General features: G+C 42.9%; 1 protein-coding gene and 1 long non-coding RNA gene across 2 annotated transcripts; one reads left to right on the forward strand and one right to left on the reverse strand.

The window, feature by feature from the left end:
- Positions 1–5,397: 5,397 nt before the first annotated feature.
- Positions 5,398–25,887, forward strand: RUBCNL (rubicon like autophagy enhancer). The gene is made up of 15 exons (XM_062607371.1): positions 5,398–5,707; positions 7,802–7,910; positions 9,943–10,611; positions 14,050–14,135; positions 17,246–17,453; positions 18,286–18,390; positions 19,947–19,989; positions 20,381–20,513; positions 21,024–21,169; positions 21,887–21,951; positions 23,016–23,254; positions 23,802–23,863; positions 24,568–24,721; positions 24,842–24,932; positions 25,402–25,887. The coding sequence occupies exons 1-15, from the start codon at positions 5,636–5,638 to the stop codon at positions 25,512–25,514; spliced, it is 2,295 nt and encodes a 764-aa protein (XP_062463355.1). The 5' UTR covers positions 5,398–5,635; the 3' UTR covers positions 25,515–25,887.
- Positions 25,888–49,096: 23,209 nt separating this feature from the next.
- LOC134157879 (uncharacterized) lies at positions 49,097–52,627 on the reverse strand. Its single transcript, XR_009962506.1, has 2 exons — positions 52,346–52,627; positions 49,097–49,416 (listed from the first exon to the last, which is right to left on the reverse strand). It is a non-coding gene; the product is annotated as an uncharacterized LOC134157879 (long non-coding RNA).
- Between the last annotated feature and the right edge of the window lie 5,914 nt (positions 52,628–58,541).

The raw sequence follows: 58,541 nt of genomic DNA on the forward strand, positions 1-58,541 counted from the left end.
TAAGTTTGGTGCACTGACTTCGCATTTTTGATTCCCAGAGTTCTCCCAGCATAGACTGGAGGAAAAGAAGCTGTGTCTATCAGGCTTGCCTACCTGAATGACTTGCAGTGACTAATCCTGCTTGATCTTCTACTTTCTCTATTTGCAGCTACTGTTCTTAGTGTTTTTACTCAGGGTGACTTTCTGCATTATTTAGTGCAGGTGAAATAATTTGATTTGCTACTTAAGTTTTGTCAGAAGAGTAAATTATTTCCCAGTACTGTTATTCAGTATCTGTGATGGGCAAAACAAAGAAGGAAAAAACATCTTTCTAGAAGGGACTAGTCTAGTGATCCAGCTGTAGCTTCTTGATCCATTTTCTTTTATGACAGAGCTGGTTTAACAAGCAACCAGCCCCATATTTTGCCCTGTCTGCTGTTCCTTCTCACATACACACTTCCTCATCTGTCTCAGTCTTGTGGAGCTGTGCTTTACACTGGATTGCCAAGTAATGTAATTTAATAATAAGCTATAATACCTTTTTTTTTTCTTTTTTCATTTCAGTGTATAGTCTGAATTACAGTGGCACTGGCAACTGAAGGAGCAATAAGCTGCAGTGTAAATGTGGGAACACATGATTATGAGACATGATAGCTGGCAGCAAGGGCAAGGACTTCTTAAGACAGTTTTGCCATCCAAGAAAATACACAACGTATTCTAGTCAGCTGGGATATGGAGCAGTACATTTGGTGTTAAGTGTCTATTCTCTCTGTCACACATTTGTGCAAACAGGGTGTGAGCTTGGCTCTCTACCCCACATAAAGAGGACTTTGCACATTTGAGAGTTATCTCTTAAGGATCTCCATTTCCTCTGTCTTTAATCTGTGATTCACCCTTCTCCCTTTTTCTACATAATCCACCCTTCCACACACACTTCACTTTGGAAATTGCTCTGCAAATTGTGTTTCCAAATTATTGTGGGGTCTGGTTTTGTTTTGTGTTTTTTTTTTTTTTTTTTTTTGTGTGGCTTTTTTTTTTGTTTTGCTTTTTTTTTTTGGTGTTTTTTTTTTGTTTGTTTGGTTGGTTTGGTTTGGTTTTTTTTTGAGGGGTAGGCAGGGGGGTTTAGCTGTACATAGGGAATAGTTGCATCCTGAGCTACACAACAGGTTAAAACCAGAAGTTACTCAAACATACATGTTCATATGGTATTTTACTGACTTTAAAGACCCTGTATAATCCTTGCCTCAGCAGTTATACTGGTACAGAGTTTACTATTAAAAACATCCAAAAGTGACAGGTTTTTAACTGTTTCTCGTGTTCTGTTCATAGCTGTAAGGATTAGCCTTTTCCCAAGATGCCAAGTTTTCCCATCTGCCTTCAAATGGACAGTATTGGAAAGCCTTTGAGTCTGATTTTAATGGAAAACTGCAAGGTCTTTTAATTTTTCTTTCCTTAACCTCCCAAGCCCAGCTATACTCCTGAGATCAGCTCCATTCTGTCCTTTTCTCCACTCCACAATTTCCACTGCTTAAAAGAATGTGTGGATAGACACTTGATTCGGTCTTCTAATGACAATCATTTCACTCACTATAGGGTCTTTAAAAAAAGGTTAATCTCATCTAAACCATGAACGGGTGTTAATTATGGCAGCTGCATAGTACCACTATGTCATGGTTTAACCCCATCTGCCTACTAAGTACTACACTCACTCCCCCCCCCCTCCTCCCGCAGTAAAAAAAAGTTATCAGACTACTAGGATTAAATGAGTTGTCAAAGATATTATGGTCTTTGGCTGTAGTAGCATTTACTAATGTAATTTCCTAATATAAAGAAATACCCAGGATGTGCATTGCTCTGATGGAGATGTGCCTCAGCACTGTTAAGGTTGACCAGCAAACTGAGCCTATTGTAGCTCACTCAGCAGCAGCATGGCCAGCATCCCAGTAGCTGTGTGGAAAGCTGAGGACACTGTCACAAGCTGTTGTTCTCTGACAGGGTTCCAGCATCTTCAGACATGTTTTGTATTTTGACTGGATGCATGTCTGGAATTCTTTACAGGGTCAGCTCACCATCCATTTCCTGGGTATATTTTTGGCTTGGGATAATGATCCTATCCTTGTAATTATTTTGGTTTTACATGCAATTATTTTAGACTTCCTTCTTTTAGCGTATTGATGATATTTTTAACTTTGAGCCCATTCCAAGTAGCTCTTTCCTGGAGAATCAGGAATAATGGCTCCTTTCAAACGATAAAATTCAGTCATTATGCAACATTGGCCTTAAAACTTAAAACCCAACCAAACAAAAAAGCATTTTGGGGGGCTTCTCTGTAGAAAGTTTTCTAAATAATTGCCAAGTTGAAATATTTTAATTGTGTGATAAAAAAATAGTCCTCTCCTTGATTTAAAAAGAAGGCCTGTTACCCTCAGGCAGTCTGATGCAAACATTATGAAGTCTTGGCCCTCTGTCAGGAACAATGTCTTGAACATGTTTAAATTATCTGTATTAGAGACACCAGGGATATCTGCTTTCAGTTCTCCTCAGTTATTCTTTCAGAGCTCAAAGATCTCACTGTGGTCGATATCTTGGCTACTGCTGAAGTTTCCAAGCTACTTCCGTGCCCAAGATATGGGAAGTAGGAAGATTCCTCTACAGAAGCCCAATGATGTGAGCTATTAATCCTTTCTTCTCCCAACATCTCTCTTCTGTTTTTTGACATTCTGCAGGAAGGTTTTGGGCAGGTTTTTGCCGATGCTTTTTGTTTTGGCATTCACTAGACAAAATGGCTCAGTTTCCCTAAGTTGGTGTGGGTTATTCAGGTATTAGGGCAAGATACCACTTTGGTGTACCCTGGCCTGGTTTGAGTTTTCCCCCTTGTCAACTTTAAAAACAGTCCAGCATTTCTTTCCTCTTTTTGTCATTCTGTATCTGTCCAGTTTTCTAGGATTTCTGTTGGTGCTATCTGCAAAAAGTAGAGAGGTTTTTAACCACATTCCAGGCAAAGGGTCTGACACAATATGAGTGTTCCTGGCAATACACATATACACGAAGAGCGCAGCATGGAGACAAAAAAACACTAAGCGGAAATGAAAATGTTCTTTCTGTGCAACATTTTTGACATATTTAGTATTTTCCATTTGTATAATTCTTCTCATGTAAGGATTTTTGAAACCTTTATGAGAATAAAGCACAAATTCCCTAGCTGGATTTTTGCCAGGTTTTAGTAAGTACTACAGATAAACCTATAGGCTTTTCCACTTTACTGCCTGCTCTTCCCCACATGAATATATGTCCCAAAAGTAGAGTCTGTTTTCACAAATTACCATTACATAGCTGGGAATTAGAAACACACACCAGAGAATAACACAGAATCATAGAATAGGTTGGGTTGGCAGGGACCTTCAAAGGTCATCTAGTCCAACCTCCTTGCACATCTTCAACTTGATCAGGTTGCTTAAGAGTCACATCCAGACCAAGGTCAGACAACAACTGTACAACTTGGCCTGAAACTACCTGTAGGTTTCCACAGCCCAAATCCACTGCCCCATTTACCGGCTAAGTCATCATCTGTGCTTAAAAAGGTAGGCAATTACTCCAGAGCATCTGAAAGCCAGACTGTCAGCTGCAACTCTGCTTTGCATTCTGTTTACTGATTCTATTTATTTCTGCATGGCACCATCTGGACTCTTACCTCCTTTCTACTTCCTCATGGTTTGCAACTTCCTGAGTTCCTGCACGTGTATATATATATATATATATATATTCCATTTTATGGACAATCAGCAATTTTTTAGCTCCACAAATACAGCTCAGCATTCTTTATTTTTAGCCCGAACTGACTACTAGGAACTGAAGCTTACTCGCTGTGAGCCCTCTAAGGCAGCTGACTCACAGACAGGCCTGGCAGGTGGCTGAATTCCTTTCTAAAAGCTAAGTGAGACTAGATCTGTCATTTCTAATATGCCAGCTGGCTGCAAATCCTGGCGTACAGCTGATCCTTGAGGTGTGTCTACACATGTTGCCTGTGGGCCTCAATCCCCCCCCCCCACACACCTTGGGGAAACACCCTCCATTCACTCCCAATTGACTTATCTTTGACTTGATTGGGTTTAGAATAGAGTAGAATATACTATTTAGTTGGAAGGGGCCTATGATGATCACCTAGTCCAACTGCTTGACTACTTAAGGGCTGACCAAACGTTAAAGCATGTTCAGATACCTCTTAAACACTAACAGGCTTGGGGTATCGACCACCTCTCCAGGAACCCTGTTCCAGTGTTTCGTAGAATCAGAATAGCTTGGGTTGGAAGGGACCTTAAAGCGCATCCATTTCCAAGTCCCTGCCCTGGGCAGGGACACCTTCCACTAGACCAGGTTGCTCCAAGCCCCGTCCAACCTGGCCTTGAACACTGCCAGGCTGGGCCAGCCACAGCTTCTCTGGGCAGCCTGTGCCAGTGCCACACCAACCTCACGCTAAGAGCTTCCTAATGTGTAATGTAAATCTCCCCTCTGTCAGTTTAAAGCCATCCCCCCTTGTCCCGTCACCACTTGCACTTCCCCTCCTCAGAAGCATCAACACCTCCCCTCCTCAGGAAGCTGTAGGGCGCACTGAGGTATCGCCTCAGCCTCCTCTGCTCCAAACTCGACGAACCCACGGTCCCGAGCTGCAGTTTTCGCTGTGGTTTGGGTTTGTTTCCGTCCAAGCCGTGCTCCACCCCCAGGGCTGTCCTTCCCCCACCAGCGCGGCGGCCCAACTGAGCCACACACCGCCGGCCAGGCCGCACCGCCCCTCACCACTGTCGTGGCTGCAGGCAGAGCCCCGCCCTCCCCCGGGAGGCTCCGCCCCTGGGCCTGGCCGCGGCCCCGTTTCTCCCCCCGAGAGGGTGGCGGGCTGCTCTGGAGGTTGTGGGACTTGTGTCGTGACCGCCGGGTACGGCAGCCCTGTCCGCAGGCTGGGGGAGCCAGGTGCGGCGGCTGCGGGCGGGAGGCCGGTACGTGGCAGGGAGCGTGTTGCGGGCGGCGGGATGCTGTTGGGGTGCTGTTAGTGTTGGGGTGCTGTTAGTGTTGGGGTGCTGTTAGTGTTGGGGTGCTGTTAGTGTTGGGGTGCTTCTCTCAGGGTTTGCTGCTCTCCGAAGCTGCCCGGCGGGCTGGGCGCTTCCATGGTAAGGGATACGCGGCTTCCCAGTGCCGTGCCGGGACGACGGCTTCGGGTTTTGTTCACGGCTGGTGCCTTCCCCTGCCCAGTCACCGGTGGAAGGGAGGGAGCAGCCCCACTGCTACGGGGCCCGGCGCTGCCAAGTCCGCTCCCTCTCTTCCTTTCACAACAAACGGATCAATACCTTCCTTGATGCCTGTGGTAGGCGTTCCCGGTTGTTTGTGTTTTTTGGTTTTTGTTTGTTTTGTTGGTTTTGTTTTTTTTTTTTTTTCCGTTGGAAACTCTTGTCTCTTTAACACGGAATTCCATTGCTGCTGAGCTCTGCTTTTCTGTAAGCTTATAAGCGTGCCAAAGCCGAGACCGCAAACACTTCCCAGTATGAGATGTACAGCCTGGAAAACACATGGAGAATCGCGGTTAACGTGGCGGCGATTGTAATTCTTCTTCTCTATCGCTTCCAGGTGCTGAAAAACAAGAACAAACCAGGAATGCTGCCCCATCATGTCTCTCCACGCGGTACCTCTGGCCAGCTATAGGAGACCGGGAGTCTTCAAGCACCCCAGCACTGAAAAGGTAAGGAAGAGGGCAGCGCAGTGGAGGCTCAGTGTTTACCTTTTAGCCGCGGGAGCTTCTTTCAAGAAAGAGCTTTGACTTGCCAGGGGTCGTGGTAAATACTTGAAATGCTGGAGGTTTCATTATAGAGTTAATGTTGGAAATACATTCCCAGTGTTGAGGGGAGAAAGGCTGACTCGTTTGTGCTATGAAAGACGTCATAGTGGGGTTTATTAGTTATGGCAGCATGTTGTGGTACTTTTCACTCACCTCTGTTGTAATATTTACTTATACATGCTCCTTAATTTCTTGGTTTGTGATTTTTTTTTTCATATTTTGATAATTAAATACTAGAGGACCTCTTTCCTAATCTGTGATATGGTTGAAATTGTAACAGAATCAGGGAGATTTGTGTTGGAAGGGACCTTAAAGATCATCTAGTTCCAGCCTTGAGAGTAAATGGGAATCTATCTGTCCATATTCTCAGAACACTAATTGCTTCGGATAAGATCTAAGGGGTGGGAGTACTATTTTAAAAAGAAAAAAGATAAAATCTTAAGACTCTTAACATTTACTCTTACTGATAAAGTAGTTACATGTACCCTGGTGTCAAGTTGTGATACTTGATACGTCCTAAGAAGTAGAGTTTGTTAATAACTGATGTTAAGACCATTAAAAAGAAAATGAAAGTAATGGATAAAAACCGAATTCCTGTAAGAACTACTTTACTCAGCGATACTAACTATATGATATTTATATATATAAAGCCATTTCTCCAAATGAATGCATGGAGGGGGAGAGAAAAAGAAAGTGCTGATACTGAAGAGCGTATTTTCTAAGCACTGGCATAATCAAACACTAAATGTTTGAAATTCAGTATACTATTTTTGGCTCAAAATGTTGTTTTTCAGTTAAAAGGGGAATTCTTTGTGGGGTTTAATTTCTTATGCTTTCCATGACTCTGAAGGGTATCTGAACTAGATCTGCTTGCTGAGTCTCCTCACTCTCCCACGGGTGGAATGTAGAGATGAGCACAGGGTGGCAGAGGACAGCATACCCTTTAACTCCCTTCTTCTTTGTGTGAGACCACAGGGTGCAGGGGAGGGTGAGAGGCATCCTGGAGATGCTTCTGCATGGAGACATCTCATCCATGTCATGTGTGGGGAGAAGGCAGGAGGTACACCTTAGTTAATGTACTTTTTGATGGCGTGCCCAACAAATATGTGACCCTCACAAGGTTTTGTGAGCTTAGGGAGGAGACCTGTTGCTTCACTGTCCTGAGTGTATCTTACTCCCTTGCTGGAATTAGCCTCTTGGTATCTGTGCTAAACTGCTTGTCCTAGTTCAGCTTAACCTGGTTTGACAATATGGTAAATCCAGCTTTGGGGTTAGAAATACCAAGCCGTAAGCGTCATGTCCGTACTAAGTGAAATGCTGATCTGGTATAAACCTGCTCAGTCAGTTCAAATGCATTGAGAATTTTTGTCAGCTTCTACTGTCAGGCTCTATGCCAGGTCAAGTACTATCTATTTGTGCCATTTCTTGCTTTGTTCTGGGTCAGCTGCGTTTCTGACATGAACTGTCACGTAGCTATGTGCTACCAAATTAGGCAGATGTGATTATGTGACCACACTTGGACCAGTCGATACAGCTGGGAGATCAAGCAGCACATGCATCGAGTGTTTGTAGAGTCAGGGCTTCACAGGTTTAGGTTTGCATACATCTAAATGGCCCCTTTTTTCTAGTTGCAGATTGGCGATTCCTTGAATTCTTTTCCACTTCATTGTTGCTGTTTTGCAGATATATAGGCATATGATTCATCATTTGTATCTCCTATATGCCTTAAACATATGCATGGCTCTCCTATGGTGGAGACTTTCTTTGGTCACCTGCCTTCTGGAGTGAAATGCAAGATGCAGAGTTGAGATGCCAGTGTTCTTTCAGATGGTGCATGCTTCTGGAGGATTTTGCAAACAAAGAGAAATACAGGCAGTGTTTAAGTGACTGTCAGCAGGCCTTAGCATGGTGCTCTTCCTGCTGGGATGACTGTGAGTGTCATTACCTGACTACTGCTGTCTTATAACCAAATTGTCTGCCTGTGTGTTCTTGTTGTAGCTAAGCCACGAAAGCCTAAAGGTGACGTTCACTGAGACAGCATATTCTTCAAATTCTTCAGCAAGGATTAGCTGCCTCGCTCCGACACCTCAAATGTCTGTTCTCTCAGGTATGCCAGTTTGTTCTAAAATGCCTCCCTCTGGGGAGCTTTGCTGGTACTTGTAGTGGTAGCAAAAGCTATCAGTGGTTGTGTTACTAAACAAGTATAGTATGGTTGGAGAGAGAGCTTTGCTTGCTGGCTTTGAAGATGGGGCAACATCAAGGTGTATTTATACAATTTGAATGTATGGGTGTTTTTGCCTTTCAGATAGTAATTTGGCCATTTTAGTTATGTTGGCATTTTACGTGCTCGTATTGTACTTGAACCACTCAAATGATTCTTGGCAGTTTATGTCTTTGTTCATACAAGAAATGGTTTCTCAGATTTTAAAAGATTATGGCAGTTACTCACGTGAATATCAATTACAAAACAATTTAAGATTTATTTATTTTTTTCTTTGTTGGAACTAACCTATTTCTGGAGGTAGTTTAAAATGTGGGTTTTGGTGGATTTGGCTTTGCAATAGAAGAGCAGAGCAGAAGAGTTGAAGACAGTAAGACTAAATGTTTTGTCTTGCACAGAAAACATGCAGTCTGCAACCCAGGTTAAGGTATTCCTCTGACATTTAAATATCAATAGCTACCAAAATTGCTTTATTTTAATGAAAACATCAAAATATGTTTTAAAGTCAGCTAGCTCTTATTTTCCTTTTCCTGCCCTTATACTGCTATGGCTGGCTACTTTGGCAAGGTATTTCTCTGCAAATGCAACCAGTGAAATATGCTGTTTTGTTGCTATTTCTGCAACAGCTTTCTCCTGATATGGCAGGTGACTGATCCCAGTTGCTGATGAACTCAGCTAATTTTGGCTTGGCTTTACTACAACAGAACTGCTAGCAGCTTGTGCAGTATAGCTGATGTGTGACGTTGGTAATAACTTCTTCAGCTGCCTTTTGACAGGGAGTGCGCTTTATACAGACTTGCTTTTCCAAAGTATGTGGTTTTTTTTGTTTGTTTGTTTGTTTTCATACCTTCATTAGTAAACTTTCTTATTATGTAATTTGAGTGCATGCTGGCTTCCAGATGAGTAACTTGTGGAGAGGTTTACTGATTTCCATTGAGAGATGTCCAGGGAGAGCAACCTGTGGGCAAAGTCTGTAGGCTGCAAGACTTACTAGCTTTTTTTCACCAGCAGTGTTTAACGTTCCTCCTGGACCTAACTGGAAGTTCTTTGTCCTGGAAACGCATCTTCTTGATTGTATCTATTCTTAGAGTTTTACAACCTGCTTATCTTCTCTAGACAGTTGTTAACTTCATTGTTATGTGGTCTGTAGCTTCTTCTTGAACACAGACTTTGTGTCTCATCTCTCCATTGTCTGGATGATTGCAGTTCCTGTGAGTGTCCACTTCTACTTCATACTAATGTTGCAATGTTTGCCACTAAAAGCAGTTTGCCCCTTTTCAGCTGAACTACATCTTTGTAGTAGGTCACAGAATCTTGGCAGGTGGTACTTTTGATTCCTTCAGAACATTATATTACAATGAACTTGGTGTGACAGCTGTTTTTCTTTATGGGTTCATGTAAATGTTGCCACCCCTATGCATAGTGGACTGAAAGTTACTTTAGCCTTTTCCATGTGAGGAGTGTCTGACTGAACTAAAACATGCAAGCACATGACCTTTAATTCCTAAGTGTCTATTTTTTGTTTTCTTCCTGCTATATTGATCCGCTATATATCTTGCTATAATGTGACCTTCTCTTATCCTGGCAGTGGAACCAGTACCAGTACCTCATCCAGTTTTGTAGAACAATGATGTTTTTGAGCGTGCTATCAGTCACCATTAAAGCTTAACTAATTGTATTTGGCTAGCAGCAGCATACTTTACTGTTTGTTTATTACCTAGCCTTATCAATGATGGAATTGCTTCCAGACTGCAGAAAACAAGAGCTTTCTTGCAGTAAGAGGCAGCAGAGAATAGTGTTTGAATTCGGCTCTTTCCTGTCTCCTCACATATGTCAAAAATAATGTGTATTTTATGTTTTAAATTAATCTTTTCTTAGGATTGTTTCCTAATCTCTCTGTTCTTCCTTTCCTGAACAGACAAATATTCAAGACCAGCAGTGATTGGACATGCTGGGAATTTTGGATCATACCCAAACAGTGCTGAAGCTATCAAAGACATTCTAGTGTCTGTTTTAACTGCATCTGGTTTGAAGCCCTCTTTGGTGCTGGAGCAGACCACAATGCAAGGAGCCAAACATCCCGACAGTGATGTGGAACAGTGGGAAGAAAGCAGTGCTGGGGATAGCCATGATGACAGTGACAGTGATTCTGCACGTTACAGCGCTGCCTGTACACAAACAGACATTCGGTTTACAAGGCACCAGGCATGTTGGGACAACACGTGCTGTGATTCCTCTAAACCTTCACTGGATACTTTCTTTAGTTTCCGTTCCTCTGATGATGATCCTGCTGCTTCCTCCTTGAATAGTTTCAGTCTTTCGGACATGTCCCCTCTGAGGCAGGACTGCTTTACCCAGGTGACGTTAACAGGAGGCACTGTCACATCAGCTGTTTTGCATTCTGGCAGAGAATGTTATACCTCCCCCAGACAGGAGCTGACTTTCACAAGGTTTCTTTCTGATTCAACTGTTGATAAGCCAGCAGATCTGTTGACATACCCTGATGCTTTGGAGCCTGTGCCTATCAGCAACAGTGACAGCAGTTCTCCCAGTAGACGTTCCCAGTCAGAGCCAGTCAATCAAACAGGTAACTTTACAAGTCCATTTTTGTTTTAAGATTTCTGTGCTAGGAAAGACAACTTTAACTGAAATGGGCTTTGTTTATGGTGATTGCGAATTAGGTAAATGCTGTCATTCAAGAAGGGAGAGTGGGGAGAAAGAGCTTAAAAACCAAAGAACCAGAGAGTTGGACTGTGGTTCCTGATACAGGAAACACTCGTGCTTGCAGTAGATTGTCTCATGATGTAGAAATGCTTCTGTAATATGGAATCTTTGGTGAAATGTAAAAATTGCTGAGCTGTGAGCAATGTAGAACATCCACTGGATGAGGCTTGCACCACCTTCATCTTGTCTTTACTACTGCCCTTCTCCCAAAAGTGCACAGTGTGGATCTGGGTGTTCGCTAGTGATTTATTGGGGTGTGGGCGCTCCCTCGGACATCTTGTGTTTGAGCTGAAGGAGAGGGAGCCCTTTGATTCTGGGAATTCAGAGGTAGGGCTTTAACATCCTTTCTCATTAGTATTAAACTGGCTTGTGCCAGCACAGGACTGTTTTTCCTCTTCCCCTTTCCAAGTGTATCCAGAGTCTCAGAGACACGTAGCTCCATCCAATACAGGTCAGGATCTTTTACCAGCCATACGGATAACCCACATGTGCTTGGTAAAGAGATGCGAACTGGGGGCTGCTGGTAAAGGGTGCTTCCTGTTGATGCAGTGGCAGGCGGCTCAGGGTGGTGCAGGCCTATAGGTGAGGCCATGTTCAGTGGGGATGTTCAGCATGGTGCCCCCAAGATGGCCTGAAGCAGCTGGCTGGGCCCTGGGGCTGTGTGTGTCTCCATGAGGTGTGCCGGCCTTTCTGGGCTGCTGGGGAGGGCACTTGCCCCTTGGCTAGAATAAGGGAACAATCCTGTCATGTTTAATACCTAACAGCCTTCTCTACAGTGAGATGAAGCATCTTTGTTTTAAAAGGGTGTTATCGGTACCTAAGGGATTATTCGTAGAATTACAAAATGGCTTGGGTTGAAAGGGACCTACCTGAAAGATCATCTAGTTCCAACCCCCCCTTCTGCTAAACCAGGTTGCTGAAAGCCCCGTTCAGCCTGACCTTGAACACTGCCAGGGATGGGGCATCCATAGCTTCTCCGGGCAGCCTGTGCCAGTGCCTCACCACCCTCATAGTGAAGAATTTTTTTCTGTATATCTAATCTAAATCTACTCTCTCATCTTAAAGCCATTCCCCCTTGTCCTGTCACTACATGCTTTTGTAAAAAGACCCCTGATTTCCTGTAGACCCTCTTCAGGTATTGGAAGGCTGATGCTCTTCCTAGATACTGAGCCTTCGAAGGATGGTGCAGCTGATTTTCTACTGGAAAGAAGGCAAACAGTGGAGAATAGTTAGCCTGTCCTTTGTATGATAAATGAAAATGGCAAAGGCTGGGTGGTTGGTTTGTTTTTATTTGTTTTGGTTTTTTGTTTTGTCTTCCTCCTTTGGTCAATTGTAGTCCTAGTGGTGACACTCCAGTGAGCTCCACTTCCAAGCTCTGGTCCTTTCTAGTTATTCACTCAGAGCTCCTCCAATACCTTATGTTGGCTATAAGATCTCAAATAGGCACGTGCTATTGCATAACTGGGAGCTCTTCATAACAACTTTGTCATTTGGGTTAGGCTGTCGTCAGCAGTTACTATGGTGATGATTATAGTGGTTTTGTTATGCTAGGTGTTTTGTCAGGTCCCTGCATTTAAGATGTGCCCATCAGGGAGAAGGAAACCGCACCTGGCAGTTGGAGCTGGCTGCCGCCACTCACACAGGTTTGGTTAGCCAGGTCTGGAGAATACAGACCAAGTTCCCAGTGTCAGAGGGGACCCTGAGGCACGTGTGTAAGAACGAATAAATTGTGCATGACTCGACCTTCTGGCACGAGTAGGACGTGTCACAAGCTTGCATTGGGTCAGTAATGCTGCTGGCTCTTCAGGAAGCAAATGGAGGAATATGGCAACCAGATGACTGGAGAAGTCTTGCCCTTGGTTTTACTAAAAATACTCTTCACACAAGGCAGGATCCTATTAGACACTCTGCTGTGTGGTGGGCTCTGTCTGCATTAGACTTTGGTCTGTTCTGTACAAAGTGAAAATTAATGCATTTCATCATTCCTTCTTCCTTCCAACCATTTAACTCACTGCTTAGCCTGGAGCAAAGGGGAGTGAGGCCTCGTTGTGCAGGACTATGAGGATGGGAAAAGCAAATGGCAAACTGAAAAAGAAGAAATAAAATGCTTCATTTTAAGGCAGGAATTATACAAGAGTACCTCTTGACTTGTCATCCTTTCCATTGCTGTCTCAGAGATGGTGGTTTCTCACTTGTTTCTCGCAGAAAATTGGTGAGACATAAATCAGAAGAAATAATTTTTTTCAGTGGCATTTAATATTTTTTTGTTTTGGTGTGTTTTGTTGTTTTTTTTTAATGAGATTTTCTGGTGGTCCTGTGAACTCCTGTTTGACCTTTAAAGGTATGACAAAGACCTTTTACCAGTGCCTCATGCAACCTTCTGGAAATGCTTTCGTTATTGTTAATGAGGAGCCTGTGGGTGAATTGGATGTTTTCTGGGGGCTTTGTTGTGGCTGGTGTGTCACTGGCAGTTCCTAAGGTTTATTCTTGCTTTTAACCTGTGCGTGCATCAAGGTCACCTCTTTCTGTGGCTCTTGAGAGCTCTTTCCCCAGCCCCAGCAGCCTCCAGGCAACAGTGCTCAGGAGTAGAAGGGCAACCAGACCATTTTTGCATCGGACCCAGACCCGAGTTTTGTTTCATATGTTCATCCTACTTGGCAGCGAATGCCAGGAAAAGTACTATTCTGTGAAGCTGGGAGTACTGTGGCTAATGTCTGCCCCAGTTGTACATATTGCTGTGCAGTATGGGATCCATTTGGATGCAGGAGGGAGATTTCCTAGGGGTATGGAAACAGAATGGCAAAGTTTTTTCCAAACTTGCTATAGTCACATAATACCAGCAGTGATTTAGGGAACCTTTTAAGGCTTAAGCATCTCTCTGCAAGCCCAGACAGCTCTTTTTTCTTCCAGCAATTGTGAATGAGCAGAGAGCAGTGTTAGCTGGCTCTGTTGCAAACTGCAGAACCCCGCTGTAATCCCAACCTGAGGTTCTGACTGTGCTTGTCAGGAGCAGTTCAGGCTGTAGTGGGGAGAAGGCTGGTGTTGGGAGCACAATGGTGGTGTCGCAACATGGCATTTAAACTATGCTTCCCTGGTGGTTACCCATGCTTCAGGTGGCCAGGATAGTTCAAATGCCAATGTGTTGCCCAGAAATCTTTCTTAACTTCCACTACAACCTCCAGGCCCAGTGGTGTTAAGTTAGTGAAAGAAAGTTTGCTTTGCTTTCTGGAAATCACCCTGTGCAAATCCTGGAAGCTGCAGAGAAAGAAATAACTAATAAAAGTTCTTGTTATACCCACAGGTTCTACTTCACTTTTGAACATAAGTGTTATACCCTTGAATCGTTCATTGCAGGACATGTGCATGCTTCCAGAAGATGTGGAGAAGGTGAGGACAGCAAAGACTATTGTCATAATGTTGTTTTTTCCATTTTATAGCGGCAAAGCCAAATGACAGGAGGTGTTTCTCAGTAACAGAAATTTCCAATAGATCTTCAGATCTATCTTTAGAAATACTGTATTTCCCCTCTTCTTCCCCTCTGTGGGTGAGCCTAAAATGCCTACTGCTTCACTTACATTGAGTCTTAATCCATTAGTTAAATATTTTAATTATTTTAAAATAATGGAAATATTTTGGAACGCTACACTTCCACTTTTCATTCCATCGTTTTCCAGCACATTCTTCGAGACCAAACTTTACAGTCATTATAGTCACTTTAAAGTTACATTAGAATTCATGTAGAATTTGTTGCAACTACCTGCTTATGGATGGGATTTACCTCATGCTTTTACTATCAGGAGATAGGGAGAGGTGTTGGTTTTTTTTGTGTGTGTGCTTATGATCCTGTGAGTTTGCTGTAAAAGAATAAATGACAATATACATAACAAGCACAGTAACTGTAACATCTGCAGTGATTTAAGCAGTTTCTCATGGTTTTTAAGTTGGAGAAGGGACCCAAATGGTATTAGGTGTGTGGCCAGATAGGCAGCTCACTTGAGCTTATAAACAAAGATAAAGTTGAGAAGATAACACTGTCACGCATAACTGTGTGTGCTAAATGTTAATCTTTTTGAAAAGTTTGAAAACAGGAGTTAATATTATAGTTATTGCGAAGAGTAGCATTTAATACAAAAGAGCTTCAAAAATGTACACAGCACTGATTTTGTTGGAATGGGAAGTTCTGTGTTTGATATGAAGCTCTTGGTGTTCCTAAAGTGCATTTTAAAACAAACAAAAAAAAAAACAAAACAAAAACAGTAAATCACACACCAAAACCAACAAATTTGTAAACTAGCTTTAAATATTGCTTTTTGTGAAAAGGTGTTTCAGAAAGGAGTTGATGTTTCTCTATATGTGTGAACCAAAAATATGCTTTCAGCCCCAGGAGACCAATGAAGGTAGATATGTGTATTAGAAACCACAGAGTGAGAACTACTGAGTGAGGCAAGTTCACATCAGCTACCTCTCTTGTGCAGATATCTGGGGACTGACATCATTACAGGCTAAGAGACGCCAAGAGCTCAGTGCATTATGAGTGAGGCTACCTTTTTAACAAACAAAACCGAGCATCTGAAACAGAAAACCAAACAAAACCCAAAACACTTTTGGGTTGTAAAATAATGTCTTTGAAATTTATAAGGCTGAAAATTCAAGGTAAACTAGTGTCATCAAGTCTGAGAATTGTAGTTGTGTGCCAGGAAGGAAATGGGCCAGATAATCAGGAGGGACTTCCCACTGATGCAAGTGGGAGAGAAGTGAGAAGGTATGTGTGTCACAGCTGAGCTTCACAGTGGTACTGCTTCCTAGGGTGACAGGCTTACCAGCAGGTAGAGCTGAAAGCTGATAATCATGCTAAGTACAGGAGTGCCTGTATCCTGTTCCATCTTTTTGCAGTGCAGCGTGCTCAGATACACTCATCATTGCTTCTATCAGCAGGATGTGCTGATATGCTGGGCTCTGCAACTGTCTTGGGGTTAACCAGTGCCACATGGGCTTTTTTTAATCTTCAGGGTAGGATGTGTCTTCTTTATGTGCCAAAAGGAAAAAGGCTCCTCAATTCTTTATTTTTCTAATAGCATATCCTGAAGTTCAATGAAAGTTGACTCTGGAGAAACTGCACCAAGCAAGTGCTGTTAGTCGGTGTTAAGGGAAAGATAAAAAGTCTCTTGAAACACCCACAGAGACTTGTGGGATCTCTCTAATGTGGAGATTAATCTCTTCTAAATGCATTTGGCTATGGACAAAAATAGAACACTATACATTTCTGCTTTGAGAAAAATAAAACAGTGATAAGAAAGCAGTGGTGTCTGTTGTGCTTTTTAACTTTTAGCTATTTCTAAACTCTGATGTCTGTCTTCATGCTCCTCTTCTACAAGCTTCATGCTTGCAGAGTGCATGGATACTGATGTTGCATGGTACAATTTTCTGAGGGTAAGCCACTTTATAAAAAGCCTTAATTATTCTGCATTCAGAATCTCTAGCCCTAGGTACTGCAGGCTTTTTTAAATTGAGGTTTAGCTTTGCACAATGCAAACACATGCAGTTGAGGGGAGAGTGGGAGAGTATCCTGGCCCTCTCAGGGTTTCCATCCATGCACTTGAGTGCACCTATCTCTCCAAGGTGCATCCACTTCTGAGCTGAGCCTGGGCTGGGAAGATGTGCCCAGGCCAGCAGTAGTAGCTCAGGTGGGGCTGGTGGGATGCTCTGTTAGATCACAGGGAGCAAAGGATTGGAGCAGGGACCCCAGGTTTGTCTGGATGTCTCAGTGGTACCAGAGGTGAGTTTTTACTAATTCCCTTTTCCTGGAGAATGGGTGACCCAGGCAGGCAAAATAGAAAGGGACACCATGGGGAGGGGTTTTCCAGCTGGGAAATGCAGCTTTGAAAGCACTACATATTTAATGCAGTATGAATCCCAGGGGAGCTCTGCTTCTGTTTACCCTTGTCACAGACGTTCTATGCAGCCTTGAATTGACAGTGTAAGCTATTTCACTGTGTCTTCCCTACTTCTCAGCCTGAATTCTTAGCGCATGAAAGCATTTTACTAACTTCTCTAGTACGCAACACCTGAAGATCTACAATCTTTCCAAAACTTGCCACTTCTGGCCCCATCCATGTTAAGCATGCGTGCAAAACTGCTCATACACACTGACTTGCAATTAAATCCTATTAACAGGATTCACACTTGCATGCTAAATAATGCAGTGTAACTAAAAGACTGTGTCTCTAAAATGCATGCATATTCATCAATTAGGCATGTAATCAAGTTTCTTTTTATCTAATGGATGGGTAAGATAATTGTCTTGCCCTTGATTAGAAAACACAATTTACTTTTATCTGGGCCTTTTGCATGTTGTCTCTGAATTGGGGTTTGTTGGTGTTCACATGAAAGGTGAGATAGCCTTACCTTTTTATTTCTTGAGCTGAAAATGTATATTTCACTTTGTCTTAAGTATAAAATATGCTGTGTACTAATGAGGGTTTCAATCCTGCTTCCAGGAAAACGCACACTTTTTTGTTGCAGATATGATTATAGCATCATTAGAAAAAATGAAATGTAATATCCTAAGCCAACAAGCAGAGACCTGGGGTGTGGAGGAAGCAAGTGGATCAGATGGCAGCTATCACACTGATTCAGAGTTCTCGTCTTACCCTGGAGTGAAGAAGTCCGATTCCTCTGTTGCTTCTTCAGACAGTGGTTATGAAGGCAAGTTACTTAGTCTGTAATGCAGTGTTGTCTGACAGCCTTTGCCATGTATTTTTGTGCAAGAAAAAAATAAATGAATTTGGGCATTGCTTGGAACCAAATCCTCTGTTATCTTCTTTGAGTCTTTTGAGAGCTCTGTGCCTTGGGGATCATTATGCTACAAGAGTTTTCCCTGTATGTCAAATTCTTCGTATTGAGTGCTCACATTTTCTTTTTCATGTTACAAAAAATCCTAATTATAATAACTAAAACATAGATGGAAGGTTTAAGTGCCACATGCCAAGCACAACTTTCCATATAAAAGTTCCTGTAGTTGGCTAGTTTTCTTCCTGCTTAAATCCCTTTCTGCAGGATTTGAAGCTTGGCTCGCTCTTTCTGTGCTTACTTCTGCAGTATGCAGATCAGGCCACGTAACTGATTTGAGTGAAACTGCCCGGAGTATTCATTCATATGTAGTTTGAAGCAAGATAGTAAATACTCCTGGCATTGTAGTGCTTCAGTCAGTACATGAGTAATATGTATCTTTGCAATGGAACTCAAGTCTGAAGTGACATAACTTCTGGGCAAAAAAGAGTAGTGTGCTTGTATGTGGAAGGGGAGAGATCATTGATAATGTGAAAGCTTTTGGTTTAGTCTCTAGAAGCTTCTCAGCTTAAGAAACTGAGGGATATGCTGTATGACAGAATTGGCTTTCTGTGTATATGTAAAAATGGCTCTGTAAATACAGGCTGTGTGCTAAAGTTTTAAGTGCAGTAAAATACAAATATAACTTGAGGCGGCTACTCTATAAATGCTGGAGAAGTTTAATTGGTGTTGTCTTTGTTCTGGACAGGATGTGCTCTGCTGCCTGTCACCTCCCCAGTGCATCTGCCGTCACATCATGGGGTTACCAGATATCATTGCCACAGTGACTCAGAGGATGAATATGTAATTATTGGTAAGACTTTAAAATTGTAACTCTGTTGTTCAAGTGAATCTATTTAACTGTTTGGAAAAATCTGTTGACCTAGTAGATGTTACTGCAGGAGAAATAACATGAGAAAATGGATAGAACAACGTATGCGTGACTCCTTACTAGAACACATGCAGAAACACCAGACCAGTGCAGGATTTCCTTTCTATAAAAGAATATCTTTGCTGGTTTGAGGGTGTTGTGAGTTGACCCTGGCTGGATGCCAGGCACCCACCAGAGCTGCTCTGTCACTGCCACCCTCAGCTGGACAGGGGAGAGAAAATATGATGAAAAGCTTGTGGGTTGAGATAAGGACAGGGAGAGATCACTCACCGATTACCGTCATGGGCAAAACAGACTTGACTTGGGGCATAGGGGAAGTTTCTGCCACCTTCTCACAGAAGCCACCATTGTTGCCCCCCACTGCCAAACCTTGCCATGCAAACTCAATGTAGGGACTGAAATTATGTTTAAGGATTAAATCCAGTGAATGTGGGTGAGCAAAGTGTGAAATGGGCACAACTTCAGCCAACTATAGCAGCATTGTTTGAGAGAATTTAGGACATGATTATTTCCAAATTAAACAGGTTGGTTAGGTTTTAGGCAGCCCTAGCTCTGCTTTGAGACTAGAGCAGAATGTCTCTGTCCCCTTACAGTTACCAGTGCTCTGCTTCTGTGCAGGACAGTCCTGAGTTTCTTTGGTTATCTTCTGGTTTTTACATATTACAGAAATAGAAACTGTTAAAAGTAGCTTGAGGAACATTTAACCTCCATCTTATTTTGTCCTGTTAACAAATGCATTTTTATTGCTCCCTTTGGTTTTAGAGGTTGAGGGGGTTTTGTTGTTGTGGGTTTTTTTGAGGGGTGGGTGTTTTTACCTCCTTATTCCCCACTCTAATAGTGAATCACTAGGTGCCAAAACTGCACTTCCAGTAGCAAGCATTATTTTGACATGTATGAATGGGGAAGTGTTTGTCTTGAGAACAGTATGCATGGCCAGAAATAACGCTACCAATGTGAATGCTTTGTCTGCATCAGCATATTTTGTCTGTATAAACATAATTAAGAAGTGTGTGCTTTAATTCCATTCATCTCGCCTGTTACTAACTAGCATTAGCTGGCATGTTTGTGATTGGTGTTTCCAAATATCTGTCAGTGTCTGAAAAAATCAAGGTGCACTCTGCTAGTTCTGTGTGTGATCACTTATATTAAGTGCTGTCTGGTTGGACCTGGACTAGCAGGCACTTAGTCTCTCCTTACCGTTTCTCCTGCTCTTGAAGGGAGGCTAAGGTGATGATATGATGCATAGCTGTCAGGGAGTGCTCTTCATCAGCAGATATCAGATCTGCAGAGGAGATAGACTTCTTATGCCTGTTTACAACTAGGGCTGAGGTTATTTCCCACAGCCAGCAAGAGTATTGTAAAGCTGAATATATTTGAAGCTGACACCATGATAACACAGTAGGTAGATGTAAAACAATGCTGAGTAACAGAAGCTTTGTTTCTTAGATGGCTTGATAAAATTTTCTCCTTTACCACAGAACTTGAAGACCTTGAAAATCTGTCTGTCACCCCAGATGAAAGGTACTGCTGTGTATCTTTTCTGTAATAGCCTGGTGGCACTACCTTTTCTGCTGCACCAGCTTCCTGGTTACTCCTCTGGCTGGGGTGGTGAAAGGTGTGGGAGTGGTAAATTTGGCCTCCCAAGGAAGGGCAAGGAATGCTGCTTGGCAGCAAATGTCTGGTGGTTGGCTTAGCTGAGCATTTCTCTGGTCCCTGGGCCTCACTGGAGGCTGGTGGCTGTGGCTCTGCGAGCACGTGGGTGTATCAAAGCAAGGGCATGGGAGTGAAGGGATGGGAGAAAACTCTTCAGGGATGCAGAAGAGGCAGCGGAGCTGCTGATGATATGCTGCCATTTTTCACTGTATTGCTTGTATTGTATTTCACTATATTGTCTGTATTGCTTCACTTTCAGATCATCTTTTGAACCAGTCAGCAATTCTGCTGAAGCAACAGCCCAGGAGCTGTGCAGAGCTTTCAGAAGACACTGGTTGCAGACAGACTCTGCAGTTCAACTATCTGGTTGCCTGAGCTCATCAAAGCAGAGAGTGAGTCTGAGCTGAAAACAGCAGGCTCTTTATTTGGTTCTCTAAATAATCACTGTCTTACTGCAGCTGCTTCACTGTTAGGGAAAGGGGGAAGCTGCATTTAAAAACTTAAACAAAAACCCCCTGAAAACCCTCGAGTACTTACAGTTTATTCATTTATTTTAGCTAAATTTTTAGAACATTTCTTTACTGTGAGGGTGGTGAGGCACTGGAATGGGTTGCCCAGAGAAAGTGGTAAATGCTCCATCCCTGGCAATGTTCAGTGCCAGGTTGGACAGAGCCTCGAGTGACATGGTCTAGTGTAAGGTGTCCCTGCCCATTGCAGGGAGGTTGGAACTAGATGATCTTAAGGTCCTTTTCAGCCCTAACCATTCTGTGATACAAGGGGATTTAACCGAGAGGAGACTACGTGCAGATGAAACCTGAACTTTAAAATCTTCAGGTATTAAACATTTAACACATGTCCAGCTGATGGGCTGCTCACCTTCACCAGTCTGTCTCTTCCAACAGTCTATGCTGAAAGAAGAGCTTCCCAGAGAGCTTGAGTCCAGTTTGAATCTGGCTGAAGAAATAAAGATTGTATCCAAATTAAGAGGATCTTCTGGATGGGCCCCACCAAGATCACAGATTATATTTAATATTCACCCTTCAGTCAAGTAAGTCTAGGGCATCTGAGCATTATCGTTTAGTACAGCATGGGGATTTGTCTGAAATCTGCTGAAGTTGATGGAGGGAGCCTGGGTGATTGTGTAGAACCTAAGATTAGAACTAGTGCATGGCACAGCCTTTTGCAGTGTCTGTCACCAACTTCGCTAGAAAGCAGATGGCATCTTTTTTTCCCTCCTCTTGGCACGTCCTGATTAATGTGGCATGTGAATTTTTACATGTGATAGTACATAACTCTGTGTGGTGTTACAGTGGCAGCATGCTTAGTTGGACTCCTAAAAAATTGTGTGAGACTATCTGGAGAATATTCTTAAGAGTTTCCCCACTTGCCTGCTGATATTTTACGGGTAGGAGGTTTTCAGAAAGTGAGGAGAAAACAGGTCATGTTTGGGGAAACTACTGTCTTGACGCATAAAGTGCTGTCAAATGCACACAGTAGGCAGACTGGCTAATTCCCTGTCACTGCAGGTCAGGTTGCTTTTTCAGTTACAGAGGTGGATTTCCCCCTCCTACACCCTCCTAGGTTTGGACACCAACTTAAGAAATGGAAGATAATCTAATTCTTGCAAGAAGCCATATTTAGAAGCAGTAATTGGTAATTTAGACACTTTCACTGGTGCCAGTTTAGTTCTCTTGCACTTTTGGAGAATATGAACTAAACTGTGTTTTCCATGCTGAAAGATGTAACTATTTGCCTCTGTATTCAGGAGAGATGCAGTAGTGGCTGCCCAGAACTTTACGTGTGTTGGCTGTGGAACCCCAATAGAAAGCAGTAAGTATTATTGAAAGGAATTAAAAAACTAATAAATCCATTGCTATTAATCAGGCTGTAATCTTCACCAGCAGATGTATCACCATTGTATAATTATCTGAGCTAAGGGAAAAATCTCATTGCTAGATGTGCCTGCAATAAAACAGGCAGTGGGATCTTACCACAGCCTGGAGTTTCTCCTTGTGGACAGAATGCAGTGCTTGATAGATATCCTTCTCATACACAGTGAAAATTCAGGGGAAAAAAAAACAGGAAAAGCTATTAAAAAAAAAAAAAAAGAAATCAATCAAGCTTCCAGGCTAGATAGTGCTGGTGCTACATCTTCTAATGTTTTCTTTTTATAATTCTTCTCTGTGCCAATTTACACATTTCCAAAAATATCTTTTGAGAGACTTTAAGGAAGTTTTATGCAGGCTTATGGGATGTGTGCTTTTGCTCTTGTGAAAAACGTTGTTGTTTTTTTTTCCCCTTAGATCTTGATCACAAAATTCTAATCGCGTTTTATTTGTGATACTTTGTGAGAACTGCTTGAAAGCGTGATGACTTACAGGTCTGATAGCCAGATCTTACCTAAGAAATCTTTGAAGTGGCTTTCCACACTTCTTGTGCTGCCGCTCACAAAAAAAGCAGCATTTGTGATGGCCTGTAAAGTGTCAGCAACCTTGGATGCTGATATAGCTGGGAAAAATCCACAGACTCTTTATATGAAGAGTATTACACAAGTGTGACTCCAGGATCAGTTTGTCTTTTCATTTGGTGGAAGTGTTTTGTTGTGTGTTTTATCTTATATCTCCTTTTTGCAGGTAAAGTGGCAATGGTTTCTCTGATCTTATGTTGATAATCAGCTTGACAGATGTGGAAATGAGGAAAGCTTTCTCTTCTAATGCACAGTACAGACCTTGTGCATGTGTTTATCACTATAATAAAACCCCCTACATATAAGAATAATCCCTAGCCCCTCACTCCAGTATATCAGAGTTATTTAAGCAGAATAGGCATACAGACAAGAGGTATGTCCTGTAAGTATTAGAAATATTCACAACTTCATTGCTCTTTACCTGCAGAATATATCAGGAGACTCCGTTACTGTGACTACCTGGGGAAATACTTCTGTGACTGCTGCCACAGCTATGCCCAGTCTCCCATTCCTGCCCGAATACTTTTGAAGTGGGACTTCAAAAAATACTATGTATGCAACTTCTCCAAACATCTCCTGGACAGCATATGGCAGCACCCAATTTTCAATGTTTCCTGTATTAACAAAGCCCTCTACACAAAAAGTAAAGAAATGGACAGGGTGAGGGTAAGTGTGGCCTTTTATTGGGAATTTGTGGGTCTGTGGGAAGAACTCCTTAGGGCAGGTTGTCCTTTGCCATGGTCTGCATGGGAAAGATGCAAAGTTGATTTCTCTGCACTTAGACTTGTCCTGTCACAGCTTCTGGGATTTGCCCTCTCTCCCTTCAGATGAAGAAGGAGAAGGGAGAGGTTTCCAACTTATGCCAGAGGCTGGGAGATGTTTCCTCATTGGTTTTCTATTTGAGTTCATGGAGGGGAGCTGGGCTTCTGCAATAAATATTTACTTGGCAATTGGCTGTTGGGAAGCTCCAGAAGTTTTGATTGACTTCATAAGTTTGTGGGCCATTAGAGAAAACACCCTTGGCTCACCTAAGAATTGTACCTCCTAACTGAGGAAGGGTTTCTGTTGAAGATTTAAAGTTGTCGTCTGCTCTCTTTTTGGCTGAGGAGACGCTTACCTGTTCTTACACAGGTTTGGGTCTAGCATCTTGGTGTGCTGACGTGGAGCCATTGGTAATTTAAAAATTATTTTGTTTTCCCCCTTTATCTTGTAGGAGGTGCAAGAACAGCTTTTTCATTTAAAAAAGCTTTTGAAAACCTGCAGGTTTGGAGAAAGGTATGGGCAGTGATTGTGCATGAAAAAATTCATTAGAATGCATGTGGAACCTTCTTATAGAACCTTCTTCTCTAGATACATTTGAGTGCAGATTTAAACGAGTTGTTGTCAGAATTTTCTCTAATGATATTAAAACTTCCTTCTGTTACATGCAGATGTTGAGTGAAAAACATGTTGTATGTGGTGGCTTTTTTTCTTGTACCATATTTAGACATCTGGGTTTAAATGTTAAATGTTTTTTTGTTAGGTGTATTTTCTTTCCTGCTCTGTCTCTTTTAGGTTTTCATTCATAGTTAAAAGGTCAAAGATACTCCTGTATATCTGCAAGATGATTTGTCTTAAAAAATAAGAAAATTAACCAATGTGTTCCTTGAGGGTTTAAAGATTTCTTGCAGAAATCGGTCATAATGCTCAGTTCAGTTTATTTTATAAACACTTTCAGATGAAAGTAGTGACCAGAAATGGAAAATACCAAAACATGACCATGCTTGTTGCTGTAAATTAAAGGTTTGTGGTATTCACCTCCCCAAACTGTGGGCATAGCTAATAGGTAGATGTGTGATCTCAAACTGGGAGGTGAGGTAGGCTTTAGCATGAGCTTGCTTTGTGTGATCCTTGGGTGACTAGAGAAGCAGAAGAGGCTTATTCTTCAACTATACTAGAATAGCAACTTCTTGAGACTCAATTTTCCTTTCTCTTTGCAGTGTACTGAAAGAATTTGAACAGGTTCCCAGCCATCTGACAGAGGAGCTGCATCTCTTTTCACTGGATGATCTGGTGAAGATCAAACGAGGGCAATTACTGCCTCTTCTCAAAGACATTCTGAAGAGCTCCACCTCCCATGTGGACAGCTGTGAGGTAAGAAGCCAAGGCTCTTGATGTCCTTGTAGCTGCTAGTGTGAGGAATATTCCTGCTAACATTCCCGAATACTTTTTTCTTAGATTAAAAGTAAATCAACTCTTTTGCTGTCCTTGTAGCTCTGTCAAGCAAAGGGGTTTATCTGTGAATTCTGTCAGAGCGCAGATCTGCTCTTTCCACATCAGATTGCCAAATGCAGAAGATGCACAGGTATGTTCCAGACCAAACATTTTTCTTTCTTCCTTAGGGAGGATGTTGGTGTGTAAAAGTGTTCAGACTTATTCAGGGAAAACATTGAGAACTTGCTTCACTGACAGCATGTGTATTTGAAAACCAGGCTGTGGCAGCTGTCTTGCACCGGTGCATTCAGAGAGTAAAGCCAGGGACTTGCCTGAACATAACTATGGCTTCAGGAGGAGGCTAATTTTTTGGGGTCTGTGCATGAGGGAGAGCATGGGACAGTGCTATACTGCTGCTGTATCAGATCTTGTTCATTGTAAATCCTGTGAATCTTGGAAAAATGTTTAATCATAGATACTGCAGTGGTGGTGGTTGTCCCTGGTATACTTTTTATACTTGGGTTAACTAGATAGAACATCCTTCAAGGAACTCAGCCATTGATTCTTCTTCTATTTTCATTCATTTTTTCTGAATGTTGAACTGCTGTATGTATGAACAGAGTGCAAAACATGCTTTCACAAAGCATGCTTCAAGTCTGGAGGCTGCCCCAGATGTCTGCGTATCGCAGCTCGGAGGACGCTTTCAGAAACTCCGTCACTGGTGCCTCCATGAAGCTGGATTCCTCTGATGACTGCTGATTTCAGAATATGCTCAAAGCCGAATCTTCAGGTGCCTGGCTAAGAATTAAATAATGTTGTTTTAGACATTACTATTTTTAATGGTTGTCTCCTTTTTGGGGGGTAAGGGTAAAAAAACAAAAAAAAAAGGAAAAAAAGACTTTACTATCATCATTGAAAACTCACCCTAAAGGAGTTTCCTCTTAACTGGTGACCGAAGGACTGGATGTTAATTCTGTGAGCAGCCTTTTGTTGGTGTGTTTTGTTCTTGTATATAAGATTTTTGATATTATATTTTTGCATTCAAAATTATTCTTCCCTGTAATTCTGCAAACAACATATAGATAGTAAATGAGTGTTCGAAAGCCTTGCCCGTGTCGCATTTTGGGAATAGGAAGAAGTGGTAAAATGTGAAATCATTCTCTCAGAAGCTCTTAAGCTTCTCTGAAAGCTTTAGGCAGATCCAGGTCTGAAATTCTGTTCTGGCAAATGCTTAATGTAAACTGATGAATTTTAGGTTTCTTTTAAACGTATGTATGAAACAACTTGTTGTGGGTTGACCTTGGCCTGCTGCTAGATGCTCACCTCACTAGGTGATTCCCGCCTCACTGCTGCTTTTGGCTCTCACTCCCCTTCCTAAGGAGGACGGGGAGAAGATAAAGCTCCTGTACGGGCTGTCCAGGAGAAGCAGTTCCTTTAGGAAGTATCCACATACTCCAGTAGGGTGGTTCCCATGGGCTGCCGGGGAATCTCTGCTCTGGTGCCTGGAGCACTTCTTTCCCCTCTGCCTTCACTGACTGGCATTTGTACTGCTGTTTTTCACTCCCCTTTCTTCTCTATGATGTTTCTCTATTCTTAAATACATTTTCTCGGAGGTGTCACCATCTTGGCTGAGGTGCTCAGCTGTGTCATGCAGTTGGTCCATTAGAGACGGTTAGAAGCAGTTGTGTTTGATATGGTGCCGTCCTGGCTACTTCCAGTGGACGCAACCCTGCAGCTCACCCCACTGCCAACCCCTTGCCACCTACACCCAGTACATTGCTCAAGAAGTTTCTTTCCAGAGCACTTAAAACCATGAGGAGAGTCAGTTAGTGAGCCAGAGAGATGCTGCTTTTTACATCCACCCTCACACTTGCAGACTGCGTCCTTGCCTAAAGGTGAAGTGCTGGAAGTTGAAAACAGCTTTCTTTTCCTGCCTGGTTGGTTACTTCTGATGGAACTGGCTAAGGAAGCATCCATGCCTTCAGAAACCCAGAGCAGCTGTTGAACCTCTAAAGCCATTTTTCTGTTTGTGCCACATGTGAAGTACCAATGAACAGCGGCACCCCAGAACTTGAAATCACATACCAAAGTTCTGATCTCCCCAGTGGAGTCCTGTTAATATTTTGAAGCTGTTGTTCTCATTCTGTGCTTTGCTCTTCCTCTCCTCACCTGCTAGATCCAGCTTTTAGCACAGAAAAGACTGGCTGGGTGTTACCAGGGTCTGTGTAAATTCACCTCCACACTAGTGCTCACAGTAGTTGTAAGCTCACTAACTCTTCCACTTAGCTATTTTTTCAGTGGCTGAAACAGCTTACCTACTTAGTGCTTGCAAGTGAGATTATCATCTCTTACTCAAGATCACCAAATGGATACTGATGCTGGGTATGACATTGGTGAGAAAGAGCCTGCTTATGCAGCTGACTGTAATTAATGTTATGCAAGAGTAAATTCTCAAGTTGGGTACATGACTAACTGAATCACATGAAAGACCTTGCTGTAGGGATTTTTTGCTTACAAAAGAGCTCACTTAAATAACCCTTCTGTGGGATAAAACTTGTAGGGCAACTGTGAATACATCTTATTCATGATTTTAGAAAGGGTGATCTGGATTCTGGCTCTATCTTTCACAACTGTTCAAGTCTCCCTAAAGAATAGAGGTAAGCAGGAAAGGGGGAGTATCAGTGAGTTTCATGCATCAAGTGTTGATACTTTACATCCACTCAGTTCAGCCCAGGCCTCCATAGAGCCCATACAGCCTATCCTGACTGTTGCTGCTACGTACCACAATGTATATCGCAGCAAGAGAGGAGAGGACCCTTAGTGAGTTTGAGGAGCTGGTGGAAAGCAAAAGACTCAAGAAGATCAGAATGCCTATAATCCAAGTAAAACTAGTTAAAATGTTCTGCTGCTGAAGGTTAAGAAAGGAAGGAGCAAGTTGTGAGATGCCAAGTTGTGAGGTTGGTCACAAGTTGGAAGGAAGCTGCTATTTGTTGCTTTTGAGGGGGTGGTGCTCTTGACTGTTAGGTCTGGAGGAGGGTCATACCAAAACCACATTCTTGTGAGATGAGCCAGCACAAGAAACCACAGGAACATGCTGAGGTGAACAGGATGAACACCCTGAAGGTCTTCTCTGGTGAGAAGGAAGGCATTGGTGACTAGACCTGTAGTCATGAGGTGTTCTCAGCGTTGCTGAGACGAGTTTCTTCATATCAGCTGCTATCCTGGGAATAGCATAAAGCAACCACAATAAAACTGAAAGCATGTGTTGTGTCTTTCTGTTGTTGGTGATAAAGTGGCTTGGACAGGAAGGGCAACTTCTGTGCTACAAACCTCTAGGTGTCTTTAGGGTGTAGCCATGTTCTTTGAATCAAGTTTTTATTAAGCTTCTGAAATCAACACTATGCATAACTCTAAGGAAAAGTTTGACCATTTCCAAGGTTAAACTGGATGAAAAGGCAGATCCAAGGTAAGAACTTTTTAAGAAAGAAAAGCTATAAAACTACAGTGAACTTCGCAGGAAGTAAAATCCAACATGCGGAAGCTCTGAATTTTGATAGGAGAAGGTAGAGAAGGGTTAGATTCTCTTACCACAGAGCTGGGCCAGTTCCAAATAAGGTGACTGGTAGCTAGAAAGTATCCTTACACAGAGAGCAGTGATGAGAGACCTGGTGCACCTGTTTGCCTAAACAATGAGGACCAATGCTTATTCTTAACAGCAGGTTTCCATGATGCCATGTGGATGCAATGGGAGCACGTGAGGATCCTCCTGGAGGAGTGCTCAGGGACATAAGAGGCCAAGAAACCTACTCCTAGGTAACTGCCTGCCTCACTCAGCAGGCAGAATTCAGGTCAAAGCACTTTTATTAGAAACTTCCATAGGAGGAGGTTTTCAAAGGAACACAGTACCATACTTCACTCTTGCTAACAATTTCACCTGCTTTTCCATTACTTATTTCCTTATACTGATTTGTTGTGTTGTGAGTTGTCTGTGTATGGTGCATTGCATCCAGGATCTTTCACGGTACATCATACAACTGTTACTGTAAATAATAGAGTAATACTAATTGCCATGTATAGTATTGACTCACAGGACTTGTTGCAACTGTAAGCAAGTATGTCAAGTAATTAGGTAGCTTTATAGGCCCACGTAATTCCAAGGATGTTTGTCACACCCATTCACTTGAAGAAAATGTCTTTTATGAGAAATGGTGTTTTGTCTGGTTTTGCACACAGAGCACCCAAACTTCTTCAGCAGAACCCTTTCACCTATTGATGTGCCTGTTTTCATGTTTTTAAGTTTTTAAAAAGGAAATTTGCCACTGTTTCACCATATTTGCTCTGTGACTGCTGCTTGACACAGGTTTCTTTTCGGCCAGCAATCTGAATACTCTCAAAACCACCTGAAGTCTTCTCTCTAGGATATCAGTTGTTGTGTGGTTCTGTATTAACACAATCATCAGTATCCTTTGGTCTTGAGTATTTGCCTTCACTCATGATTCAGAATAAAGCGACAAGACCCTTTCAGTCTGTACGTGTGAATGCCAAGTTAGGTCATGCGTTGTGTATCTGTTTGACCACAGACTGAAAAGTCTTTTGAAGGTTGCAAAACCAGGAGATCATTAAGGGAAATCTAATCAGTAAAGGAGGGAAAGGAGAGCTTAGGGGATAGATTTACAAGAAAGGCTTGGTTTGCGTACACTTTAGTGGGTTGTGGAGAGACCTGAGCAAGACTGGCAGCAGTAAAAGAAGTTCTGTATCAAATAAGTAATCCATTCTTTCTACAAAGGATGACAATACGTTTGACTACTTTAAAAATAAAAATCCAGATTAAGTCTGTTATCAGTGAAGTTAAACTTGCCCAGGGCTGGTCTAGGGTACTGAAAGCAAATGGAGGAGATGGGCCGAGCTCAAATACTCCATGGTTTTGTTCACCTAATCCAACATGCCTGTTCTGAATGGCCCATGTCCATGCCAACTCCTGGTATTTGTTTGCTGTCATGGGCCAGAATTGTGCTGTTGAGTGTTTATAGTTTGCCAGTGTAGACGTCTATGATTTAGTTAGGCTGTTATTGGTCAGTGTAACTGCTTGTATGCCCAGGAAAGCTTACAGCTTGGTAGCTGCCAGTTGCTCACCTTCCATAAAATAGTGGCATCTTCCTGAATTTATTTTTCCCCAGCAGGCTTCTGCAGGTTTGTTATTTTGGGGGCTTTGATAGAGTATAGCAGAAGGCAGAAGAACAAGGAAGTATTTTTTTTTCTCCTTGGTGTGCAGATTTCCCCTCAGTGTATCATTTAAGGTTCATGTATATGCAACAAAACCAAACGCAGTGCCAGCCTAATAACAACTGCTCCAAGGGTGGGGCTGGATAGCAGCGGGATCAGGGGGCCAAATGAGTTCCCTGATTGCTGGATATATGGCACCTTCTGTCTCAAAAAAACCCATCTGGTTTATACAGAAGAATCATAAACAGTTGAGGAACTGTCCGGCTGTTTCTGGCGAGCAAGAGCCAGATTCTCGATGACTTTCACAGGCCTAAGGGTGAGTATCTGTGGAAATAGAATGGAGTACCTGTGTAGGTGCAGGCACACATGTATGAGCAGGTCACCACACAGACAAGGGAAATCTGACACAAGAATGCAGCAAGACTTAAGACACCAAAGTAACTGAGTGTCCAGCTCCAGGAGCTATATCCGTGGCACAGAGTTTTGTGATGACAGTGCCCTTTCTCTGGACCTGGGGTGGACACTTGAATCTTGGTGCATTGAAAAGGAGCTAGTTGCCAATGGCCTGGATCCCATAAAAAGTGCTGAAATTGGGATTAGGGAGGAACTGAGTAAAATATTGCCATTTTATGGGGGCCTTGATTCAATGGTCCTTTCAAGTAAAAAGTTTTCCATTCCCTGGAAGTCTCCTCCTCATCAGACCCAGAACTTACCTAGTCTGATTCGAATTTCCTGCATATGCCTGCCTGGGATTTGGAAATGGGAAATTGTGCCTGAGTGATGGACAGATGCTTGCAGTAAGAGAGAGCTCAGGGAACAGGATGAAATGCTTGTGGAGCATCTTTCAATGTCAGCTCTTAGCTGAAAACATAATTTTATTCACGTGCCTGTCTTGTGCACCAGCACTGTGTTGCTGATGGTGTGAATAGCGCAGGATCCAGGTGCACCGAGAGCTGTTTGGACAATGGATGTTTGTAGGAGCCGAGCTGGACTGACTTTTGACAGCTGCTCTTGCTGTCCCTGTGTCACTTACCTGAAATGATCTAACTCACCTTTCTTCCCTAAGCAGCACCATCAGCATCAGTTCCTGTTGGATTCCTTTCCCTTCTATTTTAATCAAGAACCTTGCAGTGGTCTATAGAGGCAAAATGAAACTGAGAGGTAGAGCTCCAGCGGTACCAGCCCCTCTTCTCCTAGGCCACTTTTATTCACTTTCTAAACCATTCTTACTTCTTTACAGCCCACATGAATTTCTTCATGAGATGTGCTCCCTATAATAATAGAATCAAATACTTTTGTTATTCCATAACCTAAGGATGACCGAGGAAGATATTAGCAAAAACAAAACAAAAGGAAGCAAATTCATTGAGGTGTTGTCAGCCTGAAGAAAAGAAGTGTTGCAGAGTAGCACAGACAGATCCTTGGAAAGGCCTGCCTGCTGGCTGCCTTAGGAGATGACACCAAGCATCACTCCCTGGAAGAAGTAACAGTGCCTTGCATAAAGCAAAAGGAATGTAGTGTTGTGGTCACTTCAAAGCAAGTCAGTGACTGCTGTAATGCTGCTGTTGTGAATCAAAGAGCATGTTGCAGGAAAGGAGAATTTATTTGCCTCACCTGGAACTGGGAGACATTTTACTGTGTTCTCATTTGGGCCAACAGTTTCTATAAATCAAGCTCCCCCTCCCTGGGTTCTCAGAAGGTGAAACTAAATCAAAGCAGGAATGGTTTTACTGGAATAGAGTATGTTTTCAGGCCTCCTATGGATTTCATGGCTGAAACAAAAGAATGTGAGTAGTAGTTTATGTGCAAACACAGCGCTGAGGATATATCCATGCTTCTGTAGCAGAGATTTCCTAAGCTAACTCGGAACGTAGTAACATCTGTCTGCAATAGCACAGGCACAGGCCTGAGCCAGAGTTAGAGGGGCTGGACCCCTTAAGCCCTGATCCCCAGGATTTCTGTATTTGACAGGCTGATGGGAAAGCAGAAATAGCTACCAGTATATTCTATAAGCTTCTTATTTCAGGAGCAATTTCTGGCTAGTGAACACATGTACTTCCCCTTTTACACAGCAAATGTGCACAGCTGCTGCTCCAGGAGGAGCTGACTGGAGATGGCCATGACACTCCCCCAGGTCAGGCCTTCAGTTGCTCCTGCCAGCAGGTAGTGAAATCCATGAACAACCCATCTGATGGGTATGGATCTGGCCTCTAATGCTGGGTCCAGGACCTGTCTCCATGATGGTCTTTTCCCAGTAATGTGCTGAGTGCTCACCAAAGGAATATGGTTACCATCCCATCAATTTTCCTCATGTATTTGTCTTCCCAGATCTCCTTTCCATGGGGAAACTCTTCAGGCCATCCTACCCCACCCTTTTGTCTCTGAGTTCCTGCAGACACCTCATTTACTCCTACCTTCCCAAGGGTTCTTAGCTTCCACAGCCACATCTTTTCCTGCTAGCTTTTCCTCCCTTCTTCCTCTAGCACCTGCCAGCAGTGGTTGTCAGTCTTAAGCATTCTTTCCTTCACACCTTACCTGCCAACAGGGTGCACCTTGGTGCCTACAGCCTACTGCCTCCAGCCACTCATCTCTGGCCTGAGTACTCCCCTGCTCTCTTATTCCTGTCCCTCCTCCAGAGGAGCAACTTGAAAAATTAGTTAAAAAAATTAGTTAAAACTAATTTTCCAGCACCTGTCACGTGAATCAGCCTTTGACTGTTACTAAGAGACTTCATTTTCCCTAGGTCTGAAACCCCCACCACTCTCTGCCAGGCACCTTTTCACCACTTGTCCTTTCTTCCAACTTGACCTGACTTCCAGTAAAAACTGAAACACCTTTCAATAACTTAACTATGACTCTGTTTCCCTTTGACCCTTGTTCACCTATGTAATTTCCTAGTCCAGGGAGTTCAGAATTCCAATCAAGCTTACAGAAAAAAGCCCTCTTTCTGATGGTGTAAGACTGAGCTAGCTCACATTTTTGCTTCTCACATACTCCTGAGGACAGACTACAAGCACATGCTTTCATCTCAGAAGAAGGAATTGATTGTAAATCCTCAGTTTTTATAATCCAGGGAATCCCACCTGCTCTAGATCTAGAAATGCCATTTACCATGGGTCATGAAAACATGACACTTCTTTGTCTTTAAAGGTGGCCTGTGACCACATGTGCTGTAGTACCTGACTGTCCATAGGGTGCTGTTTGCCAAGTCGACAAGTCTTCTAGTCTTACGTGCACTAGGTTTTACCAGGAAAACAAATGCTGAAATCATGCCAGCGCCTAAGGGCAGATTTCTCAAACAAAAACTACTCTCCAAATTGGAAAGCAGATGGCATAAAAATTAATCTGCTGGCCCTGTGTCCTGGGTTCAGCAGTAGCAGTCGTGTTTCTCCTTCGTGGTAGCTGGTACAGTGCTGTGTTTTGACTTCCAGCCTGGGAACAGTGTTGGTGAAACCGATGTTTTCGGTTTTAAACCACGACACCCTGCCACTACTATGTCATAGATCATGTTGAGCACTGCTCATGCAGGCACAAGAGCTAGATAGTATTTACTGTTTGCTGCTAGCTCATCCTGACAGACCAAGGATGTTGTACAAAACTTTGTCTAATGAATAGATATCTGTGACTACACAAGAATTCTCTCCAGAGCTCTTCCTGAATCAGGGGAAGGAGGAAGAAGAGGGAAGTTACTGACACTGAATCATTTCTCTTTCTACCCCCAGTGAAGTAAGAGCCGACCCAGGGATTTCCTGCATTTTGCAAATAGACCTTTGTCCCCTCCATCCTCTCTGCTAAACAGGCATCAGAAAGGGGAGGGGAGGTCTCTGATCCCTGCATTTGCACCATGACATGCAGTACTACAGCATTTGGTACCTCAGAGTCACAGACTGAGAAAGAGGTCCCAGGGTTGTGCTGAGGCTGAATGGAGAGGGTGCCATGGTGCCACTCATGCATGGCATATGGCCCACCACGTGTCAGTTCAGGCACTGAGGCTGCAGGAAGTTGTGAAATATGTTCATGAGTGTGGAGGTTATAAGCTGCTGGTAAAAAAATCCAGGCAGCCAGTCTGGTATTAAAGGGCCCACTATGTGCCTGCACAAGAAGTATGTTGTCACGCCTGGTCCTGGGCTTCTCAGCTGCAAGCCACTGGACCCTGAAAAAGAAGATATCACTTCAATTTTGACCTGTGTATTGCCATAGGACTTTGCCCTGAGCCAAGATGAGTGGCAGGAAAGGAATGAAGAGGGTTGGTTTTAGTATTTGATCAGAAAGATGTGCCTTGACCTCCAAAGGGATTTGGCATACTTCACAGGCACGAAGACCAAGGAGAGCAGTGACTTGCATCTGTTCACCACCTCCCTTTCCCCAAATCTCAATCAATAAAGCAGAAACCACAGTTTTCCTCTCACTGTGAGAAGTGAAAGATGCTTGCTCAGCTGGACTCTATGAGATGGGGCTGTTGCAAGTGACAGAAAAAGCCAAGAGAGTATCTAAGTGTGCTGAGCTCAGAGAGAGGACAAAATGAGAAACAGGTTAAGAGTGAAAAGCAAAAGCTCAGAATATCAGGAGCAAGTCTGTTGGGACTTTTGTAAATCCAATGGGGCAACAGTGTGGTACTGTTAAGTGCAGATCACTGCAGTTGTCCCTATTGTGAGCTTCACTTCACTCCTCCTGCACACACATCTTTCCTGTGCTTGCCAGTGTACAACTGGGCTGCGGCAAGCAGTTGCTTCCTGGGAGGAGGATACACAATCCACAATGGACTAGGCAACTGCACCACATGCTGCAGCTGGGTCAACAGCCAGGCCTGTGTGTTTGCCCAGAATCCTGTCTGTATGTTACAGGTACAAAATGAGACGGGTGTAGCCACACACCTAAGGAATGTAGTACACCGTCCTCAGTCATTGTCTTTTCCTCTGTAAGCAATAGCAGAGGACATGCCTGGCAGTTATCTGTGGCCCAAATCCTCCCGACTGACTGCATGGGCAGATGTCACTCACAGCTACCTGATCCTCTGCATGCAAAGGAAAGTGCTCTTGGAGTGTCACGCTCCATCACCCATATTACCTGCACCATTAAGCCACCTTCCAGTTGACTGGAGCAGTGAATTGAGAAAGAACTTCCAATGACAAGGTTCCTTTCCCTCAAAACCTGCCTGCCTGTACAGGTATGTCTACACACATCTCCTTGTACATGTATGCACACACACATGCGTGCGTGCGCACATGTAGGGAGCAAGGACCAATGCAAAACCACCAAGAAATGCTAAGTTTAACTTTGGCTGAATTACAACATCTTGTTTCCAAATCGGGCCACATCTGAGAAGCAGAAATGCTGTGTATTGATCACCCAATAACAAACTATTGCTGCATTATCTAAATGTGATGTGAAAGAGATATATTTTTAATGAACTTTCGATAAAACAGGCAATGATTTTTCTTCTAACCTCACCAGAGGCTTTGTCCTCTGCCTTCAGGGTACACAATTTCAAAATCCAGTGTCAGTGGGAAGATCTAACTGAGGCCACTACGACAAGCTCACTATAATTTTAAGTTTTTCCAGCCCTCTCTTTGAGAAACTGTGTAAGCATGAGCTCTGTATGTTTGCCATCTGTCGTGGTTTAAACCCAGTCAGGTAATTCGTTCGCTCACTTCCCCCCCTTTTCTTGCCCTCCCCCTGCTCTCGGAGGGACGGAGAGGAGAATCGAAAAGAATGCAACTCCCACGGGTTGAGATAAGAACAGTTTAGTAACTAAGGTATAACACAAATCACTACTGCTACCACCAATGATAATAACAATAAAGGAAATAACAAGGGAAGAGAATACATCACCTCACCACCAGCCGACCGATAACTCGCCCCCCCCCCCAGCCCGACCAGGCTCTGACCGATACCTCCTCCAACCCCGCAGTCTCCCAGCCCTTCCGGCTCACTCCCAGTTGCATCCTCGGCATGACGTGCTGTGGTATGGAATACCTCTTTGGTCAGTTTGGGTCAGGTGTTCTGTCTCTGCTTCCTCCTGGCTTCCCCTCCTCCCTGGCAGAGCATGAGGCTCACAAAGTCCTTGGCCAAACCAAAACATCGCTTGTTATCAGCTCTGTTCCCGAGCTGAAAGTCAAAACATTGCACTGCACCAGCTACCAAGAAGGGGAAAAATGACTGCTACTGCTGAACCCATGACATTATCCACCCCTTATTCCATACCATTCACGTCATGCTCAGATCCCCCATTTTCAATATACTCTTATCTTAGTGCATGGACCAGTCCCTATAAAGCTGCTGAATCCATCTGGTCCATGATGTCAGGCTCCATCTCTTGTAACAGTCTTCCAGAGCAGGAGAGACTGTGTGCAGTGTTCACACTCGTGAATAACCTGGGCAATAGTGTCCATTGCTAGGTCCACCCCTTGATCATGAGTCCATCTCTGTGTTGCATCTCTGCTCTGATGGCCTGAAGTGCCATGGGCCCACCAGGCTTAAAATAATTCACTGTCCCCTTTAGCAGTTTCTGCAGCTTGTTGCTGGGGACTCCATACAGCTGCCTTCCATCTCCAATGCTTCCAAAGCACTGGAGGGGCCCAGTGGACTAGATACTTGCCCATACTGTCCCACACACCCTGCCACTCATGACTGTCCAGCTTTGGGGAAAACCTCTCGGTCCCCCTATATTGTCGTCTAACCCCAGACAAGACCCAAACCTGACTGCTTAACTTTTGAGATCAGACAAAATGGTGGTGGGTAGAACACAGTCTGTGTGTGTGCCAACATGCTGATCCCCATCACAATCAGCAGGCAGGTCCCAAGGACACCCAAAGGCCATTCAAAACCTTCAGAACTCTCAGTTGATGCTGCTGTACTTGTCACCGGGGCTGGTGCAGCTGCTGTACTTGTCACTGGGGCTGGTGCAGCTGCTGTGCTTGCCGGCTCTCCCACCGCCAGCTTCTCTTTTCCTGAGTCCAGCTCTTCCTCCTCTGCCTTGCTGGGAAATGCTGCGTGGTCTCCTGCATCCTCCTGGGGCTCGGCAGGCGGCTTCCGGGAAACGCTCTCGGCCGTCGCGGGGCGGGGGTCCTCCGCGGGGCTCGGCTCGGCCGCGGGGCTCGGCTCCGCCGCGGGGCTCGGCTCCTCCGCCGCCTTCTCCCGCTGCTCGGCAGCCCCTTCTTTCTGCTCCTCGACAGCCCCGACCTCCTCCACCCGCAGCCGTCCCCTCGCAGCCTCCGGCCCCGCTCCCGCCGCCGCTTGGTGCCCGGGGCCGCTCTCCCGGGCCGGTTCGGCTGCCGCCGGCTCCCGGGGCCGCTCCCCCTCAGCTCCCCGCAGCCTCACGAAGATGGAGAGTAGGGTGAGGGCCAGGGCGGTGAAGAGCAGCCGGACGGCCAGGTGCAAGTCCACGGCCACGTCCGTCCCGCCCTGCTGCTGGAGCCCGCCCGTATTACAAGCCATTGCCATAAAGCACAGTGAGACAAGAACCTTAGCCCAGGCCCCATACTTGATAAACACTATCACAGCAAATACCGGCTCTACGTAAGTTACCACATTCTGAAGCTGTGAGATCAAGCGAAACAACTCTGAGAGCCAATAAATCAGCATTGTGACCAGTGACTATTAATCCAGTCAGATCTGTCGTTATCTCAACCCTTCGTGCCCCACGTTGGGCGCCAAAAAGAACTGTCGTGGTTTAAACCCAGTCAGGTAATTCGTTTGCTCACTTCCCCCCTTTTCTTGCCCTCCCCCTGCTCTCGGAGGGACGGAGAGGAGAATCGAAAAGAATGCAACTCCCACGGGTTGAGATAAGAACAGTTTAGTAACTAAGGTATAACACAAATCACTACTGCTACCACCAATGATAATAATGATAAAGGAAATAACAAGGGAAGAGAATACATCATCTCACCACCAGCCGACCGATAACTCGCCCCCCCAGCCCGACCAAGCTCTCACCGATACCTCCTCCAACCCCGCAGTCTCCCAGCCTTTCCGGCTAACCCCCAGTTACATCCTGGGCATGACATGCTGTGGTATGGAATACCTCTTTGGTCAGTTTGGGTCAGGTGTTCTGTCTCTGCTTCCTCCTGGCTTCCCCTCCTCCCTGGCAGAGCATGAGGCTCACAAAGTCCTTGGCCAAACCAAAACATCGCTTGTTATCAGCTCTGTTCCCGAGCTGAAAGTCAAAACATTGCACTGCACCAGCTACCAAGAAGGGGAAAAATGACTGCTACTGCTGAACCCATGACACCATCACATGTAAAATATGATGCCTTGTACTCCAGCGTGTGGGCTGGGTGTCTTAAGTTCTAATGCAACAAATACTATAGTTTTAGAGGGTGAATCTCCTCTGATACTAACTTTGCATTTAAAGGCTTGTTTGGAAGTACCTTGGGGAAAAGGAAAGCAGGGGAGGCTTAAAGACTTTCACAGGGAGAATCATTAGTGTTGAACTGAAAAGCTGCATTCACATTTGAATTGTTTTGATCACCATTTTCATTTCACTCTGTAACAGAAACTTCACAGGGTGACTTGCTCCCTATGCCTTGCTCTGCAGGGTAAGAGAGACTGTGAGGTATTCAAACAGTTTAAACCTCGGCCTTGTCACGATCTCGTCTCACTGTGCTAAATGTTAAGATAAATGTAAAACCAACGCGGTTTCACAAAGCATTAAGACCTCACTGGAAAAGTACCACTAGAGGGGGCTGGTTGTACACAACTCAAATCAGGTTTCTGAACTGCAGGTTAAGGGACCGGGACCGCTGTCTCCGTGCTTCCATACCACTGCAGGTATTTGCAAAATGCAGCCCAAACCATAGAATCACAGAATGGTTTGGGTTGGAAGAGACGTAAAGATCCTCTAGTTCCAATCCCCTGCCAGGGGCAGGGACACCTTCTACTAGAGCAGGTTGCTCAAAACCCCATCCAACCTGGCCTTGAACACTGCCAGGGATGGGGCAGCCACCAGCCTGTGCAAATACACCTCAGTGTAGCTGTAGCCACATAAACTGCAAAACCTAAGAAGAACCAGGACCAGAGCCCAGAGTGCTAACCTCGGCAATGTCACGTCACTTTGTCTGTGCTGCTCTCTGTTCCAAAGGTGCACCTGCAGAGCCACCCCAGGCTGGAGATGAGCAAATGTTCATCCTGAGGAAGCAATGCCCACACACAGCGGCAGTTCCGGTGTCTGCAGAACACAGCTGCACCAGGTGTTCACTTCAGGCTCCGGGTCATCATTCTTACATCTGCAAGCCTGCTCACTTCTATTCCTATATTCCCTAAACTCCTTCTACTGCTACCATTTTGTGAAAGATGCACTGAATGCCAACTCACTCTGCTGCTGCCAAGTTAGCAATGCAGAGAGCGCAGTCTTCTGCCCCTGACTGGTGGAAGCCTCTGAGTCTGGTCCAGAAACCCCAAATGCATTTGGAGCTCTTTCAGTCTGGAGACACTTTCTATTAATTAGTCCTGGGAAGCTTTACAGCCCTTCCTGAAATAATGGAAAGAACCACTTAAAGATATCTCTTGAGCAGCTCAATGTCAGAAAATGTTTTTTCTTGGGGAGACACAGGACTACTGTTCCTTAAAGGTCTATCTATTCAGGTAGGAACCGACACATAACACCTCCTCCATGCCAGTCTAGGGCAGCCTAGCTCTCACTTGGAAACCAGAGTGAAGCAGTGCTGCACTTAAGATGATGATAATGACAATGACGATGATGATGATGATAATATCAGTTTGCGAAGAAGACAATGTAACTGCAGAACACAGGAGGTCATACATGTCCATATTTATCTGAGCCTGCAACCCTCCTTGCAGAAGCACCTACTGTACTCTGCAGTGCTAGAGGTTATTTTCCTTCCTGTGAGCAGCCAGGAAGAGGTAAGACAAAGCCAAAGGCTGCTGACAAGTTTCTGGGGTTCTTGCTAGTTCCTGGATTTGGTGATGATTTTGAATTTCAACCATGGCCTCTTCAGCTTGCAAAAAACTACATCAGTCCCAAACAACTTTAAAGAATGATAAGAATCTCCCTTCCTTTGTGCCATGAGGCTTTTCCATTCCTGCTCCTCTCAGAATCATGGGGTGGTTGTTCAGACCACTCTATAGTAGGCATTAAAACTGCTGCGGTGTCCAAAACAATTTTCTACTCTGCATGTTAAGCTTTAATACGTAGAAAATTGGCAATCTTCATGCAAGTGACACATTTCCCTGTTTTCTGTGTTTGAATAATTCTCATCATTTGCATAAACTCATTCAGATCTTCTCTCTTCGCTGTAAAGCCCATGAGTTCTACTAAACCTTTGAATCCCCTCTTTCAGTTTTTCTGCTATATTCACTTCTGCTTCTGCATTTAAGTTTGATTTCACTCCCAGTCCATACTGCTGCCTACCCCCATTTCTGGCAGCCCCTAGCGAGGTACTTGCTGAATTAACTGACCCTGCTAAAAATCCCAGCAAAGAGATAGTGGTTTGACTTTTTTACGACAATTAGTATGTATAGCAAGTGCAGAAAGTCACAAAGGTACCTTCATCCTCTGCACAAACCAGATTTCAGGAGCTAACAGAGCTGCATCCTTGGTTTGGCCTTCATCCACAGGCACCTGAATTCTCATTTTAGCTCCATGAGGCACTTGAGGACTCATTGCTGTATACATCTGGGTGGGTTACCGCTCTGTGGGAACCATACAGAGAAAATAATGAGTTCACTTAAAATTGCTGAGGAGGAGGGTAGAAGGAAAACTGCCTGCACAACCATGCAGGGGTTGCAGCCCTTACCAGGAGGTAAACAGATACAATGTGGGAAACAACACTAAGTATCAACTAAGCCCCTACTGAACAGTATTGGAGTTTACGAGATGCCAAAGCAGAAGCTGGAGCTCTGATCCCAGTTCTGTTGCAGGCTGTCTTTGTCAAGTCACTTAGGCAAGGTTTTTTGATTTGTTTGTTTTTTATGTTTAGAAAAATATCAGGCATTTCAGATTTGAGGACTGGAGCTCATTGAATTACGTTTTTTCCTCTAGGAAACAAAATATATTTACAAGAAATACCAAATGTTTTTACAAGATTTTCTATAGCTTGCAAAATATTGCTGTTTCGATAAATCAGTCCTAGATGACAGGTATTATGATGTAAAGTGACATATTGCTAGCAGTGGGGAAGAATCTGATCCCTTGCCAGGTATTACTGGAAGAAACACAGGGTCAGCATATAACTTCATTGATTTTACATAGGGCTGAGTCTGCCTTTGATTTTGATTCAACGACATATTCATTGATATGAAACAGACCATTCAGAGCTGAAAGCACTTTAACAGTACGCAGCAAGTGATTCCCATCACTCCAGCTGAGTCACAGGTTTTCTGACAGAATAACATAACATGAGATCTTGTCTTCCTTTTCATCTCATTTGCTCTGCTGCAATTCAGATCACTTTTCACAAAGTACAGGAGTCAAGCCTTAGTGTGGGACATGAAGCTTCTATGGCATGATGATGAGCAGGCATGGAATTAAAAGGGAAGCCTTCCAAGGCTAAACATGTTCTGTAACGCTGGATGAGCTGAAGGCCTTTGGCATACTGAGGTCCACTGCAGCAATCACAGACAGTAAAACTACAGTGGAGAAGAAACTGGTCAAAAACTTTGTGTCATCATTCTAAGACTATATACACACCCACAGCAGTTCAACTCTGTCACTCACAAATGCAAATTAAAGAAATCATCCAGCCTCCAAGTGATTATGGTTCATTGCTTCAGAAAGTGCTCTGACTTCCTCAGCTCCATTTTAGCAGAGGCCTACACTGTTGCAAAGGAGTAATTACTCTGACCTTAATGCACAGTCTGCATGGCTCCCATGGGGAAGAAAGAGACAGACATACCAAAAATAGAAAGATGTACTGTACAGTGGAGTGGGGTGGAGAAAGAGGGAAGAAAATGATTCTGCAGTTCCCAGAAATGGAGCCAATACCTTTTCTGTCTCAGCTGTGCGCTACAGGTTCATCTCTCTTCTGAACAGACTGGCTTGATTGGACACAATGTGAAGCTGCAACACATATTTTATCTGGAGAAGAGGTGGCAGTATAAAGCCCTAGGAACCTTAAATACAAGAAAGTATTTGCATGCCTTATAAATCATAGTATCATAGAATAATTAGGGTTGGAAAGGACCTTAAGATCATCTAGTTCCAGCCCCCCTGCCATGGGCAGGGACACCTCACACTAAACCATGTCACCCAAGGCTCTGTCCAACCTGGCCTTGAACATTGCCAAGGATGGAGCATTCACAACTTCCTTGGGCAACCCATTCCAGGGCCTCACCACCCTTACAGTAAAGAACTTCTTCCTTATATCCAATCTAAACTTCCCCTGTTTACGTTTGAACCCTTTACCCCTTGTCCTATCACTACAGTTCCTAATGAAGAGTCCCTCCCCAGCATCCCAGATACTGGAAGGCTGCTATGAGGTCTCCACGCAGCCTTCTCTTCTCCAGGCTGAAGAGCCCCAACTTTCTCAGCCTATCTTCATACAGGAGGTGCTCCAGTCCCCTGATCATCCTTGTGGCCCTCCTCTGGACTTGTTCCAACAGTTCCATGTCCTTTTTATGTTGCGGACACCAGAACTGCACACAATACTCCAGGTGAGGTCTCACAAGAGCAGAGTAGAGGGGCAGGATCACCTCCTTTGAGCTGCTGGTCACACTCCTTTTGATGCAGCCCAGGATACAGTTGGCTTTCTGGGCTGCGAGCACACACTGAAGCCGGCTCATGTTCATTTTCTCATCAACCAACACCCCCAAGTCCTTCTCTACAGGGCTGCTCTGAATCTCTTCTCTGTAGCTGTGCCTGGGATTGCTCCGACCCAGGTGTAGGACCTTGCACTCGGCATGGTTAAACTTCATGAGGTTGGCATCAGCCCACCTCACAAGCGTGTCAAGGTCCCTCTGGATGGCATTCCTTCCCTCCAGGGTATCAACCGAACCACACAGCTTGGTGTCATCGGCAAACTTGCTGAGGGCGCACTCAATCCCACTGTCCATGTCAGTGACAAAGATGTTAAACAGGACCGGTCCCAACACCAATCCCTGAGGGACACCACTTGTTACTGGTCTCCAGCTGGACACTCATCCGTTGACCACAACTCTTTGTATGCAGCCATCCATCCAGTTCTTTATCCACCGAGTGGTCCATCCATCAAATTGATGTCTCTCCAATTTAGAGACAAGGATGTCATGTGGGACAGTGTCGAATGCTTTGCACGAGTCCAGGTAGATGTCATCAACTGCTCTACCCCTGTCCATCAGTTCTGTAGCCCCATCATAGAAGGCCACCAAATTGGTCAGGCAGGATTTCCCCTTAGTGAAGCCATGCTGGCTGTCACCAAGCACCTTGTTGTTTTTCATGTGCCTTAGCATGCCTCCCAGGAGAATCTGCTCCAAGATTTTGCCAGGCACAGAGGTGAGACTGACTGGTCTGTAATCCCCGGGTCATCCATTTTCCCCTTCTTGAAAATGGGGGTTATATTTCCCTTTTTCCAGTTGTCGGCTACTTCATCTGACTGCCATGATTTTTCAAATATGATGGACAAATCTCCCTTAAAAGTACTTTAATATTCACTCAGATATATTCAAGATTTGAACTGAGCATGCCTGCATGGAAACCATTATTTGCCCCATGGCAACCTTTGATCAACATTAATTTCACATGAAAAAGTGGACAAGTATTAATTTTCTCTCTTCTAATACTTGCAAAATTACTAATCAGAGGCTGACTATGACTATTTCTTGCTCACAATACTCCTAAGGGGGTCGCAAGAGAACATGACATTTCTATACTACTTACTCATCCAGTATTTTCTTAATATCTTCTGTGATGTCTATGTATCTTTCCTTTAGGTTATTTCTGGAGAGGCAAAGGGCAGCCAGATGAGTCAGCTTCTGAGGCTGGTTCTATAACTTTTCATTCCACAACAAGGGATGTACGAATTTATTTTCTATTTTGAGGAATTTTAATGGAAGATCAAAATCCCAGATGGCAAAGCAGAGAGCTGGTTCACTTCAATGTCCAAACATTTGAGCTTTCTGTATTTTGAAGGGCTACCAGGCATTTATAGGCTGTCTACACTGTAACCTACCTTGACCATAGTTATATAATGTCTTAATTCCTATTTGATGAATTAAGAAACCATGGCATGTATATAGAACATTCTATGTGTTTCTCACAGTGTATGTTACATTCTAGACACAATTGTACATGCAACAGTTTTCTAACTATAATTTAAATACCTGTATTATCTAGAAAGGCAGAGGTGGGTGTATCTGAATGCATTACATATGTACACACAAAACATCAAGGGCAACAAAAAGCAACACAGTCTTATGTATGGATAATTCCTTTTCCACTGTTTCCATTGGGTGGGTTCCACAGAGCTACATTTTAATTCTTATCTCACCAATACTTCACACTGCTTGAAAACAACACTACATGGTTTAGAAATATGTTCTCTTTCTTTGTCATGCAAATCAAGTCTATGCACACATACGTGGTCCAAATGAAAGAATGACTGTATTTTGCATAAGGATATTTGATTTACGGCTATCATCAAGATACTTGCAAATAATGTCTGGTTCTACTCTATCCACATCTATTTCAGGTATGCCATTACCATTTCCTGGTTTTATTTAAATGAGCCTCTCACAGAGGATTAAGAAGGGCGAGAGACGGTGCAGTGGATCTTCCTGATGTATTCAGTGACACAATTAATATCCAAGCATGATCCACAGCATTATGATGTACAGATCTGGTTTCATTTTATGTTGCTTATACACCTGAGGTTCTTGATTTCATTAGGAATAAAGCTAATATCATTACAGGCAACACCTGGATACTAGAGATCTTCTCATAAAAGCAATCTACAATGAAAGAAAACAGAATGATGAATTAGAAACACAAATGACAGAGAATCATGGAGTTAGAATAATTTAGACTGAAGGACCTCTGGAGGTCATCTAGTCCAACTCTGCAGCTCAAACCATTTTTAACTGCTACACAGTTTGTAGGTGTGCATGGTTTTTACCTAGTATGGAAAAGTATGGTGGCTTAGCCTACTTTGAGCATCCAAAACTGTGGTTCAGCTCTTACATGAGCTGAAATGACCTCCAGAGGTATTCTCTCCCCTCAGTGTGGACACTGAGATGGGTGCCTCAATTAAGTAAGTATCTAAAGCCAGCAGGATGAAGGTAGGGCACAGCATTCAAAAATACTCTAAAAAGGGACTTCTATACTCCAGAATCAACACAGGTCAGTAGAAATTTAGTGTATTGACTGAGTTTTAAAATGTTGCCTATTATTACTGCTACTCAAAGGCAGGCAGTAGAGCTAAAAATGGAAGCCATAAGAGCATTCTTTCTCAGAATGTGTTCAGGTAGAATGCCTATTTACTGAAAACAAGCCACAGCTGACTAATGCATTTATGCAGGGAAGATTAAATATGGCAAGATATCTTACCCAGATGTAAGGTGTGATACGTCTTCATAACAAATGTCATACATTCCTTCATAGCAAATTGAAGGAAACTGTAAATGTCTTCAGTGTGTGAATGTCATTTGGGATTTTTCTAATGAAGATGTTCAGGAGCACCAAGACTTATGAAATTTTAATATTAAACACCTTAAGAGGTGTGGTAGCTGCACCCACACTGACTGAAGAGCTGTTGAGCCACAATAATTGCTAATAGATACATGTGCTGACTTGTCTCTGCTGGAATGTAAAAATATATCTGCTAGTTCTAACAGATATTCACTGACTTTTGTCTGTCTCAGATTTTGGTAATCACCTGCTGATTTTGGTCACAACTGACTATTGCTAAACCACACATTGTTTGAAAGCCAAGAACCCTCAGACCATATTTTTGATCACAGATCAGATTTCACTAGGATATAAACGGGGTCCTGCCAAAGGGCAAGAGTTGAGTCAGTCCTCCTCAGAGCAGCAGGTCTGCAGCCAAGGACTCTCCTCTTGCGTCAGGGTGCTGCCTGAGGTAACTCCTTGAGGTTGAGAGCCCGCACCTTGACTGGCAAGTGAAATGTGTTTTGGGTTAATTCCCTTTAAAACTTAAACCTAAAAGTCAGTCTTATAGTATTTGATTCCACTTGGCATCTGGGATGTGTATTTTACTAATGTTATCAGAGTATTAAATGAGTTTTGATTAGAATAAATTTCCTCTGGGGCTTGTAACCTACCCAAGTCAATTCTGTGGGCCTCCATAACAGAGACTAATAGCATGTTAAACTTTGAAATCTTGACTAAGTGATAGAAAGGATTGATTGTGTGCATATATATATATATATATATATTCCATTAGATATAAACCACTGACCAAGTCTGGGACTAGGAATGGATCCAGCCACACCTATAGATTTTAGTAGCTACTTATTCCTATTAATTTACACTAAGCCTGCTCTAATTTAGATCTCCCCAGTAGCTGCAGGTGTTTAGCTGCTGCAGATCATGTCTGGGCACCTTAAGTGAGCTGGGCACCGCAACACTGGGAATTTGTTGCTCATTTCTGGTGGTAGATAAAGGACAGGAAGACCCATGCTAGCAGACAGGAGCGTGGGAGGGCAGCCATGAAGACCTCTCTCATTCTTCCTGTGATTCTTCCTAAATTTCAAATAATCAAAAAGGTAAAGAAGTTGAATATTGTAAATTGTTATTGTTCATGTCTTATAAGTACCTGTGCTACGCCATTTGCCTCACTGATTACATTGTGAGTCTTTGGAAGTTATTTTTATATCTGAACTGTAAAATTAAAGCCTTACATCATTTTAGTAAAGTCATGGAAAATAAGCAGCACATATCTTTAAAGAAAAAAGAATAAATTATTGAAATATAAGTTAAGATAGACCAGGGTATTCATTAAAGCGGTCAGTGTGGGAAGGTGAAACAAATAAAAGGCCTAAAAGATACATAAAAAGGATCAGCTGCTTAAAGAAGCCTCTCAGACTTTTCATTTAAATGTAAAAAAAAGTAAGATCCTTAAGAAAAAGTCCTCAGGGATCACAGATATATCATGAAACAAAGCCAGAAATACAGTTTGACTGCCTGTGGATGGAGTCAGTTTAAACAGTGTCAAAGATATGTGGCCTTAAGGCCACATTAGCATCTCAAAGCCCAGACCACCCTGCCCCATGCCACAAAATACTTCACTGTCATTCCTACTCCCTTCCATCAAATCCAGATAACCAGTTCTCTTTTTCAAGGTGCACACAGTACAGCATTTGATTTTCTCTTAAATTTATCAAGGAGCAATTCCTGGCTATGGGTCATGAGGAAAAAGAGGAGCATATGTGCACACTGCTTACATGTTTAAGCTTGAACCCATTGTCCCTTGTCCTATTCCTACAGTCCAACATGAAGAGTCCCTCTCAAGCATCCCTGTCAACTCCCTGCAGATACTGGAAGGCTGCTTAGAGGAATCCACTAAGCCTCCACTCTCCAGTCAGAATAGCCCCAACTTCATCAGCCTGAGGCTCTCTGGACCATGATGCAAACCCTAACCATAATCATAGTTTACCTGGCATCCTGGTTCTGAGGCTGATATCTACTAGACAAATCTGTGTCCCAAATGAGAAGGGTGGTGAAGCAACCATGTTGGTGCAGTGCCATGCTTCGCTTGGCATTCCTTTGTCAGGAACATTTTCCCTGGAGTTGTAGGTTTTTTGGCTCTCCGAACTGTAACCCTAACCATATACCAAATCTGCATGGCATCCTTGATCTGAGACTGATGTCTTCCAGGCGAACAGGTGTCCCAGATAAGAAAGGTGTGGAAGAGGAAATGTCGGTGCAGTGCTGTGCACCCTTTGGAATGCTTTTGGCAACCCTAGTATCCCTGGAGTGGTAGGCTTTGTGTCTTTCTGAACCCTAACCCTAACCGCAACCCTAATTTGCATGGCATCGTGGATCTGAGGCTGATGTCCTCCAGCTGCTGTTGAAGGAGCAATGTTGGTGCAGTGCCGTGCTTCTTTTGGAATGATTTAGTCAGCCTCAGTATCCATGATGCTGTGGGTTTTGTGGATCTCTGAACGCTAACCCTAATCTGAACCATAATTTGCATTGCACGCTGGTTCTGAGGCTGATGTCGTCCAGTGAAATGGGTGTCCCAGATGAGAAAGGTCTTTCTAGAGAAACGTGTTGCAGTGTCGTGTTGCCCTTGGGTAGGCATTTAGCAGCGCCTGCATCTCTGGCTCTCCCTCCCCCCTATCCAGAATGTGCTCTGGAGGCAACAGCTTCTGGGTCCTGTGTACAATGTACAGTTTTGCTCTTCAGTCTTATTCCTCATTCAGACAGATACATTTATTTGATTTCTTCAAGGACAAGATAGTGTGCTGGATGTTTTGGTCCTAGTCTGCTGACAGGATCATGCCAGCTTAAAAGGTAGGTAAATTTAGGATGGTGTTTCTTTAGCAACAACAAACTAGGGTCATATATCACTCAAAGTACTGTTTTTGCTGGAGTTTGTAATTAGAACTTCAAACACAAAACCAAGAGTTACTGTACAGCTGCATGAAAATCTGCCTTCATATCTAACATATTTCTAAGATGCTGAAATATATTTCCTGTTCCCAAAAGAAAGCTATGTCAAAAACATGTAGGATTGTTTTGTACTGAGCAAATTGGAAGTCTTAATAATTTAGGAAGGTATTATTGTTTAATCTTCTTATGAATCTACACTTCTGTTTAATAAATAAGATGAGACTTCAAAGGCAATGTGCCTTAGACAGATAAAAGATACACTTTGCAAAACAGAAATTAAGGCATTTAAAAGAAAGTTGATAGTGTTGACCACTTCTATAATTCAAATAAATTTGAAAATTTTGGACCATTTTTTAATGGTGGCCAAGAAGCATCCTGGAACACCAGAATACTGACTCTGAAATGAGGTACCTCTCCATTTTTTTCCATTAATCTTTGGCATGACTCTTCCAGTTCTATACACACAGAACTTCACTGCAGCATGCAGTGACACAGATTTCTGGAGTTTCTGGACAGAAAGCTGCATTTTCAGGAACAGAACCCCAACCTCAGCACAGCATCAGGTTTCTCAGTTCTCCCATACACAAAAATAATGCGATATGACAGGTCTTTATTTACCTTATTGGAAGCCTTAGCAAAGCTGCAGAGATCATTGTGTTTAGATGCTGCATAAAGTTACAAGATGCGGAGGCTGTCTAATAAGGCAGCAGTGGAGGGACTCTAGGAATAACTGGAAGTCAGCCTGCTCCAGAAGAGGACATAGCACAACCGCAGCAATGTAGGGCTCTGCATGAGATGAGAGGCAGGGCTGCACTGACCTTGCTGTCCTGCAGACCCATCTGTGTCCCTGTATGTAGCTGCATGTCACTGTGTGGATCTGTCAGCCCACTAAAGGCTAGCTTGGAGCTCTCTGCAACATACAAAAGATGAGTAAGACCTCACGAGGCTGGGACAATGCTGTTGTATATAAGTACTTTTAAATAATTTAATGTAATTTAAGCAGCTTGCCTCAAGAAAAGAATGGAGCACAGCAAATACTTCACCAGTGATGACCATGAACCAAGAATCTTTTTAGTATGTGGCGAGGCCTGATTTTCTACTAAAAATAACTTGACTAGTTTTTCCCCTCTAAAAAGAATAATAATAGTGCTGTTAGCAAATAATTCTCTTAATAAACAGTAGGCAAAGTGTAGAGAAGTTGAATAAAACAAGGAGAAGGGTCATTTGAGGATCTCAGCTGGTAAAGTGGAGAGTAGCTTCATTGATTTGGTACTTTAGAGATGATTCACAGTTTCACAGTTTCACAGTATGCTAGAGATTGGAAGGGACCTCAAAAGATCATGTAGTCCAATCCCCCTGCTGGAGCAGGAATACCTAGATAATGTTACACAGGAATGTGTCCAGGCGGGTTTTGAATGTCTCCAGGGAAGGAGACTCCACAACCTCCCTGGGCAGCCTGTTCCAGTGTTCCGTCACCCTCACTGAGAAGAAGTTTCTTCTCAAGTTTAAGTGGAACCTCTTGTGTTCCAGTTTGTACCCATTACCCCTTGTCCTATCATTGTTTGCCACTGAGTAGAGCCTGGCTCCATCCTCGTGACACTCCCCCTTTATATATTTATATACACTAATAAGGTCACCCCTCAGTCTCCTCTTCTCTAAACTATAGAGACCCAGCTCCCTCAGTCTTTCCTCATAAGGGAGATGCTCCACTCCCTTAATCATCTTCGTTGCCCTGCGCTGGACTCTCTCCAGCAGGTCCCTGTCCTTCTTGAACTGAGGGGCCCAGAACTGGACACAATATTCCAGATGCGGTCTCACCAGGGCAGAGTAGAGGGGAAGGAGGACCTCTCTCGACCTACTAACCACCCCCCTTCTAACACACCCCAGGATGCCATTGGCCTTCTTGGCCACAAGGGCACAGTGTTGGCTCATGGTCATCCTGTCGTCCACTAGGACCCCCAGATCCCTCTTCCCTACACTGCTCTCTAACAGGTCATTCCCCAACCTATACTGAAACCTGGGGTTGTTCCTGCCCAGATGCAGGACTCTACACTTTTCCTTGTTATATTTCATCCAGTTATTCCCTGCCCAATTCTCCAGCCTGTCCAGGTCTCGCTGGATGGCAGCACAGCCTTCTGGCGTGTCAGCCACTCCTCCCAGCTTAGTGTCATCAGCAAACTTGCTGATAGTACACTCAATTCCCTCATCTAAATCATTGATGAATATATTAAATAATACTGGTCCCAGTACTGACCCTTGAGGCACTCCACTAGTTACAGGCCTCCAACTAGACTCCGCCCCATAGACTACAACTCTCTGGCTTCTCACCTTCAGCCAGTTCACAGTCCACCTCACTACCTGATCACAGACCACACTTCCTCAATTCGTATAGCTGAGGAATTTATATACTGTACACTTTTCAGCAATGAGAAAAAAGACCTATAAATACTTTTCTCTACAGCAACATAAGCGTATCGCTGGAAAGAACGTGAAAAGTCAATAACTGGTTTTTATAGTACCAGAAAGAGAACTCCCTGCACTGTTTGTCTGCATGTGATGGTGGTTCTGGTATTTCCATCTCTGTAACTGCCAGTTTCCATTTTGGTCATACTTGCAGAAATGGTTAATAAAGTGACATAACCTGTTTGATTTGACAATTAAATTTCTTACGCATATGGTACCAGAGAACCCCCAAATAAACAGGTATCAGACAAAATTTGTGCCAAATTGCTACAATATGGAATACTTCTTACCACACCTTACAAATACAGACATAGCACAGCATAAGATTTTCAGGTACCAAGGAAGTTTACTGTGAAAATTGACATTTTAACAGGTTTTCTAGATCACAGATACAGGAAAGAGAGCAGTAACAACAATCCTGTCAAGGTTATGGAAAAACGAATGGAACATTTACAGTTAATCTACACAGAGCACGAAATTGAGGTTCATTTAAAGCAGAATGTATTCAGCCAGAATTATTCCCAAAATCTCTAATGGGTTATTCCTGATCTACCCTCTCACTCAGTATATTTACTCTGAGCTATTAAAATCAATATGTGAAATGCACTATGTACCTCTAAGGAGGAGCTTGCTTATCAAAATAACAGTTCCTATTCTAATGGAAGCCTGCAAACCATTTCTATCAGGGTGGCTTAGAAAACCATTTCCATTTGCCAACTTCCAGGGATTTGTGTCCTCTATGAGGGCAAAAACATAAATTCTGGTAGAGGATCCCACTTGGGAGTTTGAGTGACGCTTCGTCTGGTTTGTTCAGCTAGGAGACTAAACGGCTGGTTCAGACCCACCAATGGACAAAGTTTTAACCAGCAGGCAAATTCCCAGAAACCATGAAATATTAAATCTCTGGTTCCTTACCAAAAGCAAGAGGCACCTTCTCTCATTTTCCGCATCTGACAGCTACTTTGTATGATGCTGACATAACTTGGGTTGAATTACACTTTGGCAATAGGTACAGTGCTAAGCAAGTGCCAAGAAAACTATGCAGGCTGCATCAGAAAGAACACTAGTAACAGTAAAAGTACAGAGGAAATGGCAAAAGAAAGTGAGACAAGAGAAAAGAAGAAATAAACAATGAAGAATTTAAGGCAAGGGAACTGTAGAAGGAAAGAATGCAAACCAGTTACCCTACAGCTACTCTAATGTTAACAAAAGAGTTTTAAATCATTCTAAACACTTCTTTTTCATGCAGTGGTACAGTATGAAATTTAAGGTAATTTTTCCATGGGTGAGGTTACAAAGCCAAAAATACTTTGAGTGAAAGCTGCTATTGACTCTTACACACAGCAACATGATTAATGTACCTTTAAAGGATATACCTGAAGGCTAAGAGCAATCTTCTGGTACAAGAAGCAACATAATTCTTCCACTAGGACCGAGACATCAGTTTTTCCTCTTCATCTTGCTTGCTTGCTTGCTATAAAATGGAAATTAGTTTCCCAAACATCCTCCACACTACTGTCATCAGGGGCATCATTAGAGTCTGTGATATAAAAAGGATGTCAGGCATTACAGAAGTTCTTAGGGGAAAGGAAACATTAGAAAATGAAGACTGAATGAGAAGTGTTCTGCAAACCTGCATTTAATCCTTGAGATCCTTTGTTGCCATATTCAGACAAAACTTTCATGCAGTAATCAATTAACTCATTAGTATCTTCATAAGGATATAAAGACTTCAGGTTCTTTACAAACACTTTCCCCTTTAGTGGGAGAAGAGTAAGTCTTCATGTACAGAAAAAAGGGGCCAACAAGTAGAACTGGATTATAGCCTACAGTAATGGCAGTAGTTTGCCCTCCTCCATAGCTACCATTTGCGGTTAGAGGCACTACAGGCTTCTCATTGTGCTGGAGTGTGCTAAACCTGAAACTGTTCAGAAGTGACATCCTTCTCCAGAGTGCTTTAGATCTTGTAACTCTAACCTCACTGTCACTTAAATGCCAAATCAAGATTGCATATTAAGTTGCTATAATTCCACTGTATTGCTAATGCAACGGCTGTAGTCCTCCAGAGTCCACAAGTGCCTTGCTGCATTTCTGAGAATTTTATTTCCCAGAATGCAGTTTTATGACTGTCAAACAATGTCATCCATCTAGTTTCTCTCTTAAAAGTGACACATACTGCTTGATCCTGTCTGTAAAGGACCCTTCCTTTCCAGGTTCAGGTAGCTTTAAGTAACGTCTAGTATATACTTTTTCTTTCTTTTCCTCTTCTAAAAGTTCTTCTGGTGAACCAGATTTTCTCACCCAAGGCTGTTTCTAAAGAGAAGTGCAAAATAATAGTGGAAGACACTCTGCATGTGCAAAAACTAATTTCCTTTATACATATGGCTCAGAATCATGCTTTTTATGCAGTTTTGCAGCCAACCATAGAGGTATGACTCCTCTCTTCAGAAGAAGGGAAAGACTCTTCAAAGGGTGAATCAAACCTTCAGACAGCTGAACTCAGTGAAATTGCTTACCACTCTTTGCTGATTACCAAAAGGTTTATAAATTCCATTTACTTAGTTTATTCACCTCCATTCAATGACTGTGTGGTGGGATTGCACTGAGCCCTACTGATGCAGAGGTTCATTTCATACATCTCCCACTAGAACTGGACTTGGCCTTTCCTACCTGGGCTATTCCCAAAGAACTTATTCTAGAGTTGGTTCCTTAGATGGTCCCAAATTTCTGAACAGTACTGCAGCTAGTGATCATTTAGTTCTGAACATTTTTATCAACAAAGAAATGCTTAGTAAATCATCCTTCATTCAGCTTGTGTATTTCCACAAGGTTGATGTTCTGTTCCCTTTGTTAGGGAGATGTTCCCTTGGTCAGGGAAACTCATTTCCAGGGACCTCCTGAGGGGGAAGTTACTCCTTATGGCTCTCTGCTACAACTCAGCTCTCAAAGAAAGCTGTGACTATTGACTTATCTTCCTGGCTTTCTTGCCCTCCACCAGAGTGTTTAATAGCTTCCAGCCCTGTGCTGGGCACAGTCCACACCCTGACATTTCTGCTGCCTTTTCAGCCAGCTCCTTCATTGTGTTACATCCTCACTTTGTATACTCTCCTGCAGAGAAAAGGACTTTTATGCCACACTACACCATCTTCTTTTCCCAGCCCGGGGCTCCCACTGTCAGATCTCAGTCTCACACTTCATGAAGCACAAAACAATTCTATCCACCAAGATATCGAACTACCACTGCTGAAGAACTGCTTGCTGATCAATGGCCATGTTGTTGTATAAATATCTTTCAGGTGTAATGGTTCCGCTTGGAGAAATGATCCTTGAACAAAATTTACTGGGCAGCTCGTAGATTCTTGTCAGGTTTACTATTTAAATACATGATCTATAAATAGCATCCATCACTAATACGTACTACTACAAGGAGAGGCATCACAACAGAACTTTGTTTCAGGATAAAAGGTTTATCTATCACTTTTAAAATGGTTTAAATCACTGAAGTGATAGTGAGCCAGAAATATTTACATCTGTTCAGGCAGCGCCAGACTGGAAATGTATTGTATGGAAGGAAATTTTACCAGCCCTTCAAAATATTTGGAAGGGTTTAATAATATCAAGGGGAGAATAACTATATCGCCTGACTTTTCAACCTTATTTCTCTAATTGCAACTTCTTTACTATTTTAAATACTGTTACAAAGGTATTACTTTTAGTATATTCTTGCTGTTCCTTTCAAATTAATATTACACAATGATAACAAATATAGTATGACATTATTCTAACAAAATGTCAATTACCATTTATTTCAAACATATTTATTTTTTCTTTCTGTTTGCCTGCTTTATTGGCTATGTCATGATTGAGGAGTTTTAGCTATTTAGATACTTCTAACACAACTACAGAGGCTAGATGGAAAAAAAGCTTGCTTTGGTGTCTTTAACCCAGTTTGTAGGGACAGCATTTTTTTTTCATGCTACCACTTTATGCTGATCTTTACAAAAAGCACTGCAAAATTTCTGTATGCTGCAGTTGTACAGCAGATCCTAGGGCTTGGCATTTTTGACAGAAGTCAGTGAACCTGACTTCAGGTGCCAGGATCCTTCTCTACAGATCTGTTTCCAGGATTGGTGCCTAGTTTCTAGCTTAATTTTTTATTACTTAAGTTAAAAATGTTTTTATTACAGCTCATGTTATTATTTTTCACTTTCATTTTTAAAGGTTAGTCCTTAAATATTTAATCAATAGCTACTTTATATAAACTGGAAAGAGCTTTTCATTCACATATATAGGCCCACAAAATGCCCAGTTATTTCTGAACCATACTGCACTGTGAGTCCTTTGTTTTAATTAGAAATCCTTGATGCCTTTAAAATAATATAAACCAACATGTGGCTTTTTTCATGGATGTATATTCTAAGAAAAGCAGGACCATTCCCCAACCATTTCAAAAGTGACAGATAAACCTTTTATCCTGAAACAAAGTTCTGTTGTAATGGCTGTCCTTGTAGTAGTACCTATTAGTGATGGATGTTATTTATAGATTATGTGTTTAGTAAGCCTTATTTTTTTCATTTAATTTTTCATCTTCATTTGAGTTGTATCCTACTTCCCCTATGGTGTGACTCCATGTGACCTAACTTAATTTTTCTTGGTGCCACCAGTTTTTCATGTTCTCTCTCGTATCTATGTATGAGTGAGGGGGGATGCCTCTCTTACCCAGTAGGTAGTGTTCAAGTCTGATAGGTGGAATACCTAAGTTCCAGAAGCTGCCTTGATGACTTTACCACTGTTTACATGAAGAGCTTCCCAAGATATGCAGGTCATGCAGGTCATACAGGTCACACTACAGTCTTATTCTCACTGCTTTGCACTAGTAGCTTAACTTCCAGTCTGTCTTCTATGTAAATTTTAGAGAACACATGGAATTTGAAACTATGCACTACAAGAATTGTCTTTATACAATTTGCCTTTACCAAAATTCTCCCTCAATTCAGATGACAGCTTAGGATGCAGAGGCCTACAAAGCAGTTTGCTCAGTCATTTTGTGCTTTGTCCTTGTTCCTGATGGATGACTGAAGATATTTCAAAAAATCAGAAGAATCTGACAAGGCAAATAAAAAGAAATAGTCATCTCTAGTTTAAGGTGTTCAGCTATAAATGTCTGCTCAGATAAAGCAGGTGATAAAAGAATCATAAAACAGGAGAAGTGGACAAAAAGAGCATTTGTTCACTTAATAACCAATTCAACAGTTTCTCTAGATATCATTAGTGTACCAGGAAATAAATCGGTGATTAAAAAAGAAAGTAATTAGCTTTACTTGCAGTAAGGAATGTTTTTCAGCACCTCTGTCAGAAAAGGTGGGGAAATTGGAGTTTTTAGTCTCTGTTCTAAAGGAGGAACAGTAAAATAGGGAAACACCCAACGTCAAGCTTTCTAAAAGCTCCCAGAAACAGTTTCTGCTGGATAAACAGATTTAATAAGAGAAACAGTTTAACCCTTGTAAAAAGCTGATTCTGCAAGTAGCTATCTTATGCTTTGTTGTGGTTTCCTCTTAGTTTATGAATACATGCAATGATAATGGTTGCAATCAAAAAAACCCTGATTTGGTTTCAAAAATCCTCTTATTAGTAGCCAAGTTTAGCAAATCTCTGATTTACAGTAATTTTCAAGATTATATACATGCTAAATTCCAGAATTTTTTTTTTTCGGTTGTTTGGTTTTTTTGTTGTTTTTTGTTTTTTTTTGTAAGGCTGAAAACTTGTAAGACTTCACAGAGTATAAAGATCTGGTACTAAAGATCTGCAAATCAGAAGGAAAACACAGAAGGGAAAGCACTGATGAAGGTGGCTTTGAAGAGAAAGAGCCATCAGGAAACTAATGGTTCACAGGAAGATTTATTAAGGTTTAAAAAATGGTCACATACAGCTAGAAGCAAGGACAACTCTATGCAAAAATATTTCAGTAATTTAAAGTAGATAAACTTGACGCTTCAATGCAATTTTGCTTGTGGACAAGATTAATTTAAATGAGTGCAGCATTATATAAAACCGCACTGAAAAGAAAAAAATACTGTGATGAAAAGAACAAGCAGTCCCGAATTATGTAAACAGGGCTGAGTTCTGATTTGACACTTTGCTAACGTGCATGAATGACAGTTAAACAAGGGGATGGGGAAAAGAAGAAGCAGGGGAAGTTTGAAAAGGAAGCCTGGAGCTCAGTTATAGCCATCCTGAGTTTGAATAAATGGTCAAACATTGCAGCAAGATAAGTGACCACTGCATGAAAATAACTGGAATCTGGCATGATTCATGATGTTAACCAGGGGCTAGCGACAACATCCTTGCAATAAACTGGAAGAACAGGAGAAAGAATATAATATTAAAACCAAAACAAAACATATAGAGACCCCAATAACATCAACAAAACCACAAAGAAGGAATTCTTAAAAAGGCAAAGGAGTTGAGTTTCAGGAACAAGAACAAAACACTCTATAGCTATGTCTGGACTTCCCTGGTGATTCATTCCATCTTATCATCGCAGACTTTCACTCTTCAGGATAAGGGTTCTGGTACCTGACACATGGATAACAGCATAGGGCACAATTCATCTTGGTAGACACCTCAGCACTTCTCTAATCCAACCTCCTGCTCACAGTAGGGTTGACTATGAAGTCTGAGCAGATTACTTAGAGCTTTACAAAAGGATAGAGACCCCACAACCTCTCTGGCCACCTCTGGGCATTCTTCCAACATTGATAAAAATCAAAACATAGAGTGCACACCCAGTTAAGGCACACATCTGAGGACAGATAAATGTTCTTTTTTCTCTCATTTATAGGTAATCTGTGTGAAAACTGGCTGACAAATCAAGAATGGTAAGAAATGTTCACAGATATGGTTAAGAACAAATCATCAGTGCCTTGAGGAGCACTGCCTGCAAATTACATGGGGGTAGAATAGACTGTAAATAAATTAAGGATAGGATAAAAATGGAGTGAAAGAAGTCCTGACAGTGAGTGGACACAGCACATTCAATTGGCCCATAGTCAGGGAAAGAGGTGAAAGCACCAGAGGAAACCTGAAGTTACAAAAATGAGCAGTGTGGGTAAGAAGGAAAGCAGGAGACTGGTGCAAATGCAGCACAGACAAGAAACCCTAGTGTTTCTGGCAGGGTAGAAAGGTAGAGTTGTTCAAGCTGCTAGAGACAGGAAGTATAAAAGCAAGCCAAGGAGAGAGGGAACATGATTTTCTCATGAGATAAAGTTGACCATTATAGTTGGTAAGATTCTATGTGAAAATCAAAATGAAAGCACAACTGAGAAGTCTAAAGGCTGTGGCCACAGAAGCATGGCTGTGGTCACTAATGTAGGTGCAATTTACTTCAAGACACCAGACAGCTGAGCCAACAAGACTCACCAATGCTTAAGGAGGGACGAAGAAAATGAGTAGTGGGGAAGTTCAGCCCAATAAAAATGCAGGAACAGAATGAAAGATACAGGAGTGAAGAAGACAGTGAACCCTTCCAGGCTAAGACCTTGCTAGAGGAAAAGAATGAAGTCAGGGGCAGAA

Source organism: Pezoporus occidentalis, unplaced genomic scaffold (genome assembly GCF_034315485.1).
Source record: "Pezoporus occidentalis ecotype Australia unplaced genomic scaffold, CSIRO_AGI_Poc_V1 ctg122, whole genome shotgun sequence".
Lineage (NCBI taxonomy): Eukaryota > Metazoa > Chordata > Aves > Psittaciformes > Psittacidae > Pezoporus > Pezoporus occidentalis.

Coding starts and splice junctions, on each gene's coding strand:
- RUBCNL (XM_062607371.1), top strand. CDS start 5,636: ATGTCTCTCCACGCGGTACCTCTGGCCAGCTATAGGAGACCGGGAGTC. Junction 10,612..14,049: donor AGAGCCAGTCAATCAAACAG/GTAACTTTACAA, acceptor TTATACCCACAG/GTTCTACTTCACTTTTGAAC. Junction 23,864..24,567: donor ACCTGCAGGTTTGGAGAAAG/GTATGGGCAGTG, acceptor TTCTCTTTGCAG/TGTACTGAAAGAATTTGAAC.